The sequence below is a fragment of the Eucyclogobius newberryi genome, unplaced genomic scaffold, assembly GCF_026437365.1.
Source record: "Eucyclogobius newberryi isolate DKJ021-1_F unplaced genomic scaffold, fEucNew1.0.hap1 SCAF_1, whole genome shotgun sequence".
NCBI lineage: Eukaryota > Metazoa > Chordata > Actinopteri > Gobiiformes > Gobiidae > Eucyclogobius > Eucyclogobius newberryi.
The window spans coordinates 9432899-9504987 of NW_027315723.1; the positions used below are offsets into that span (position 1 = coordinate 9432899).

General features: G+C 42.2%; 1 protein-coding gene across 1 annotated transcript; it reads left to right on the forward strand.

The window, feature by feature from the left end:
* Positions 1 to 8931: 8931 nt before the first annotated feature.
* xirp2a (xin actin binding repeat containing 2a) lies at positions 8932 to 28414 on the forward strand. Its single transcript, XM_072460902.1, has 9 exons — positions 8932 to 9122; positions 12337 to 12497; positions 14454 to 14588; positions 16704 to 16790; positions 16900 to 16954; positions 17578 to 17681; positions 18056 to 27218; positions 28011 to 28144; positions 28214 to 28414. Exons 2-8 carry the CDS (start codon positions 12450 to 12452, stop codon positions 28103 to 28105), a joined length of 9687 nt encoding a protein of 3228 aa, XP_072317003.1. The 5' UTR covers positions 8932 to 9122; positions 12337 to 12449; the 3' UTR covers positions 28106 to 28144; positions 28214 to 28414.
* Positions 28415 to 72089: the final 43675 nt, after the last annotated feature.

Genomic DNA, 72089 nt, shown 5'->3' on the forward strand with positions numbered 1-72089 from the left:
TTAAGTGAATAATTGGCTTTAAAAATGTGGCTACTCTCCTCACCTCTGCTTATGCATTTTACAATACCAAGGATTTCTTAAATATGATCTTTCCACGCCACCGATAGTACATCTGGGCCTGTGCTTTGAAAGTGTAGGTCAATTGACTTATTAAGAGTGACATTTTTAAACAGGATGAGACAGAAGGGGACACAGAGGTGAATACTTAGTGAATAGTTGAGAGTTGGGCTTGAGACAGCTCCCTTCGAAGACTCATCTACAGGTCATTAAAGTCCTCCAAGAAGAAGCAGCGGCTGTTAAAGGAGCGAAATGTCAACAGCCGACACGAGACAATCAGTGTGAAATAGTGCAGCCCCGGTTTACGCACTATTCTTTGCTGAGCTACTTTTCTCTTCCCTAATGGGCATCAGTATGGACGTGGATGGTGCCACAGTGTCACCCCCGCAGGCGAGGAGATATTACTACTCCTGTTTCCATGGTTCCTCTGTCGCTGGCCTCTTAGTAGCAGTCTGTCACTTATCAAATGCTCCCCAGTGGCTCCAATTGATTTCATTTAATTTAACTTCACTTATTTTTTATTTTTGCCCTCGTTGAATCAAGTGTAGGCCTGTCACATTTAAGTATATTTGACTTGTCGTTCAATAAATGGCAGATGAACAATATTGTGGGTTCTATATTTGTATTATGTTGGCTGTAGAGGATCAATTATTATGAGAAGAAACATCAGGATTTTATGATATGATGACATTAAAGTCCATAGTTTTCTTTAATTCACATTGGCTTGAAGATGCCCCTTTCTCTAATGTGACCAGACGTATGAAATAAAGTAAAGTTAGTATGACATAAACAGCCATGTGTCCAGTATAAGCACATTCTGGTTTACTTTGATGGAGTATTGGAATTTAATGACCAATTATTAATTATTTGTGTCAATTTTCACAATTAAATTTTTGTTTATTGTTGATTAACCGAATAATCTTGACATCATTAATTTACATATTGAAGTGCTATTTGTTTATGTATTTATTACCTCAAGTTTATTATTCCTTATTAGTTTATTGGTTCCTTCAGGGTTCAGGTTTTGCTTGAATGACTCGTTTTCTCAGGGATATTGTAGCCTGAAGTTGCCCTCAATTTTAACATTTATTGCAGTATTTTTCCAGCAATACATCACAAAATGCGTTATTGTGACAGGCCTGTTCAGTTTGTCCTGTGCACTGTCCCTTATTAACTATGTTAGCAGAAATATTCAGCCCGCACCACCACGACCTCCTCTCTTCCCCCTCTTCTGTGAAGCCGGCGCCAAAGGGAACATATGGCACTGGCTCAAAGCTTCACAACACTTTGAGATTGTTGCATGAGATGTCAAGCTGTTGTCGTGCTGAGCTGCATCTAGTTATTTTATTTATAACAGGCATAAATGCCGACTTTGTTTACGATCTGATACATTTGAGAAAAAATAAGTCGTTTATGTGAATTTGAAAAGGGCTCCTGATAAACACGTTTAACTTTCTTACTCAAAGTTGTAAAAAAATAAAATAAAAAAACAATCCCTGGATTTGGCTGAAAGGAGAAATTATGCAATACATTATGCGTGCCTTTAACCATCTTACAATTGTTTTCCTTCTCATTTACACTCTTGAAGTGGTCTTTATTCTCCTACACCATTGCTCCAAAATGTGCATATTGCTTTGGAATCATTTTTTTTCTTAAACCCGCTTCATGCTGCTATTATGCGGGACCGGCAGCACGGTATGGCAGCTCGGCACTTTGGTATGATTGTGTTTATTATATAAAGGGCGTCAGCTCGGAATCAGCTCTGTTGTTACTGACCAAAAGCTCGGGCCATTCCATGGAATGCGACGAGTCTTTGTTCTTGCCTGGTTTCTTATTGGCACGAGCCATTCCATCGAATGGAATGCGATGTTCTTGCCAGGTTTCTTATTATTATTATTTGAGTGTCTGCGTGATGACCTCACACAGACACTATATGTTCTTGTATTGTGAGTGATGTCACATTTTTTTTATTATTATTATATTTTCCATTTAGCCAGTTTAGCCAGGGAGAGGGAGATGGGGGGAGAGGGAGAGAGGGGGAGGAGGAGGAGAGGGAGGGAGGGAGAGGGAGATGGGGGGAGAGGGAGAGAGGGGGAGGAGGAGGAGAGGGAGGGAGGGAGAGGGAGATGGGGGGAGAGGGAGAGAGGGGGAGGAGGAGGAGAGGGAGGGAGGGAGAGGGAGATGGGGGGAGAGGGAGAGAGGGGGAGGAGGAGGAGAGGGAGGGAGGGAGAGGGAGATGGGGGGAGAGGGAGAGAGGGGGAGGAGGAGGAGAGGGAGGGAGGGAGAGGGAGATGGGGGGAGAGGGAGAGAGGGGGAGGAGGAGGAGAGGGAGGGAGGGAGAGGGAGATGGGGGGAGAGGGAGAGAGGGGGAGGAGGAGGAGGAGGAGAGGGAGGGAGGGAGAGGGAGATGGGGGGAGAGGGAGAGACGCAGACACTCCAGCAATGGCTTCAGCCGTTGCAGATTTTATTATTATTCTTTCATGGGCATTTTTGACCCCCTGAACATTGATGAAAGTCACACATGGGGACATAGACGCGATCGGCTCTGCCCGAACTCAAATAAAATGGAGGTTGCGAGAACGCCCGTCGCAACAGTGAGTCACGCCTAATGGAATTGATCTACGGAGCTCATATTTCACTCACTAGTGCGTTTTTATGGTCTGATTAGAAATAATTAATACCCATGTAACAAATTTACCTACCCATTGAGTGAAAAACTCAACATTGTCTGATTTATTTGAAACTCATGGGTTATATTCTCCCCAAGACGCCATGAAAAAAGTGCATTACAGATATTGTATATTTTTCACTATTGGCCAGCAGAGGCGCAATGCATGTTCACTTCCTCTTCCTCTTTTATTTTGATGGGACATTTCCTTAGCATTAGAATTGTTATTCTTTAGGCTTTATTCTTTAGACTTTAGGCTTTATTCTTTAGACTTTAGGCTTTATTCAGTGTTTTTCAGACTTCCCATAAGTGATCTGTTCTTCTGTATCTGCCTCTGTATCTACCTGCGTTGCACCAATGAAATTTCCCCATGTGGGACAATAAAGGAACATCTTATCTTATCTTATTCTTTAGACTTAGGCTTTATTCTTTAGACTTATTCTTTAGGCTTTATTCTTTAGACTTTATTCTTTCTGCCACACAACAACTATTCTAGTCAAAAAGACATATCGTGACCTCATGGGCTTTGTAACACCAAAGCAATGGGAGGAGTACTTTTACGGACTACGACAGAGTCTGAGGACTACGAAACGTCTGAGGAATAAAGTTTGGCGGTAATGCAACACTCGGATGCCAACCGCCATAAAACAACAACAACAACAACAACAACAACTCGGGTATTTTTGACCCCCTGAACATCAACGAAAAGTCACGGGTCACCGAGGCTCTCTCCCTTTCTCCCTGCTCAGGTCTGCTTTCAGCACGATCTTGCAATTTGTCAGCTACTATTTGAATCGCAAACTACGCAATCATCAACGGTGAATTACTGCGCGTCGTTTGGTATGCCAGAGTCGGCTCTACCTCCTGAGGAGACTCAGGTCTTTTGGAGTGACAGGGCCACTCCTGAAGACTTTCTATGACTCTGTGGTGGCATCAGCCCTCCTGTACGGTGTGGCCTGCTGGAGCAGCAGCATCACAGAGAGGGAGAGGAAGAGGCTGGACAGAGTCATCAAGAAGTCCAGCTCCGTCTGGACTCGGTGCAGGAGGTGGGGGACAGGAGGGTCCTGGCTAGATTCACATCTATGCTGGACCATGAGTCTCACCCCCTGCAGGACACTCTCTCCGCTCTGGAGAGCAGCTTCAGTGAGAGACTGATCCACCCTCGATGTGTGAGGGAAAGGTTCCGTAGGTCTTTCCTTCCTGCTGCTGTCAGACTTTATAACAAAAACTGTTAGTACTGAACACTCGCAATACTGACCTAACCTAATACTGATGTGCAATTTTGTCATATGTGCAATTACTGTGAAATTCATGTGCAATCTATGTGCTGTCGTGACACATATTCATGTGCAATTACTGTCGGGATCACATGTAATGGTATTTATTTATTTATTTGTCCATGGGAGTTTTTATTTATTTATAGGAGATCTTCTACTGAAAGTGTTTTTCAGACTTCCTATAAGTGATCTGTTCTTCTGTATCTACCTCTGTATCTACCTGCGTTGCACCAATGAAATTTCCCCATGTGGAACAATAAAGGAATATCTTATCTTAAAACGCAGCAGAAAACATGGACGCGCGGGAAGGCGGTCGCGTGGGAGGCGAGAGCCATCATGATCAAGTTAGTAGCTGGCAGGTCAAACGATTATTTCTATTTTACATTGCACATTTTACCATTTTAACCAAATAAAGGTTTAAGTGTGGTGTCTGAAGGATTCAAGATAGAAATGTTTTACGACTAAAGCGTATTATTGATAAAGTAGTTTATTCTTTTTGACAGTTTGATTTAATAATGCCACTGTTTTTTGTTATAAATAGGTCTTTTTGTATGTGTTTTAGAGTCTGTAGTCAATTATTGATTACTATAATCCAAATATGACTATGATTATTTATTATAATCAACTGGTCATGATTAGTCGATTAATCGCTGCACTTCTGCCACTCTTGATTCCAGGCTAAATTTGTATGGTAGAGCAAACAGGTAACACTAACCTTGAATGGATAAGCTGATCCAACAAGCTTGTAAATCATTGTGCTTTTAAAAGTTTCCTCTTTTTCACGAGTGCAGTTCGAGCGCTGCTTTGTTTGTTTGTTGTTGCCCTTGACAAGCTTCACTTTGCATCTATTCTCTTAACATCACAATGTTTTTGCTTTGAACAACAGCTGAGTAAAAACCTTTTTATTCCAACACTATTCAGCACTCAAGGCTTATTTCCTTACTTAACTTAATGTATTTTTTGTGTAACTTTGTTTGCGCTTGCCTCTCGTATTATCAGCTTGCTTGGTGGTTCTGCTTCTGTGCCAACTGCCATGCTTGTCTTTTCTGAGGTGGAAATGATAGCAGCAAAGAGTACAGCTAATTCACTTGCATAAACCTTTTATTAGCATTCATTATGCACTGGAAGTGTGGTCTTCACATTGCAGTCTTGCACTTAATCGCCTCCTTTGCACATTCACACCATGTTGTTGACAAAAACATGTCTTCTGGCTGTGTGGCTCGAGTTAGCTTTGGTGTTCAGTGTTTAAGCCATTTGCCATTCAGTGATTCAAGATTGAAGAGCAGGGACATGACTGCACCTTCCACCATTTGGGTGTTGTGTTCCCTCTTTTATGTAAATGACCATGCATGCCTGTTGGGGGATTTGTTAAATGGGATTTCTGAGGACAGAGTTTCGTCCTTCAGCACGTTTTAAACGATGCTTGACACCTTGAGCGCTGAGAGAAGACACACGGGCTGCTGCATGTGTGTACGTACGCCAGTTGCTTTTTCTCGGCTGAGTGTTTGTTGTGGCTGCACACTGGCGCGCGGCGAGAAGCTGTTCGAGAATGCTATGGGGAATACATTTGATTTGCAAATGCAGAAACACACCCATACATTTGCCCAGGCTGTGACGCAGGTGTGCTTGTTCCCTGCGGGGGTGATTTGCAACTGAATAGAATAGACACAGTGCACTGACGGACTTGAAAGTTTTGACAAAAGGCTTGGAGGGCACAAACATAGTACAGTACAGGAAGAACATGTCATTTCTCAGTGTTTCTCCTTTATCACTTAAGGAGTAACTTTAGTCATGGTTCAGATAGTGCTGTTAAAATTCAACCAACTCTTGTTTGCCAAGTGTTAGTCAATGCCCCCTGCTTGACTTGGGATCAAGGCCATTCCCACAGATGTTTGGGTTTCAGAGTGCAGCCTAAACATTTCAGTATTTAAAATTCATCAGATGCTAAACTGAATCTTTTTGCTTCCTTAAGGTGTGTGTGCTGGGTGAGTGGGTGTGTGCCAGCGTCTTGGGGCTGACCTGTAGCGTTGTTTGTCCGTCTTCTATTCTCCAAAAATGCACAGGTGTTCTTTTTGATAGCTCACTCACTCTCACCTCCATTCTCTCTCTCTCTCTCTCTGTCTCTCTCTCTCTCTCTCTCTCTCTCCCTCTCTCCCTCTCTCCCTCTCTCCCTCTCTCTCTCTCTCTCTGAACAGGAAGCCGGACACACATCAAAAAAGGAGACCTCCAGTAGCCGCTCAAAAGTAGATCCATCGACATATTCCACCATGGCCTCAGCACAGGACATTTGTGAGTATTTTTTAATACAAGTTGTCAGAGTTATTTTTCAAAAGTATTATTGCACTTGACAAGAACACTCTTCTTATGATTGCATCAGCTCAAGCAAACAAGCTGCCGGATAATGCAATATGTGCTGTCCCATTTGTTCTTTGAGATAAACATTTGGCACAAAGCTGCTTTTTGAAAACTAGATTCTCCATTGCCAGATAAGGCTCCCCTCCTTGGCAGCTTTTTTAATGGGAACGCAGGCCTGGCTAGATACTGTGCTTCCATTACTGCGATAGCACTGTGCAGCGCTTTCCCTGGCTACCTCTACTTTACTGATAGCAGTGTACACATAGATGGAGCTTACAGTTTGGGCTAACTTTGCGTGTTGTCAGGAAGGAGTGGACCACAAACAAGCTCGGCGTTGATGGCTGAGAATCCTCAATGATGGAAGTGGTCTCAAGGTGTTAAAGACACTCACATGCATATCATAAACATTTTCTGGCTTACAGACATGTCAGCCCAAGAGGAGAGACGCTTAAATGTGCTAAATCGCCCTACAACGGGTCTAAAATAGTCACTTCCAGATTGAGTGATGGCTTTTGTCGACAACAACGACAACAGAATGTAATCTGCCAGGGTGACTGAGTGACAGCGGGGACATTGGTGTCAGGGAACTGCACTTTAAAAACAAAACCGTCGCCTTTAGCAGATGCAAAGCTACTTACTCAACCTTTCTGCTTTTAAGCAGGAATTTGTTTACATGCTCCCACTTGTATTACAACAATCAACATATTGTACTTGTTGGTTTAGCTTCTGTAAATGATTGTGAAGTTGTTTATTTTAATAGTTTTTGGCTGTTCAAACCTGTCAGACAGCACACGTCTGGAAGAATTAGATAAAGTCTGTAAATTATGCCAGTTGGACCCGAATATGCTAAGTATCTTTTTGTTTTAATTAATTTTCTACTTCATTAGTCTGCCAAATGCTGATGTCTTTATAATGTTGTCCTAAGGAGTTTTTTCTCACAGAAAAAACATGCCTGAATAAAGCTGGCAGTTTGGAAGGTTTCTAATAGGCCGTTTGAGTGGATGATGTTGTTGTGGACCTTGACATTTTAAGCTAATGTTTTTTTGACCTTGTTGATAGAGCGTTTCTTGATTACGCACTTAATATTTTCACCTTCACCTTCTGATAGTGTTTACTCACAGCTATTGTGATTTTCAAGGTGCATACATAATCAGTTACTCACTCAGAGAGGAAGGGGCCACCATTCAAATTAGGATTAGAGAAAGATATACTTTATTAAGCTGTACTGTAACAAATATTACTGATGAAACATTTAAATAGATCAATAGTGCAATCATGTATAGGAGCCTCGTCTATAGAACTTTCAGTTTATTTCGAAAAGACAATCCGACATAAAGTTGTGGTGGTTGGGCCACAGATTTTTTAAGATAGTTGAAATACTGATTATTATATAAAATAAAACAGAATGTACTCTTAAAACAACCTGTAAATTACAATTTATTTTCACATGAGTAATTTTTTGTGAAGCTGTGGACAACAATTAGCACAACAGCAACACAAGTGCAATTTGTTATTCTAGATTCCAAATGAATGGAACTGATCACTCATGAGTCTTATCTGCATAAATATCTGATCTGAACATGTTCTTTCTGTGGGCTCCTCTCATTATGTATTCTATCTGGCTATGTTTATTTTCCACCTTAGGAACAGGAAATCCATGTGCAATTTCGGCGGGATTATCAGCAGACAGCAGCTTCTCCAGCAGCTCCGATAACTGTGGCTTTTTCTTGTCAATGCAACGCCAACGGCAGCTTACAGGGTGGGCTACCTTGTCTTTCACATGAGATAAACATGCACGTTGGCATCAAATCATATGGAGAAAAAAAGGCATAAATGAACCCCGCTGGCTAAAAAAAAGAAAGATTCAAAATAGAAAAGACTCCAGGCGTAACAAAGACAAGCTATAAGCAAGGGTCACTAGTTTACATGAAGACCTTTAACATTTCCCCAGGCGTCAAAAGCAAAAACACTATATTACCAACAATCAATAGGTGCTATAAAGTAGGTCCATTCTTACAGACAGGCTTGTGATCTCTGAGGGGTTATTGATCACAGTGTTTGGAAAGGAAAATACAAATCTATTCATTAACATTATTTGAAAAGACTGTTGTATGCATAATTTAATGCAGTAAAGTTCAGGATTTAAGATACATATTGTCGATGGTTTGGGAAATAAAATGCAGTGGTTTGTTAAAGAGTTAGAAGTAAAGCAGCAAATTAAGTCATTTTATGTGGCAGTGGATAACACGGGCATTTTAAATACTACTTTGTGACAACCATTGATTCCCTTGACATTATTGTGACTCTCTTAATGAATAACAAGCTATTGTGTTGTTAGAATGTGTGTGTAATGTGAGTAATGGAAGCGAATGGTATTTACAATCGTAACAGCACTTATACCAAGCGTCTCAGCGTCAGAAGCTATATCAGTGTGTGCTTCACAGTATGTGGCGTCTGAGTCATTTAGTCCACACTGTCATAAGGTTATGGGCATGTTTGGTACCTTGATACATGCTACGAAAATAGTCCAACCCAATCCAGCTCCCCTCTGCCCAAGTGCATCCTGTTTTTTTTTTTACGAAGGGGGTTTCTAAAATAAAATCAGCTGTCATTGGATGCCTTGGCCTCAGTTCACTGTGGAGCGCACTGCTGGAGCTGGTCTCCAAGCCTCGCTGTACCTCTCTGAGTTACAACTTCAAGGCCTTGCTGTTTTGTCTGGGATCTATTGTATTTTGACTCGAAGGGCAGCCCACATAATTTAGCAGGTAAGATACAGCTGTAGATTATCAGCATGTCAAGGTTGACTTTGTTACGCTTTGTTACGCTCCTATTGTCATAGAAATTGTTCAAATGTGATTTTTCACTAAGCACAAGTGAAAGGAGATTAGAAACATTTCAAAAGATAATGAATTTGGTGTTCCCCCGACAGAGAAAACTGGCGAAATCTTGGCTGCAAAATCAGAAATAAGTGGAAGACGATGGCTTTGTATTGTACGCTGAAACATGAGATGATTATTAAAGGGGAGATGTGAGACCATGGTGCGTTTTGGTAATTCCATTAGGATTTGGACCGGATCATAAAACATGCATCGTTCTTCCTGTTTCCTTCCACTAGTCATAACCAACAGCCATCTGATCTGGAATAATCTGACTGCATTGCAAATTTCAGACAAAGTGCTTATGCTAGCGTAAGGAAGCACTCAAGGCCAATATATTCTCCATGTATGCTGGTGAAGTTATTTCGAAACATTTGACAGCTCAATTATTGTGTCTGTTTGGCTTTGAAATTGGCCTCCACGGCTGACATTTCAATTAGTGTAGCTGGTTTTGCTTCTCATGTCAAACCTGCTGCAGCTCTGGCCTATAAGTACCAAACACAAAATTGGGTTGTTTAAGGTTCCCGCAGTGAGGAAAGACACTGACACCTTTGTGATTAAGGGACATCCTGATACAGCAGCTACACAGACTTTTCCTCACAGTTAAATTACTTGCTTGTTGTTTCCTCTTCTCAACACAGTCCTTTGGTTACCACAAAAACAGCTGGTAACCAAACGGCACAGCAAGATCTCCCTTGGAGGCATTGGTCCGGTTGAGGCCCAGACAGGAGGTCAGGGCCTGGTCTTTGCTTAATATAGCCCCAGTAGCAGTGTGGACTCCCCCATGACTTACCCTGTCTCACCCCCTTACCGTCTGCTACCTTCCAGTGTTGCTTAGATGTGTTGGAAGCCAAAGGCGCTCTGCTCCATTAAATGCTAAATAACTTTCAATCAGTAGCTGTAAAACCTTTTTTAGTAAACAGACACTTGGGCTTCATTTATTTCAGCTTTCTTAACTAATGAGAATGCTAATTAAACACTTGGGTTAGCATAAAAAGGATGCGCTAACCTTTTAAAAAGCGTTTTCTAATGAGGCGTCGTTGAACTTTTTCACTTCCACTTATGTAAATCATAGCGTTTCAGAGGGGAACATGACTCTGCAGACAGTCAGTTTAAAATAGGTTGGTTTATTTTCTCTCTCTTGTGTGCTCTTCTGTGGTTACCTCACCTCTGTGCTATGAGAGCTTTGCATACATGGTTTGCATAGTTTGTCAGAAGCCCTCGATATCCAGTGGGGTCGTCACACGTCTCCAGTCCATGACGCGAGGTTTATCTGCGGTGATAAATGAGCACATTATCCTTGTGTTTCTGTCATCGCGCTGCCTGGTGCGAGGTTACTCCGTCGAGCCTCAGGTGTAAGATTTCTGACCCATATTTATAGCTCGCACTGGGCAAAAAACCTGATGTATTTTTGGATGAGGTGTATTTCTCTTCCTGGCAGCGACTACATTTCAAAGTTAAAAGCAGACGATGAGTAGGACATGCTGCTGTCACATGGCATTCGGAATCACATTCTTTAGCTTTCCAAAACTCATATATGTACAACCTCACTTGCCTCTGTTGATTGATTAGATATTCCGTAGAAACATAAATCAAGGAATGTATGAATAAGGGTAGGACGATATTGTATTATATATTTTAGTACTTAGTTCCCTAATACTGACTATCCCTCAAAACAACAATAGAAATATTTACTTGTTGATGAAAAATTGCCCATCTTTACAATACAGTATGGCTCACATAGATAACTGGCTATTTATGCTGTAGTGTACACAGTGGTATGGAATTTCTATGCAGACTTTAATCCCACGCAATCCCCACATGCATTTAACACCAAAGGGCAGTAAGATGCAAGCTTTTCAAATCCCATCAATCACATAATGACCCCTGCTTTAATCCACACAAACGTTATACGAGCGTGCACATGTAAAGCTATGTACAAAGAGCTGGATTTCCAAATGCCAGAAGGGGAGGAACCAGTGGAAATTATTTGCGCTAAAGATCTTTCCATCCTTCAGTGTCATTGCCTGAGGAGAGAGAGGACCAGCCAAGAGCTTTAAGGTCCAGAGTGGGTGTGCGCTGCGCCTTCTCCCTTCACCTAATGATGCTTTGTTGCACAGAAAAGTCAAATGTAGAATCAATGATCTCCTCTAATTGGCGATCCACCGGGATGTGCTTAGCGATATGAGGACACATAAAGAGGTGTTTCTGATTGATGACGACTACGCTTTAGTTTAATGTCGACATTTGTTACTGACTCTGATTGGAGTCGTCTGAGGACAATTTCAAATATGGTGCTGACATGTTTAATGAAGACTAAATAGGGTTTACTAATTAGATGGCTGAATTTACGGAACGATCAGTAAAACATTGAAACATTGTAAATTATAACTGGCATAAATATTAACATCATCCAACAAGACACTTTTTCTGGTATTCAAATTTGGCTAGAAACATATTCCACACCCACGGACCATCATGTTCAATTTCTTGCATCAAATTTAACTGGCATAGGCCAAAGTCAGTTTTTAAAATAAATCTTTGTGACTTTGAGACTGGGGGAAAGGACATGAAGCAAATTGTGAGAGGCAGATTCAACTCATGATGCTTTTATCCACCAAGCGGCACAAGGTGTTGTCTGGCCATGTTCCATTTTGTTTTGATTTAGTCATTTGTAAATCTGCTGCTTGTTCCTGCTATATTTTCTGCTAACAGAACGGCTAATCCGGTTTGCAGTCAAAGTCTAAACACGACGGGCCAAATGAGTGAACGAGACTATTTACTTGACTCTTGAAACATTGACTTGCTTTGCCTGGAATGGTCCACACCACAGGATGCTATTAAACTCCATTACTAATGCATTATTGCGGTGAGCGGGATCACCTCTCCACGGACCTGACCTGTGCTGTAACTTTGAGATAGTTCGTGCCATACTGTGGAACATCCAGGTAAAGCTATGGCTTCTTCAAGGAGAAAAAGACGTTTCTTTGTTATTATTTTGCCTAAGCAGCAGACAGTTGATCTCACTTCCTCATAATAAAAAATAAAGCCAACATTTCCCAAAGACGTGTGAATACTATTATATTTTGTGTTGTGATTGCAGCTGCAGGCGGCGGTAGATCCAGTGCAGGACGTTCGGAGGTCGGGCTGAGTCAGGAGAACAGATCCGGAAGCGCAGAAGATTCTGAGGCCGAGAGCGTGTCAGTGAAAGAGCGCATGGCCATGTATCAAGCTGCTTTATCCAAGAAGGAACCCACTTCTGCTGTAAGATGAGAGTGCATGAACAGACAGCAAACACATCTAGTATTTATGAACCTAGATGTCTGCAATAAGTTGTGACCAGTGTATTTCTATAACAACCCTCCACTGGGACCTAGTTGATTGTTGTAAAAGAGGCAAAAATCTAATCTCAGGAGTAAAAACAAACTTTAAATGTTGGTTAATTGACCAGTCCAGGTGTATAATTCAATGTGAAAATCTTAAAATGTTATGTGAAACAGTGCTGCTAGCATCTATTCTAAAAACACTCACAAGATAGCATTGGTTTACCGGTACTTTGATTTATTATAAATTAAAGAGTCAAGTTACACGGAAGCTTAGCAAATATATATTAAGCGATGCCCCAAGAGCTAGTCTTTCACTTTATTTTCGTATTTGTTTAACAGCAGTTGTTAGATTCTTATAGGAGCAATAAAACATCAGCAACCTTCCAAACCCAATACTTCCTCTGAGTGCGCACTAAGTCAGGCACAGCCATTACAATGAGCACACTCAATTCAAATTAAAACTCTAGCAAGTGCCAATGATTGAACTTTGTTGTTTTCGAGCATAACTTGGCATAGATTCAAATCACTTGCAGGGCAGACGATATTGACCCAAATTAATGTAAATTTTGACTGTATTTTGTTAATAACAATCAGATTTTTGCAATTCACCAATAATCTGCTAAAATGTTCCGCAAAAAAGCGTCTTATACCCCCTTGTACACCACTATTTTATACATAGAAAACAAAAGATAATGTATATGATTTTATCCTCCAAGAATCCAAACATTATCCCCCCTGTCCCTCTGAATGCATTGTTTCCAACCATTGGCCTTGAGACTTCCAGAGTAATTGCTTGAGGTTGCTTCCTCAGCTGATCTTGACATGTTGGCCCGACAAGCTGGATCTGTGCTGTGGGCAGGAACGCAGAAACTCACCACTAGTCACTGGACTGTCATGGGATTGAGAATTTCCTTTCCCCTCTACATTCAGCTGTTGTCTGCATGTCACCACTCTAAATGTTTAAAAATATCCCCATGCTCACAAATAAAGTAGTCCGTACTAACCTGCTTCGAGAGTATAGGCCTGTGAATAAAACATGATGACTTATATCTAGAGTTGTTTTACAGAGGGTTTAAAATATTGAAGAGATTATGATGAGCCGCTAAATGTCATTGACCTAAATCCACTGCCTCAACTTGCAAATTGCGATATCGCCTTCATTTGCATTAGAAAGAAAAGGTGACTCTAGCTGGTGTTCTTTCCCTCTACTCACATACACTGCTGATAGAAACACTCATATATATTGCAGATTCCCAGAAGCTATATGCAGAAGCCCTCTTATAAATGTTTTATTAGTAAGTAATTGACAATCCCAAAAGGAGCATATTGTATCAAATAGTAATTTTGCATTCCCATCCAGATTCCATAAAGCAACCCGTATGTTTTCCATACAAATTGGATTTACACAGTCCTTCACTCTTCTTCAGTTCTTCTTTGTACTTGGAAACACCCCCCCACCCACCACCACCCCACCACCACCCCTCCATAACCACTCAATAAAAACAAACATCCTACTAAAAAGCCTTTTCTACCATTAAATCAAATTGTGAAAATGTGTTATTGATGTTTTAGAGGCAGTGGGTAGGAGGCTGTTGAGAGGATCCATGCTGGCAGAGTGCCCATTTTATCAGGATAAAAAAACAAACAAGCACAGTTTATTAATTTAATAAAGTGCTTTCTGTTTAGTTAGTGTCCATAGAACTTTAAACTGCCTTTAACCCCCTCAAAGGGAGTTATTATGCCATCTAGAGGGCATTACGAAAAATGACTTTGCCCAACCTTTGTAATAGATTGTCATGTCTAGGATACCCTGAAAACTGATGGTCAAATTACACATTCTTATATAGCAAGGTTGAATTGCACTGATTTGTGTCCCTGCTGTGTTTGGAATCAGGTGATGGATGAGACAGAGACCTGCTCGTTGCCTGGAGGCCTCGCCAGTGTAAAGAGACAGTTTGAGAGCCAGGAGTTTACATCCTCCACCCAGTCCACGGTCAGCCACGTGCAGTACCAGCAGAGATCGGTCCAGGTTAGTTAGAAAGAAAGACATGAATGAGTCATTGAGTGTTTTCATGACTGATAACCTCAGAAATATTTAAATAATGTGATTATTACAACTCACTCAATTGTTTGTCTTCAAATAATTTGCAAATTACTCTCTCACTCAGATAGTGGAGTGGGAGCCAGAATTCTTGTCATATGTTGAATATGATCAGTTGTAGTGCCTTTTATTTTTTTCAAAATGAAAGAAAAGGAAATGAAAGAACAAAAGAAAAAAAAAAAACACAAGACAAATAAATAAATACAATGGCAGGGAAAACACTTAAGATCATTTTCAAAATACATTTTTGATGACAAAAATAAAAATAATAATAATAAAATACAAAAAAATAAAGAAAAGGGCATCCCATGAAGGCACATAAGTTTCTAAATAATTGTCACATTTTGTATTATGTGTCATATATTTTTTCATGTGACTTCAATTTATTTATTAATTCAACGTTTTACAAAGTAGGTCAGCTGAGACCTGACCAAGAATCAGCACCACCACAACAACAACAACAACAACAACAACAACAACAACAACAACAACAACAACAACAACAACAACAACAACAACAACAACAACAACAACAGCACAATCATTCAATCTTCAAAATTGTTCCCACGTCTCATTAAGCCACTCGAAGTTGTATTTAGAGTGATTCATGCATATTTGAGTCATTTGTATTCTCCTGCAGTCAAAACGCCATTGCTCCGTCAGTCCAGGTGTTCACTGTGACACACGTGGGATTCAGTGTCGTCATGTAGCAATTTTAGTCTGTTCGCTATCGTGACCCGCAGCTCTCAAAAGGCGACGTAGCGTAAAGGGCCCGGAGCAAATCAGCGCAGCAGTTTTCAGCCTGGAAGTAAGCAGACTTATTTGTCGTTTTCGATCAATATTGCAATTTAAGATGTCCAAAATACAACATAATGATCTATGGGCATCGTATATTAGAACTATATAGACAAAAGCACAAAATATGTCTTCTTTATGGCAAAATGCAGGGAGGAAGCCTCCATCTCATTTAAATGCCACACAAATATGGAAAGTTGTGATGTTGATAACCAGCAATTATGCTTTAACTGATGAAAACTGTTTTTTTAATATAATTTATTTAAAGGATTTATTTAAAAGTCTAATGCTTCTTCAATATATACTGTATATGAATAAATAGTGCTCAAATTTCAGCTTAGGATTAGTGCTGAATAACAAGGAACCTTGTAGTTTTAACACATGAATGAGAGTCTTAGGAGTTTTCACTGACTGTGGTATAAATAATTATGAATGTGTTCATATAGCAGATGGTAGCTGTGTTAAACTCTGGTGCTGTATCGTCCTTTCTGTGCACAAATACAAGGATACCTCTGGACAATTGATATTCCACTGTAGCGGTTTATTGGATAGACTTGGCTGCTGTGTCGGAGACTTTATAGGTCAAATCAAAGAGGGCACCTTGAACTTTGTCAAGGCTCTGTCATTCGGCGCGTGAGCAAAATGCCAGAATATGTTAGTCGTCTGCACTGGGCCCGGATCTGAGCCAAGGGAGGTCATTCTTGCTCGACCATGTATTCTTCCCCATCTGCTCATTCAGGCAGAGAGCAATGCAAAGTCATGGAGCTCTCCTGGACTTGTGCGGATGATAAATATTACATTGTGGTTTGTAAGGGGAAATGTCAGATTCGGTTTTGGTCAGGGTTTTGTACGACCTGGAGCTTTCTGTTCGAGTTTGCTTCACAGGTGTGGGAGACTAAAAGTGGCTGAACATCAGAGAACTGTTTTAGACATAAGTGGTTTCAGGAGTACGGATATTCACTACCATCAATATTTAATGTAAGCAGTAGATATAATACATTGCTTTCCTTCTCTAAAATATAAAGCCATTCCCTGGGAAGCAGCTTTTTAATGAAAAACATTTGTTAGGTACCACACTGGTTTTATTAGGCTTTTAATACACTGTAAAATATATTCACCCTCCCGTTGGTTCTACAGCGTTTAGCCGTGTAGCGATAAAGCCCCTGTGATTGTCTCTCAGAGCGTCAGGAATGTTGCAGAGGGGAAGATTTTGAATGACTTAATTATTATTGTTTATTGTTTTGGCAGGAAATGTCAAGCTCCTCCGAGGTGACAGTAAGAAGCAGTGCCAGAGAAGTTGTGCCCGCCACAACCATTTTTCACAATCAACAAGAGGTGGGCTTCAAGATGCAACAAAATGGAAAGACTGAGGAGTGTTTTCATGTTGTTGATGTACATTTTCAAAGGCTGAGGCTATGCTATACTTATAATATATTTCTCGCAGGTCATTCATGATGAAAGGGTGGCTGCGGGTTACGGAAATCATTACAATGAAACAGGTAGAGAAACACTATAAAAATGTAATATCTAGTCTCGTTTGAAGTGACATGAACCCAGTTCTACTTGATGACATTTAATAGCTTTGGTGATGCAGAATATAGCTTCTGAGTGGTTAGAAGGATAATTTATCTTAAAACACATGTCAACAGAGTAACCAACACATCTCTGTTCTCATACTGCATGGAAGCAAGTCAGACACATTTTGAAACAAGGGAAATAATCTATGTCCATCAAGTAAATAAATCTAAACTAGTCAAAAATTCTGAAATTAAGATTAATATCTTGAATTCAAGTAATTTGAACTCATGTAATCCTCGTAATATTCTCATGTTAAATGACAGCACTGCTTATGTCTAGTGTAATAATGAAGCTTCCTACAGACACAAAATGAGAAATGTGTCATAAAAAGATGGATTATTTTGTATGTAGTGCAGACCAGCAAATATAATCAGGGCAAAGGTAAACCTATTTGAAAATGAAAATTGTTCAATCACCTCTGCATGGTTTGGAGAAATGAAAACTACTCGTGTTTTTAATGGAATGATTTATTTCTCTCTTCATTTCCTGGAGCTTCTTATGTGAATGATTTAATGAGACAGCCTTCTTCTTGTGTCTAATTCAGTTATGCTCGTCGGAGGGGAGGACCTACCACAGGTTTCCACGCAGGCTTTGAAGCAGCACTATGAGAAAACTATAGAGGAGGCAGCGCCAGCCAAGGAAATCAAGGTTAAGACGGTGTGTTTATCTAAAAAGACTGTGCTAGGGTGTTTATACGCAATAAATATATAAATATAAAATTCCATTTCATAAATTTGTCACCCATTATTTAAACAAATGGCTTGAGGACTCTCTCAAAGGGTATAATACTATAACTATTTCAACTTATGTGATTTACACCGCTATATTTGTTGTAATTTAATGCTGTGTGTTAACCTTTTTCACAAATGCAAGGATACTTAGTTAAGAGGAATTATATTCTATTGTGGTTTATTTGTTAGACTTGGCTGCCGTGTGAGAGACGTGATATTTCTTTTCGTATTTCTGACACATTTTACACTTCTCTTCTCTTTTCCTTTCTTTACTCTTTACATAAACTACAGGTTGACGTGGATTTAACCCAGTTTCAATGGGCCCCTTTTAAACAGTCTACTGAAGCAACCGTAAAGACGAGCTGTGAGTCCTCTTCCACTGTCAAAACTTCATCTGCAACATTTGAAGGAGAGGACAGTTTTCCCCCACCCCCTCCTCCTAATCCTATCCAGGTTTCTGTAGAGTCCAGCAAGCAAACGTCACAAAATCAAGCTTATAAAGAGCAGTACTGTAAACAGAAGAGCATGGCTGAACTAAAGCGGCTTTACAAGCATATTAACCCGGATGTTCGCAAGAACCTAGAAATTGACTTTTCGAGTCAGCTCAGCGAGGCAGAAAGGCAGCATTTGGAGAGTGGAGAAATAGTGGGGGACGTCCAGCAGGCCTGTTATAAGTTTGAATATGAGGAGAACAGCGACTGCTCTAGCCCAGACCGAGAGTCTGTGGAGTGGGACGAAATTCTCAAGGGGGAAGTGCAGAATAGACGCTGGTTGTTTGAAAATCAACCCCTAGATACAATAAAAGACGACACGCTGGATGTGAATGAAATAAATGTAGCTCAACAGGACATTATTGCTGGTAAAGATGTCAGATTAACAGCTTGGATGTTTGAAACGCAACCAATAGATTCTCTTGGGAATGAGACAACTGAATCAAATGAGCTAACAGAGAAAAATAGTGATCTTGCAAGAGGGGACGTACGCACTGCGACCTGGCTTTTTGAGACTCAGCCACTTGACTATCTGAATAAAATCTATCAAGAAAATGAGTTTGAGACAGATGGTATGATCTCTAAAAATATAACAGGAGGAGATGTGAAGACAGCAAGATATTTATTTGAAACACAGCATTTGGACTGTCTTGGTAAAACTGAAACTATAGAGGAGAGTCACTTTCTAAACCTTAAATCGGAGCTAGAAGAGATTAAAGGGGACGTTAAGACCACCACTCGGATGTTTGAAACTCTTCCCATGTGTGTGATTAGAGGAGAGTCTGGGGAGATGCTGCAGATTACTACTATACGCAGAGAAGAAACAGAAAAGGGAGATGTGAAAACCTCTCGCTGGATGTTTGAGACGCAGCCAATTGATATGATCAACAAGGACCCAGCTAAGGTTAAGCTTATCTGTGGTATTTCCATGGAAGACAAGATCAAAGGGGGCGTTAACAAAGGGAGGTGGCTTTTTGAAACAAAAACACTGGATTCAATTAAGGATGATGAATGGGAGATTTCAAGTAAACAAAGGGAGGAAATAATTGGGGCTGATGTGAGGAGACACCGTGAGGTGTTTGAGACGCAGCCTATGGACACTTTGAAAGATAACACCAACGCGAGGCCTCTACCGTCTGAGGAGATTGTTGGAGGAGATGTTCAATCTGCAAAGTATCTGTTTGAAACTGTCCCCATGGAAAATCTCAAAGAACTGCAAGAAGTGGGGAAACTGAAAAAAATGGTAACCTCTGAGGAAGAGAAAGGTGATGTGAGACATCAAAGGTGGGTGTTTGAAAGTCAGCCCCTAGAAAGTATACGAGAGGACAAAAAGGAAATCACACGGACTGTGAATATTGAGGCACTCGATAAAGGAGATGTGAGCAACTTTAAAGAGAGGTTTGAAACTATGGATTTAAGTAAATGTGAAGGTGCACAACGAATCCAAGTTGAAGGTGTCACAAGTGGATCAGTCAAATCCAACACAGTGCTCTTTGAATCAACTCCTATGTATGCGATGCAGGACAGCGCCGGTCATTACCATGAGGTGAAAACTGTGAGGCGTGAGGAGATTGTGAAAGGAGATGTGCGGAGCTGCAGATGGATGTTTGAAACACGGCCTATTGACGAATTTGATGAAAGTATTGATAAATTTCAGATTATAAAAGGCATTTCAAAAGAGGAGATTCAGTCTGGGGATGTGAAAACCGCTAAGTGGTTATTTGAGACACAAGCGCTGGATACACTGAAATTTGAAGATGAAGAGCATAAATCTAAAGAAGAAATACATATTGAGAGAGGAGATGTGAAAACCTGTAGGTGGCTTTTTGAGACTCAGCCGATGGATGTGTTGTATGAAAAAGTGGAAAAGAGTGAGCCAGACATGGAAGTACAAAAGGGTGACGTCAAAACATGCACCTGGCTGTTTGAAACACAGACACTTGATAATATCCGGGATCATACAGAATCTGAAGAGACCATAATAACCACCTGCACCATGAAGCAAGAGGATATACAGGGAAAGGATGTCCGCTTAGCTCGCTTCCTCTTTGAAACTGAAAATCTTGATAATCTCTCTGGCTCCGACTCTTTCCGCAGAATCACAAAAATTGACATCCAATCCGGCGATGTTTCTAGAATGAAGTATGTCTTTGAAAATCGTTCTTCTGACATTATGAGCTCTACTTCGGAGGAAACGATGCAAAAGTTAAAGACGATGCAGGCAGAGGACATACAGCGCGGAAATGTGGTTAACTGCACGCGGAAGTTTGAGACGCAGCCAATTGATGCTATTCGTGAGGATGTCGATGAAATGAGAGAAACACGCACCGTCATTGATGTGCAGGGAGGTGATGTCGACAAAAGCCGGTTTATTTTTGAAACATATTCTCTGGATCAGATAAAAGAGGAGTCGACAGTAACTGAAATATCTAAACTTACAAGTATTTTGAGGAATGAGACGGAGAAGGGAGATGTGAAGAATTATACAATGCTGTTTGAAACTCAACCACTTTATGCTATTTGTGATAAAGAAGGCCACTATCATGAAGTAACAACAGTCACAAAGGAGGAAATAATGAGAGGAGATGTGGTGGGGGCCCGGTGGCTTTTTGAGACGAAGCCACTCGACTCAATTAGGGATTCAGAAGAGGTTTATGTTATAAAAGCGGTGACCGAAGAAGGCATCAACAAAGGAGACGTTAGCTCTGCCAGATGGAGGTTTGAAACTCAGCCACTTGATGAAATTACAGAGGCAATAAAAGAAAACTCAAAAACAGTCGCAGACATCCAAGGTGGTGACGTTAAGACAAACAAACAGCGTTTTGAAACAGACATTTCTCAAAAGTACATCAGAACCGTTAGCGTAAGCGAAATTCAAAAAGGGGATGTCAGGTCTGCTACATGGATGTTTGAAACACGCACTATTGATGAGATCCGCGGAGATGGAAATGAATATCACGACATGGAGAGGGTGACAAAGGAGGAAGTGATGAAAGGGGATGTCAAACAGTCTGTGTGGCTCTTTGAGAAAGAGCCCCTCGACAAAATCAAAGAGAGTGACTACGCCGGCCCCGCTGTTTCCAAGGAGGAGATTCCACAGGCGGATGTGAAGACAACAACATGGCTATTTGAATCCACCCCTTTCCACGACTTCAATGAAAGTAGTGTGGAAAAGAAAGAAATCATGGGCAAAAGTGTCAAAGAAACACTCGAAGAGCTGTATAGTCAGAAAATGGTCGAATCACAAGGAATTTTGATTGAGGCTGATGAGATTGGTGATGTGCGTATGGCAAAGTACAAACTGCTCAACCAGGATGTACCAGAAATTCAAAAGGAAGAGGTTATTCATGGGGACTTGAACAATATAATGATGAACCTCCTAAACCGCAGGGAGACCACTGAAAGGGCTATAACTATTGACAAGGAGGAGCGGGGGAACATCAACACCACAGTCAGACAGCTATTCACCCAGGAAAAGGGAATCAATGTAGAGAAAGAGGAAATTATCCGCGGTGACATTCAAGAGGCTATAAACAACCTGCTCAAAAATGAAGGCTCGTCCAAGCGTGGCATTCTGATTCAAGAGGATGAGAAAGGAGACATAAAGATGACTATCTATTCTCTGTTAAACAAAGAAGAGAGTGCTAGCATGGAGAAAGAAGACATTGTTCAAGGTAATGTTAGCAAAACATTACATCGTTTACTTTCAAACTCTGGAGCGGAGGATTCGAAGAGGACAAAAGTTTTAGACACAGAGAGGGGAAATGTTAGTTTTTACTCCACGTGCATTGAATCGGGAGCTCTGGATTACTTGAAACAATTGCAGTGTGACTCGGATGAGAGTGCGGAAAATGTGGAAAAGGAGCGTGTAATTGGCGGTGACATTGAAGAGACAAAAATCTTGCTTAGAAGAAATCAGCAACAAATTGGCCGTACGGTGGCGGAGCATGATATAGTTCCTGGGGATGTACACAGCACTGTTAAAGTCTTTATGACCGAGCCTGCTGTTAGCTATAAAAACCTGGAAAAAAGGGACATTGTTAAAGGCGACCTCAACGCAGCCTTGGATTCTTTAACTCAGGCCATCAATCAGAGAGTGGTAATCGAGAAGGAGGAGGTGGTCAAAGGAGACATCCCCACCACGCTGAGATCTTTAGAGGATGCCCAGCGTCAAGCCAAGGAATTGGAAAAGCCGGAAATTGTCAGGGGAGATATTAAAAGCGCTCTGGAGTCACTGGAAAAATCGTCTGCCGTTAAAACAGAAGCAATAGTTGATGACTTAGTGGCAGGGGACATTAAAGGAACTCTGCGATCCCTGGAGGAGGCAACTCAAGTGGTGAGAGATGTGGAAAAAGCGGAGATTGTAAAAGGAGACATCCATACTGCCATGCAAAGTCTGCATGAGGCCACAAGCGAAAAGAAAATGTATCAGCACCAAGTGAGCGAACAAGGGGATGTTAGGGGCACGATACAGCTGCTGCTAGACCCATCGACCAGTCCAAAAATGCAGCGCAGAGGGAGCATTGAGGGGGATGTGAAAACCTCTATAAAGTCACTCTATGAAGGACAAGAAGCATCACAGGTTGAAAAGGAGGAGGTACTGAAAGGGGACGTTCAAGGGGTAATTAAATCTCTCATGGAAAGGAAGCAATATACCAAAGTAAAACGAATGTACCCAAAGAAAACAAAAGGGAGCGTAAAAAATCCATCAAGTGCAAAGCAGCCGGAGCATGAAGCTAAGAGTGAGAGTGGAGCAGCAGTCAATGTGGCGCCTGCTGTGAAAAACCTCTCACAGAGCACTGAGTCACAGAAGCACGTACACAAGCACAAGGAAAGCAAATTGGTGAAAACAGAGGTAATAACCCAAGAAGAGCACTCCGCAGCATCAGCAGCCCAAACAGACAGCATTCACAAGGCCTCTCAGAGGAGCAACATAAAAGAGCAAAAACAGAAAGCAGTGCCCCCGCAGAAATCACAGGCCCCCAAGCCCATTATGATAAAGAATAAACAAATGGCTAATAAAGATCAAACAGAGATTAAAGCCACTGATGTGAATTTGATGAAAGAAGAGAGCAATGTATCACAGACAACCATTTCTACAAAGACAATCACACAGGTGCAAACTTCAGTCATGCAGAAGAGCGAAGTCTCACACAAGCAGAATGTGACTGTGCAAATGTCAGCGACATCGCAAAAGCAAACAGAAGAGAAGGCTCTCGAACAAAAGCAAGAAAAGAACATCAAAAATATGAAAAGGGATTTCCGTAACCCCGTTGCGAAAGGGAAAAATCTTATCAAAAACCCAAAACCGGATATACACCTTCCCCCTTCGCCTGCGTCTCCTCCCCCTCCTTCAGAGTCAGAGCTGTCCCTACCGCCACCGCCCTCACCTGTATTGGAGAGCCCCGTTTCACCCACATCTATGCCTGGTATGATGAGGCGGGACAGTGATCTACCACCACCCCCTCCTCCACCTCTGCCAGTCGAATGTATCAAGTCCGAGCCTGAATTCTTCCCTCCTCCGCCCCCACCACCCCCTGCGTCTGCTGTCTCTGGGCCTGACTTTCTTCCTCCTCCTCCGTCACAGCAGGAGCTCAATGCAATACCCCAACCTCCCATAGCCAAGTTTGGAAAACCCACTGGCAAACCCCTATTTAAAGTTCCCAAACCGGCAGAAGCACCAAAGCCTGTACAGGTTAAACCAAGATGGAAGAAGAAACAAGAAATCGCTCCCCCTCTCCCTCCTCCGTCGCAGCTGCCTCTACATCAAGAAATATCAGTTGAGCGTAAAGAAGAAGCAATCGTTCAGGAAGTAAAGAATATTGTAACTAAACAGCAGATTGAAGCAATAAAAGAGTTGCAGTCTGAATCAACAAGCGTGTCAACAACCAAAATACCAGCATGCATCCCAAAGCAAATGCCAAAAGAAAGCCCACAGCCGCCTAAAAAAGTCTTTCTTCCTCCATTTAAGTTGCCTCCAGCCCCTGAGCCCTCCCCAGAGCTACCCAAGCCAAAACCCTATGCTCGCAAATTTAAAACCCCTCTCATGCTAGCGGAGGAGCGTTACCGCCAGCAGAGGATTGACAAAGAGGAAATAGATAAGAGTAGAGTAACAACACCCACTTCACCCCCAATAATTACACAATCATTTTCTTCCGTGAAAAGTGCTGAGGTAACTACGTCTCAGAACACAGAGGAGGCTGTAACACAAGTAACAACAAAGAAAGAAGGGACCAAGGTCACTTCTACAGAGGACGCATCCACCCAAGAAAAAGGTGTTAAGAAAAGTCCTTCAAATGTTCCTCTGAGTAAACCCTCCATTTCAGTCATAAATAAGAAACTCGCATCTCAGAATCTGTCCTTAGATAAGAAGCTCTCATCTGAAAAAATACAAGTTTCACCCGATGCCATAATTAAAAAGAGCCCTACCCCTCCCTTATCCAAAACTCCAACAGTTTCAGCCTCAGCATCCCATAGTGAAAGCTGCCATACAGAAGTCAAGTCATGTTCTAATGCGTCTTCGGTGTCTTCGGTCACGCAGCAGCAATTTATTAAGAAATCCAGCTCCAAGTCTATCTCTGCCACACAGAGCGCTGTCCAGGAAAATGTAAATCTTCAAAGCCAGGCTGCGGTCACATTGAAAGCTGAAAATGTAAAGAATATGAATGCGCCTGTGACACAAGAGGCAAAAATGACTCCTTCTCAACCCACTAAAATCCCAAAGGTAACTCCAAGTTTCAAGGTGAAAACGTTTAAGATGCCGGCAGAGAAAAAAGAGGAGACATTTGGCAGCGTGGCACAAAAGGAGTCAATTAAAAGTGAAATGCAACAAGAAAAAAGTCACATCATACACAAAAGTGAGACAGAGATGATTCGCGAAAGCAACCAACTGAGCTCAGCCAAAAATGAAATGAGTAAAATGGAAGTCACACTAAAGGAGAAGAATGATAAGGCGACCCAGCCTTCAAATAAAGTAGAGGTGGAGGTTCAAGTGAAGAAAAAGAAAGAGATTCACAAGAATGAGAGTGAGATAAGGTTGTCGCCATCGGTTACTGTTTTAATGCCCAAGGTGGCTAAGATAGCAACGAGCCATCAAGGCCAGAGCCACACAGCCGCTGTCTCCCACAGTCAGCAGAGCATGAAGGCCGACCACATTGAAAGACGCGAGGAGGTGGTAGTGACAGAGGAAGTAGTGCAGAGGCAAGAGGCTGTTCAAACGCAAAAACAACAAATAAAGGGGCAAGGAGCTGAGGCAAATAAAATGCAGATTAAAGCAGCTAAGCCAAGAGGAGAGAGCAGGGATGTTCTGATGAAAGGGACAGAGAAAACAACCCAGAAAGTTGAAACACAGTCTGTAAAAATGACAGATTCAGAGAAATGTAATGTAATGCAAAAGCTGCTAGTTCAAATAAAAGAACTTGAGGGCTCGCCGAGCAGAATCGACTCCAACTCTGTCACGCTGATTATAAGCCAACTGCCTGACTGGTTGGTGAGCTCAGATGAGAAAAGAAACTTAGGAGAAATCGCCAAACATCAAAATAAAAAGAAGCTCAGGGAGATGGTGGTTTATACAAAGACTATCGTTAAAGCTAAGCTCACATTTATTGAGGAAAATATAACTGTTGAAGTGGAAAATCAAGAAAAAGAGGCCCCACCTGCTTCGCCTCCAGTGCCTCCAAAACCAGACAAAAGTTTCAGCGGTGCTAAGATATCCAAAATCAGCATTGGCTCAGCAAAAAGTGAGAAGAAAGTAAGTCAAGAAAAAAAAGTTATTCACGAAACAAAAGGGCATCAGGAGGTGACTCAGGTGGTTAAGCCTGAACATACAGTGTCCTCTCCTTTGGCCAGCATCCGCACACCGTCCCCAACTTTCATCAGTATTGAATCAAGACGAACAGACTCCCCCCTCAGAGTGACCCCATCTCCTCCTCCATACAAATCTGTAGGGACACCCCCGCCCCCACCACGTAAGTCCTACACACCCACGTTCGCCAGAGCTTCTCCTTCTCCCACCTTGAGCCGCTCTGAGAAACTCATGAGACTTAGAGACACCACCTCCAAGCTGTCCCGTGAAATCACACCTCCACCTCCAATGCCTGTACCAGACTGTATTATGGCTGAAAGGGAGCGCTCCTCCTCATGCAGTGACAGGGACACCCCCACAAGGAGTGAGCACGGACTAGTGGACACGACAGAAATGGTGGACTCTATGATGACTGTCAGAGATAAGAAAAGTTTTTTTGAGGACGCACAGAAGGCAGAAGGAAGTAGGACATACCTCAGAAAGGATCCTATAGATATCCCTGAACGCCTCGGACCCGATACAGAGGAGAGTGGCGTACCTGTGCCTATTGAAATTTTTAAAGAGGATCTACCCAAAGTTGATATGTCTAAACTTGTGAACCGATTTGAATCTCCAAAGCTGAAAAGGTACACCAGGAAGGACCCCATAGTGATTGCAGAAAGACTTGCGAGTGATCCAGATGAAGTAGAAACTGATGCACATACACCTAAAACAGAGGAAATCCCTACTTTGAATGTTAAAGCAATAAAGGATGTGTTCGAAACCGGAGAACACACTTCACAGGCAGCGAGAGAACTCCGGGAGCAGATTGAGAGGCGTGAAACTGAGCCAGTGGGCCAGTCCGCCGCCACATCTGTCACTGAGCAATTCTGCAGCATTGATGACTTTGGAAACATGATGAGGGAGACGATAGGTGCCACGGAGATGCACTGCGAGAGCTCAGCAACTCGCGGGAACCCACCGTCTTATGCCGATGTGTTGAGAGGCAATGTGGAAGCAGCGGCATTGCCCCAGGACGCCTCGACAGAAGAGCTGCTGAGGAATTTCCAGCAGTCGTGGGCCCAGAGTCAGGGAGTGTTCCAGAATCTAGACTTCAGTGTCACCGAGCAGAGGAGTTCCCAGATTGTGACGCATCATCAGCAGGAGACCGTAGTGACGGGTAAATTGCCTGGAGCATGTGGACCCAAACAAGCTTGGAGTGAACTGCATCTCACTGTGTGCAAAAGAAATAACAGTGTTTACTTGTGACATGTTTTATTTTTGCCCAGTGTGACTTTGCATTTGAGTTTGACGGTTACAGTTTATGAACAGGCTGCTGTGTTGAACAAAAATATTTCAGATGGAGTGTCATATTTTTTTTGTGTGTGTGTGAAATAACAATGGTGCTTGAAATGTCTCAGTTGTAATGGTACATTTGCACTCTAATAAGGGAGCATGATGAGTGTAGCGCTAATTGCAGTGATTACGGTTTGCCCTACTGCTTAAGTACTAATTATTAAATAAATTAATCTTCAAACAAAAGCCATTTTTAACAGTGAAGTATTTGAATCTCGTTAATTAAACCATTCGTGCTGTGTGGTTGTTTTAATGATCGACTTGGTGTGAAAAATATTCTAAACGCTACCACTCACAGTAATTACACCTTAATACCATGAACAAAGACTTAATTTATAATGAACAAATAGTTTATTGATAGTGATTTGGGCTTAGTAACTACTTAATTTAGGTGTTAAGGTTGGGGTATTAATTAAGTAGTTACTAAAATGTAATCATTCTTAATATACTATTTGTTCATTATGAATTAAGTTGTTGTTCATGCTTTATTACGGCTATTAAAAATGTATGTTGACTATGTTTTAGTTGACTATTTCAAAACAAAAGCAATATCATTCCTAAATGTTTCATTCTGTATATTAAGAGATAGTAAATGTAATTTTGTTTGTTTTTGTAGAAAATTCGAGTTCCAGAGTCCGAACTGTGCAGGGCATGTCGGAAGAGAGTGTACCCCATGGAATCGCTGATCGCAGACAAACAAAACTTTCATAAGAGCTGCTTTCGCTGTGAGCACTGCAAAGGCACTCTAAGGTAAGTACGCTTTTATCCACAATGTATGTTTATATTTTCTCTTTCCAAACTTGTTCTTTTTATTCATAGCCTTGGTAACTATGCCTCTCTCCATGGACGAATGTACTGCAAGCCGCACTACAAGCAACTGTTCAAGTCCAAGGGAAATTATGACGAAGGATTTGGACAGAAACCACATAAAGAATTATGGAATAATAAGAACCAGCAAAATTCAGTGGAGATATCCAGAGTTAAATCTCCATCAACACAAAGGAAAAATGTGGATTCAAAATACTCAAGCAAACCCTCCACTATTGTAGTCAGCCAGGAGAATGGTGTGGAAGCAGTGGATGAAAACAGAAAACCAGCTGCTAAGATTTCTGTGGTTTGGCCGCCGCAGACAGACGAGCCAAAGAAATCATTCACAGTGGAGGACGAGTTAAAACTGGTTAAGCCTTCATGGCCCCCTAAAGAGGAATACGCTCTTCCAAATCAACCTGTTCAATCCTCATCAAGAGAAACACTGGCACAAAATGACAGCAGCACTGTAGTAGAGAAAGGAAAGGCCGGGGATGCTCCAAATGTGGCATCGGAACAAGTGAGTAATTCTACCACTCAGCAAACTTTAGAGTCAAACAGTCACAGCCAGACTGGGGCACAAGTGGGTCCCCAAATGGACTCTGAAGTAGTGCCTGGAGTGGAAGTGAAAGAACAAAGTAAAGTGAATGAGACAGAGGTGAAAAGTGCAGAGGAAGTAAATGGACACACAGGAGACAAGTCAGGTAAAGAAAGGATGCAGGAGGTGACTGACACAGCGGGCGACGGGACAAGTAATAGTGAGGCTGTCAAAGTCACAGTAATAGATCAGAATCAACCTAATGCTAATTCCAATAATAGCAATAATAGTTTCATAATGGAAGAGTTTGAAAACATATTTGAAGGTGTTCCTAAAAGTGACACTAATGAAACACAGTCACTCTTTATGATGAGCAAGGATTTTGATTTTTTCCAAACCATCGACTGTGAAGATTCAAGATGGATGCCAACTGAAGTGCTGCAATTGGCACAGAGGGATGACGCCTTTGTGCCAGCAAGTGCCAAATACTCAGAAGCCACAGATTGCGTTTCACACACAGATTTCTTTGGAGAGACAGACAAGGGAGCGTTCACTTTCCAAAATGAAGCCACAGAGCCAGTGATTAGTTCACCCAGCTTCCTTGAGGACATTTTTGCTGGCCTAAGTACAAGTAGCTCTGGCGCGATATCTGATGCAAAGCCCGACATCAGTGAATCTGCCGCTGAGAAGCCTACTCTGTCAGCGCTGGATGACCTTCTGGACTTTGGGATGGATCTGAGAGGGAGCACGGATAAAGAGCAGGCTTTGAGGGGTCGAGATGACAGCTCAGTCACAAACGACAACCCCTTCTCTCTGTGGGCCGATGACGACAGCTTGACAGTGGAGGAGCAGATCAAGAGGAACAGATACTATGATGATGAGGACGAAAACTCATAAATTCTACCCATTTGCAATGTAATCCTTTAATCACATTTCAAAACACACATGTCCATGGAGAGATCACATGCTCGTATTTTATTGGGATGTAGTTTTTGTACCGTTTTCATTTGATATTTTACTCTTTTATTCTTATATTATGTGTAGTTGTTTGATGTTGACTAAATGCACCTGGTGTGCAGAGAATAATTACAATCGGATGTATCTTTTATGTGCCTGGCTACATATCTATATTGCTTATGAAGCATAAGCATATGCCTTATCAAGCATAGAGCGTTTCTGGCTTTGAACAATGGCTTTCAGCTTTTCTTTGAGTCTGAATAAAGGTTTTTCATTTCTATTTTGTCTCCTTCTTGAAATAAATCTTGTGGCCCTGGACAATATGACTTTTTAATCAGTAAATGCCCAGACACGGAAGATTTGTTGTGATGCACTGCTGTATCCAGTCACCACGCCCGAGTAGTTTGATATATTGCCTACATAGATAACATGGTCCAGCTCCGATCGCTTTGGTGAAAGCCATATTGATTTCTTACTGATAGGGCAGGCGATGTAGGCATTACAGATTTTACCATTAGGTGGTGTCACTACAGACTGATATTTTTCCTCTCTTGTTACTGCTTCAATACACTGGGTAATTGCCTTCAAGTTAAGTGTATATGTATGTTAATAATCACACATCTAAAACTGCATTTCAATGTCAACAAAGTGCTTTCTTAACGTTTAATGTGCTCGTGTATTATACTGCCAGGTTCTTTAAAACTACTGCATCCTTACCCGAAAACGCTTTTTAGCAGCTTTTTAATTGGCTTATTTTTTCTGTTACGTTCATTGACACAGTAGGTGCAATATTGTGTATCACCTCATTGCGAACCCATTACATTTCCAGTCAACTGCCAGTTTTCTCTCATAAAAATGGCCATAAAACTGAATTTCCCCAGCTGTTGACACCTAGAATGTTATGGGCTAAAATGAATGTGAATTAAGCAACTTTGGGGCTCTTCTGAGAGAAAATGGTCATAACAGAATCCCAGCATTTGTACAGCCTATATCGTCTGAATAATCCATCACCGTTAAGGTGCATTTATTTTGCCCCTGTGCCATCAGCTCGGCCGGGCATGACAAACGGCTTCAAAGTCGTTGCTTCAAAGTCAATCCCCCTTCAAACAAAGCATCATCATCCCTGAGCTCGCACAGCCTCGCGCCGTCCCTCTTCCCCCGTCCTGCGCTCTGATTGGTTGGCTCTCTCTCCTCCGCCGTCGCTGCCGCACGCGCTCTCCTCCTCCCTCGCCCCGCAGTCAGACGAGGAATTCACGTCGTGTGGAGCGGACGAACCGGCGCGCGACATCTTTCTGAGCAAGTTGCAGCTGCGGGACCAGGGGAATAAAACGCAGGTAGGAGAAGAGAAAAGCTAACAATGGCGCTTTTTTGTTTTTTATTTTTTATTTTTTAAACGGGCTTTAATGTGCTCGCGTGCACTAATTAGACGCAGCTGGCGGTCTCGTGCGCTTGAACGGATGTGTCTTTTAGCATCATAGTTCAAGAAGTAGCTACATTATTGTCTTATTTGCATTTTCGTGTTTCTTTAATCCCGAAAATGCATTTAAAACACTGGAAACATTGTTAATGCTGTCACGTTTGCGAGTCTTCAACAGTTATCTTGCCAATTTTAGGCTACTTTTCGTGGGTGCTCCGCAAACATCAATGTCGGCTTTCTGGACTAGCAACATGTAGCTTTGATAGAACATGCGCAGGAATTTATGAGTGGTTAAGAAAAAAAAAAGGGGGGAGAGCGGCCAAATAAATCCACATACGCACTAGAGAGCATTGTGCTCTTATCAAGTGCAAGGAATAATCTGTCCGTGCTAATCCTGCCACTAAACATGATATAGTGAAATCCATCAACCCTAGTGTTTTATTGCGAGGGTCAGCGTGGCGTAGGCTACTTTATCACCCTGTCAGACATTGCACCGCTCCTCTGCCTGCCGCAAGTGGAAAGGACAGAAGAAAAACAACATGGAAAGCGAGTGTATAATCCTCAATTGTCACGCGGCTCAATGGGAGTTTTTACCTTGTAGTCAAAAGGTCATAACAACAATTCACGTCCAGTGTCTTGGCTCGCTGTGAAGAGTGTGCCCAAAGCCCGCCAAAAAAAAAAAAAAAAAAATCCATTCGGAGGGATTTAGCTTGACACTTGCTGCTTTGAAGCGTCCGGATCCTTGCCGCGTCTCCCGCCTGCCGCGTTCATCCCAGAATTACGCGCGGGTCCTTCGCGTCCTCCGCCGTCAATACTTCACATCACATTGTTTCGTGGAGTCGAAAGGAAATGAAAATTCCGTCTCTTTTGTGAGATTTTCCCCAGTGACTTTGAAAAAATAAAATATTTTTTTTTACAGATTTATTGGTCGTTATTATGGCGACCCTGCCAAATCCCACTCATTTAAAGCCCGGGAGTTGGCACGAGACCAGGCAGTGAATGATATTGTATAAGCGTTTAATTTCAGAAATGTCCTCCACTGAGTGACCCATTCATCTTGACTGTCTGACAAGGAATACAGTGGGTTTTTTGTCAATTAGGAACAAGATTAGTTTCAATGGAAGCCTTGTTCACAGAGTGGGCTTTGGCGATGGAATGAATAAGGCCTAATGCGTAGTGTAACCACGTATTAAACGTTAATAACCAAATGTAATTATAAAAGTCACATTATAACATGGCATCTTTAACGTGCTTCAGGCTGTTCATGTTACTTGCCCTAAAGTGGTACATTCTGGATAATTGCTCTTTATATGTGCTCACTGTTATCGTTTCAATGAGCAATCCATCTGGAATAACTCCTTCTGTTCCACCCCAATACAGAAACACAAGGACATGTTCCACAGAGCAGAGCAGCGTGGAGGTAGATATGTTTACAGCACTATAACCTCCACCAAGTCGTAATGGCCATGGCCTTCATCTCATTTATTTATTTGTTTGTTTGCATGTCTTTTAATGGCTCAATACAAGGATTTTTAACATGACCGGTCAGACTGCCTCCAATCCTTTTTTTTTACACGGACCCCTGCTGTTCTCTTTCACAAACTATTATGACCCTGATTGTGAATCAATGTAACCACTGTGCAGAGAGACCCTGTAGACTTTGCTCACTTCTGATGTCTGAAACGTCAATGATTATCTGTTTTGTTTTTCACAAAGTGATTTAGGTAAAAGCTATTATCAGACAGTGTCACAGGCTCTTAATAACAGGGCTACTTAAATGCACTTTAAACTGCGAGAAGGCAGTCACAAGTGTGCGTCTAATAGGCTCAGCTTTACTTGTCTAACCTTCACGGGGAGGTTTATGTGAAGGCATCCCAGGTGTCATAGTAACACCCCATCGATCTCTGCTAACATGGTACACTAAATAATCAGCCACGCCACATACAAAATGGGGGAGTTTTAGCCCCGAATGAATCAGTGAAAAAGCCCTGAGGCGTGAAGCCCATTCTCTTTAATTACATCATATTTTTGTCCTGGAAGTGATGGGAATTCGATTTGCGCCGCTACCTGGCCTCCCCACGCCATGATGAACAGAGCGCGACATTGATGAATGGCATTTGTAAAGAGCACATTGGAAAATTATATTACAAACCAGCTTATTAACTTGTTCTCGATTCCAATGCTCTCTCGCTCGCTCCCCTGCTTTTCTTGTCAACACAATTTAACGGGAAAATCTGTCATTTTTGGTGCCCGGGGAAAGCTTTTTTGCCTTCTACTACAGCTTAGCTTGTCAAATGTCACTGTTGTTTTGTGAGAAACTATGCTTTATGAAGCTTGAGTTTGAGTCCTGAAATTAGTTTTTTACCTTTGGTCTGTTGAGTGAGTGTATATTTGTCAAAACATGTCTGCTGGTTATCATTAGCTCTTCCGTCACTGTGGAGCATTTCTGTCATGGAGGCAGAGGCGATTCCAATTTGTGATCCATGTGAGGGGCATGACTGCAATCTCAAATGTTCACGGACCGCCCTGCTCCGTCATACATGCAGTTATTGACACATCACGTCTGGGCTCTACTAAAGGTCGGATCCACAATACACACAATATGATTAAGATCCATAGTTTCTTTCAACATGTATTTACAGAGTGTCTTTCTGTTGTTGCCAAGATAATTTCCCGCTTGGGATCAGATCATTACTGCGGTTCACTTGACCCTTTTCATAATAATTGATGGTTGCATTATATAATTTAGTAGCAGCACAAAAAGCCACAGGAGGATGGCTTTGCACAGTCGCTGTCTTCATGTGGAATTACTGCTTTCTCCCTAATAGCTCATCATTATTAATTATTGGAGTTTATAAGTGACTGTGTCGCACACTAGAATTACACACACTGCCTAGAAGGACGAGGACGCTGGAGTCACTCAGCGTCCATCTTTATCAGCTGTGGACTTTCTCTGAGGGAGCTAAAGGCTGGTTTGATGTGCTCTGACCCACGCTGCTCTTCTCTCACGCTTCTTGTCTCCCTCACATTCTGTCTCCTGGATATCTCTCTCCCTTCACCCTTTTCTTTCTCCCCTCTACCTCCCCCTCTCTCTCTGTCTGTCCCTCTGAGCAGCATAAGCTCACTTTGTTTGATGTGCACAGATCATGTCCCTACACCTTTAGTGGAATGTATGATAATCTTCTTGTGTCACACATGTGCTCAGATTTGCAAGCCAAGTGACAGATGAAAGATTTAACTCCAAAGATAACACACTAGTCCACATGGCACACACACAAGGAAAAACCTTCAAACTGTTTATAGGGATTAAGCACAAAGGATGGTGGAACTAAACCAGCTTTTCATTACCGGACCTCACACTTTGTACAGCGATAATGAGTGTGGGATAGTGAACTGATTCCTGATGTTATGGCAGGCTCTGACAAGCACATGGCTGTTCTAGTTTCACTTGGACTCCGATGCCATATGGCTTCTGTTGTTTTACTCCAGGCATGGCAGCCACGTGGCCAAGTAACGTGGAAAAGTCTGTCCAGTGCTGACTTGTATTTGAACCTCCTTGGACGTTTGCTTTTATGTAAGGATATCAGTGGCATAGCAGCGTATGTGTGATGTAGAGGATGTTGCCCCTCCTCCACTGTGCCCCTGTGATAGTGAATACGTGGCACGGCTTGAGCACAATCAAAGTTTCCGCACCCTGCTTCTTTTAATTGGCTTCTAATGATGAGACTCCTGGTGCCCGAGCTGGCCGCTGTGACACGTGATGTCTCTTGGTTCCCCCTCGGTCACATGGATGATTGGATTTTCATTGCACTGGTCATACACCGGAATGGCAGTGTGCATGTGCGGCCCGTCACCTACAGAGAAGAAGAGCGGAGAGAGTGAGCGCCTTATCTTGCCTGCCGCATGGATATACCTCGTCACTTTCATTTGGAGCCTCAGAATTGAAACTTGTCCTGGATTAAGCTGAGTATATTTTGAAGCTGTGTGGTCTGTAAAACATATTCAGCACCATCTGCATTCAGATACGAGCTCCAACTGAAAAGCTGTTTTTTAAGCTGTTTTTAATCTGTGCAATAACTTTTCCTCTGGCTCCTAATTGTACGGCCTTTGTAATTAAACTTAAATAGACTTTAATACTTTATTTTCTACTATAGAAACAATTAAGTTTATGTTCAGGACAATGGCATACTGTATTTGTATTTGTCTATTAGTGCATTTGATTGAGTTGGGCTCAGGGTTGAAGGCTGAATAATTGCTTTAGGACTGCATCTGCTGTGGCCCCCTACAGCTTTTATTTACACAAACTGGTGCGGCGCCTCTGGTCCTCCTCAGATTAGTCTACCTCAGTGTTTGGGAGCCGTGGGATAAATAGTGCACTTTCTGCTGTTTGTATTGTTTTAAATAAATCAAGCTCTGCACAGTCGCAGGCACAATAAGATGAATGCCTCATATTTGAACAGTTTGGTTGCTTTAGAGGCAGAGCTGGAGATTATATTAATAACTTGTCGTTGCACTGTTGATTTCAATCACATCTGCTCAATATGAGCTCTTTTTCCTCAGTAGACATTTGCTCCTCTGAGCAGTGGCATGTTCCACTCTTAGGCCTAATTATAGAGTCACCACTGTTCTGTGCTCACAAACACACAGCAACATCATTAATCTTCTCTAACCAATTATTTCTGCGATCTTTGATACACTTGATGCCTGTTTAAGCTCCTCTTCTCATCTGAGACCCGTATGTAAATCTGACATTTGCTTCTCAAAATTATGTGTACCAAATTGATTTTGAGGGGGAGCAGATTTAATATGGAGCTCCGTTATCCCAGTAGGTCTTGTTAAATGTCTCAAATGCATGGAAAGCATACAAACATACAGCAGATTTATGCAGTGCCAAGTCTTCTCAATATTTAACTTAGAGGAGCAGGCGCCAGGATGAACAGATGCTTGTGTTTGATTTCAATGAGTGCATAGGCGCCACACTTAGGAGCCCTTAGACCACTCCTAATCCAGGTGAGATCCAGCATCACAGGCCTGGAGGGGCAGCCTGGGCCTTGCTCCACTCCACATGGCTAAACATTTTATGGACAAGTCAATGCCCAGCAGGGAAACAGCCGCCATGACATATTGTATTAACTCACGCCTTTTGGCTTTCAGTATTGACTCTTGTAAATGGGATGAATCATTCCCTCTGAATGTTCAAAAGCCCAAACCAACTGCGTACTGAATCTAATTTATTTTACCGCTCCAGCATTCGGATCTGCAGCACTCGCAGGAAATGAAACGGACAGATGGAGTTGGCGATATCATCTAAACTTTTTTTGATTAGAATCTTTTGATAAATTTGATAAAGACGCACACTCAATGAAGGACTCAATAGAAATACAGATGTCAGTGTTCTCTCTGCTGGGCTGGATATATACCACCCAAATCCTCACTGGCATTCATTTTCTCCATGTCCTTCAACCTGGGGAAACTAATCTGTCATTGGGCTGTACCTTTTTTCCCTGTGACCCATTTCAGTCGCATGGATTAGTGTAACTATGGGCAGCGGCTGAAATTGCACCAAATGGACGAAATGATACAAAATCACACCACAAAATGTTGCCCATGAGAACCATAGCTTTTAGGCTGGGCTGTTGCTATAGACCCAAAAATATTGTAATAAAAGTTTGGTCGTTTTTTAAAGTTTGGTTAAGATTTATCATTGATGAGTAACATTGTCTCGAAAGGTTAAACAACGCTTACAATAGAAAATCCTCCACCATTGCCATATTGAAATGTGTGTCACCTCAAAAGCTCCTTGTGTCTGGGAGCAGCCACACAAACGCCACCAGTGCTTTATCCGTCTGACTGCGCTCTGCTCGTGGCCTGAGGGTACAAGAAATAATTTTTCCCCTTGAGCAGCAACAAGGCACTGTAGGGATGGAGGCAAATACATGGGAGCCCTGTTTCGTATAATCATTTCTCACAGCCTGTTTATTCAGCGGGCCTATTTTCTATCGTGTGAGCACCCCAGACAGCCCTCTCCTTGTAAATATTTTGTAAATTGAATCCTGCGCGCTTATTCCTTTTGATTGTCGACGGGATTGTGATAAATGACTGTCTGAATGTGTAGCATTCACAAGGTTCTTATCGGCGGAGATTGCAACGTAAAGTGTCTGTCTTATCGCATCGGCTGCATTGGAAAAGTCCCCCCTCTGTAATATGTGGAACCCATGCATTTTTTACCATGCACTTGATTACATTTGCAGGAAGATCCTTCATATTTAATCAAGAGCAGCCACCAGGACAGCCATTAATATTCAGTAAGGCTATATTACGCACATAACATTTACTCTGTTTGCATTCGTCTGGGAGAAGTTTTCCAAAGTTTGAGCTTGTGTTTTGTTTAATTAACTGCTCCCCTGTCTATATCCACAGATTATTAGGGATAAGCCTCCCATCAATGCCATGATTCATCTCCTAATGAGACAGAGCCCATTTTACAGCAGGCTTTTCCCAAAACTCCAGTAATGAGGATCTTAACTGCACCTGAAAGCAGCAAACAAGGATGCACTGCTGTGAGGTGGAACAAAGGCCTGCTGGAAACGCTGCTTTGTGTTCATTTGGCTGATTTATGCACACATTACCAGGATGTTTGGAGTTCTTTTGGCTGCTAGGGGTTTATTTGGACGCCCACCGGCTCCAAAGATGTGTACTAATATTCAGATGTGGACTTTTAGAGTCATCCTCCATCTCGTCCCACCAGAGCTGTACCCACGACCTTTACTCTTCTGACATTCTGGTGCCAACTCATGACATCAGCGCTTTTATTGCTGCGTCATCCTCAGAGCCTCGATCTTATTATTACCCTCATCGTTAATCATATATTTTCCCCTGTCAGAGGTCTTATCAGTATTATTCGTCAATTTTTTACGACAATTTTATGAAAGGTCACAAGTAATGGCTTAGCAAAAGATGAGTTTCTCAGCATTTGACGCTTCTGTCAATGAAATTGAGTGACCTGTCAGGAGCCGGGGGCACTGGGAGCCGGAGGCACAGGGGACTCGTAACAGATGCTCCAGGTTCACGATCAGGAGAATATAGAATCTCAGAATTTGGGAGTATGGGCTTTGTTGTATGCTATACCCTAATGAATTACTATAAATTACACGCAAGATTTGACCTGTAACTTGTAACAAAGCAACAAATGCAAGGCTCAATGTACAAATTGTTTTTCAAATGCATTAAATAATGATTATTTTAATAACATTTCAGTTGAATAAACACAGCAGGAAAATTGACCTTCACTTTCAGTGGGAACAGTGTTGTTGATCTCCCTGTTTTGCATCAAAGTCTGGTGTAAGTTTTGTTGTGGCAATTCTCAGGATCGATCCTTTGGTGTTGGTCAGTGAAGCTGGATCTGTGACGGGCTTTGTTCATGTTCATGACACTGAATGTCTCACATATGTAGGTCGAGCCAAACAAGACCAGCATCTACTTTAAGTCGTTAAGTTTAAGAGTGTTGGACCGTTTTTTTATTAGCATTTCTTCTACCCATAAATTATCTAGTAGTAACATCATGGAATGATTAATATCCACAAATAAAAAATCTTAATAAATGTCACTAGAATATGCAAACATTTTGACTTGAATGTAACATTTTTGCACTTCTGTCCTTCTCATGTCTTCAGTGTTTGGACACTTTGTCCAGGTTGATGCTGCGTTTGCTTCTTGCTGTGACTTTATGCTCATCAAATGTGCCACTTCAAGACCATTTCTGGATGATATTATTCATAAACTAACAGGGCCGCACCTGTCATAAACGCAGGTGCCCACGTTGTAACATGATATATTTACACAGAAATAAACGCAGTAGTGATGCGTCTTTTAAACCGGGGGTCTCGTGGCGCACGCGGCGCCCCCTGCGGTCCGCTTTAGTCCTGCTTTAGACCCGCTTTAGAACAAATCACAGCTGTCTCTAGTGTCTCCTCTGTCCTTGATGACTCTGTGTGGCTGATTCACCTGTGTCTTCACATCAGGATCATCTGCCCCTGAGCTCGTACTCATCAAGTGAGTGTTACGTTGTGACATGAGATATTTACACAGAAATATGGTCAAGATAATGATGCACATGTGTCTTTTGACTCGTGAGTCAGGTATGGCCAAGAAAGTCTCATTTACACAATAGTGACACACCAGTTGTCTATTGAATGTGCCCGCGGTCCGGCTGATGTTGTGTGCAGAGTTGGACACTGAACCCAATGTTTCATAAGTAAAATTGTACAAAGATTAATGGAGAGCAAAAGATAATTCTGAATCTTAATACTACTTGAGGCTAATCTATTTCTGCTTGTGCGGTCACTGAAGCTAGCAGCAGCTTTGTATTGCACAATGTTGCTACAGATTTGGTCATACCCTCAAACAATGCACGCACATGTCATGGAGAAATTAGTCGTCACCCTCGGGCCATATTATGTGCATGTAGCCCGTAATTGCCTGTTAATGTTTGACTCCAATGCTGACGCAGAGATTTCGGCACAATGACAAGGGGCCTGAACACAGCAGAAAGGTCCAGTGATGAAGAGTTATTGGAGTTTTCCATCAGCACATCTGTGGCACCAGTCCCGCCATTTCCAACTGATTCATCACCATTAAAGCAGCAATCGGTGTGTCGGAGATCAGCTGAGGCTATAAGAAACTTAACTGCACACATGACGGATTCACCCCATCGCACCCCGTCCCATCACCTCGGCTCCCTCGAACCCTGCTGCTTATCGACCGCTATAATCTATTGAAGGGGAAAGTCAGAGCCATCTTCAAATAAAAGCAATAAGTCTATGGCGGTGTGGAGGAAATCATGATTCGGGTGTTTCGGGGCGAGTCAGACACTGTTGTATATGGACTCCTCGCTCCCTCACAGCCTTGCACCCATCTCACTCAAGTTTATCATCAACCAGCTCCCCCAAGACAACATATTGCCTTTCCCAGCCTCATCTGCCGGTTGGCTCAAGAGGCCTCCCAGGAAGAGATTAGCAATCCAATAACTGCTGGAGCATCCACCTCAGCAGCAGGTGCTCCCCAGAGTGAATGCTGATGAGAACTGCCAAGCCGCTATGATAACACAGAGCGGCGGGCATCAGCGTCCCAAAAGACGCCCCCTCCCAATCTTAAACCTCAACTTCTAAACCACACTCTTTTCACATACTCTTCAAACAGAATCAGGCAGCATAGCATATTTGCTGTATAATGATTCCCTGCTTTAGATTAACTACAGAAATAAAACTTCTGTAATTCTGGTAAAAAGATGCAGCTGAGGGATATGTTAAAAAACTAACCAAGCAGACTGAAAGGCAACCGTAGCACCCTCAGTGGGACAAGAACAAGTAGATTAAAGGCGTAATGGAACATTTTTTGCCAATTTGAGAACTCAAGCGGAAGTGCGCATGTGCACTCCCCTCGTGCGTACTCACAAAAAACACCTGCGTTTGTTTATTAGCACAACGGATCGCATCGCATCTCTCGTCTCCCGTAGATTTCGGACATGCTGCTCTCCTGCGGACAAGCCGGACGAGGCTGCAGATGAGTAGTAGGTGCATCCTATGATTGATACGTGGCAGGACTAATCGGCTGTCCACGCCACGAGGAAATGAGACTCAGATTTGGGCCAAAAAATTGTCCATTACGCCTTTTTAAATGACTTTTTTTTACCAGAACAAGTGTTGAAATTTCACCATTAGCCAACTCTCAGCATGCACTCGTCTTAGTAACTTTTATTGCTCTTCATTTCCTTGAGAGCTTAATCAAATATTTAACCAAACCTTTAGATTTTGTTGATTTGTTGTTTTTGCTTCCCCATTCCTGTGTGCCGGGGTTTTGACTGTTTTCCTCCTCACTCTGTCTCGCTCTGTCTCTCTCTCCCACGCTGCCTCCAGTAGTTAAGTGTCACCTGCTGTTTTATGGAGCGCTGCTGCGTTTTTAGTGGGCTCTTTGTGCTTTCTCTGTTATTACCCAATATGAATACTTGGACTCCAGATACCCTGTTCCAGTGTTTGTTGTTATTGTGAAACATGGCCTTTTCAGATGAAGCATTATGAAAAGCCAGGTGATATACTGGAAACTATTTATAACTGTGTAAATGGTGAAAATACACAATTACTACATAGAAAATGCTTTTTAAACATGGAACATGCTACAATCAGTCAAACACATAGTCCCCTTTATTTATTTCATGCATAACCATGCGGAAAGTATATTTCAATAGCAGACAGGTAAAACTGACTTTTCTTCTTTTATCACACAAAAGATACAGCACTTTCTGTGTCAGCACAAAACAAATATTGTGGGTGTATTTTCACTAAACGTACTGGGCTTTAAAACTCTGTCTGGCATGAGTGCACGTCAACCCTTCGTTCATAAATCCCCCGGCTCTCCTCTGTCGAGCCCACACCACATTCATCCACATCCACTGGGGCTGTGTGGGGTTATTTACACCTCCTGCCTCAATTTCACGGGGCCTGTGCTCCCGATAAACAGTGCAGTGGTAAGTTACAGTCTACGTGGGGACGGTGTGAGCTGTGAATGAACCAGGTAGTCGAGGTCATTGCTGTCTCTCACATTCAATTGAAACGCCTTCTGCTTTGTCTTCCTTCAGCTGTTACACAACTATTCCCAGCATGATCTTGGGTTTTGGAGGTGCCACAAGGGCCTATTTTCCATGAGAGTAAATCAGGGCACACAGAAGGATCAGAAGTGACAACTTGAGGATAAAGGGATTGTCGTCTTGCTGTTGGAGGTTTGCCATCCTCATTAAGCTAAAGGCCAAAGCCCGGGCAGTGAATGGGGAGGCCCAGGTGCAGAGCAGGATCTGCACTAATTGAGTATGGTACGGCAGCCCAGTAGGGACACACACACTCACACACCAGGTGCACAGATAACTAGTCAAGGGGTTAGCCGAGGTCCGCAACAAATGATAAGGACGCTTCCCCCATTGCTGTTTTGCTGTAATTGCAGTTAGCCTAATCTGTCCCTTAGTGAAGAGAGGAAAATGCGAGGGGGAGTCATCTGGCTTGGCATCCAGCTGCCGACAAATGCTTTTAGAGGCAATGAAAAGACAAGAATTGTTCTGCAGCGGGATGGTACAGGTGTCTGAGAGGCAAGACGAGCCAAGAAGGGGATTCTGGCACCAAGCGTGCGTCTTTTGTTCCAACACCCTGCAGGACCAAGTAAAAAATAATAATAAATTAGACAGAGTGTGCCATATTTGTATGAAAAAGCCATTGCGTTTTTCTTGGAGTGATGTAAAAAAGGAGCTATCACAAACCTCGCTCAGATGGCATACCTTTTTATTAATGAGAAACTCCTCTGCTGATGACATGGTGGCCTTTTTCTCCCATTTGCGCAGGTGAAAAGAGCATTTTTTCTCTGCGGGTATTAAAGCCCGGATAAGCTTTAATGTCAAAAGAGATAATATTCCGCCAGGCTCAATTGAGAATCAGCTGCAGTTATTTTTCTCTTCAATCGATTCAGACTGTGCAGCTTTTAGTTTGTGCACAGCGGCCCCAGGTGACAGTGACTATTTCATGTTTGCAAATGTCATAGCAACACATGCGTAGGAAGAGGAAGACTTCCTAAATAGCCCCCCCCCCCGCTTTTGGATTATAGATTAGCCTTTTAATAATCAATGACAGCGCGCTTGTCGAATCAGATTTAGCAGGCCTAATCTCCAGTGTATGGCTTTATAATGCTCTTTACACTGTTACGCTCCAATGCAATAAAAACGCCTCAGCTTTAGCCGTGGCAACTAATGTTTGTCACCAAATTGGTTTTCATCTAACAGCATTGTGCAGAGTTCAATGCTTTAAGCGCTCGCTGTCAGATCCACCTGCCTCAAGGATTGTGTTTAAAGTGTCTTGTGAAGTGACATTTTGGGGTTATTAAATCAAAGTGATAAAGGGCATTTTCGACATATGAATTTCCATACAATCTAAACATCCTAATGGAGTCTATTGGATCTTTCAGCTTACATTTGTGCAGTGGGAGGTCACCATCTGCTGCAATCACACCAAAGCAATGGGCCAAACATTTACATCTATCCGTGCTTATTGAGGTGTGAGATGCTACCGTGCTTTCGCTATTATTTTTCCACTCCCCTGGCTGATGCGGCCAAGCCAACCACAGTCCCATGACGATGGAGCTCTCTGTGGCCAACAAGTACAGCCCAGTAATTATGGACAGCAATCAAGCCAGTTTGTAGCTTCTTAGCTTCACGGCGGTATGTTTAGAGGCGTATGGGAAACAGGGCTTTGATGGGGATTGGAGCAGGACTGGCAGAAGGATTTAGTGCACCAGTTCACACGGAATATATATTTGGAAGACGAGGGAAAGAGCCAAACCTGTCTCTTTATTGTTTAATCAAAGAGCGGCTTGAGGTTTCAAAAGTCGACACAATAGCTATAAATATATTTCACATATCTTTCTTTGCATACTTTCAAGTTGTCAGTCCCATCATGCCCGTTTGGTCTGGCTGAATTTGTCAAGCCCAAGAAAGCAGACACTGTATTCCCTTATATGAAAAGATTCAGTACTATAAGTAACCCCGCAATAACTAGTAACTAACCTACAATAAATAGTTAATTAATGGGGAGAATTAGCAGACATCTTGACCTTTTGTCTGTGCTGTCAGAGGCGTAGCTATCTCTGAAACTGAGACAGATTGTGCTGCCCTTACTTTTTCAGCCCGAGAGAAACTTGTACTTGTTTCATGGGCCGAACATTGTGTTTTCAGGTTAACTGGCCACACACTGGGACTAGGGGGATATTTTGTTCCTCACTGTTGTATAAGAGCTTTGGGAGTTGTTGTCACACATTTATGCATGGTTTCACATTGTGTACAGGGTTTTAGTGCCACAAAACTAATCATGAACAGCATTCAAGTAGAATATTTTACATTTAAGAATCATTCCATCACATGTTTGAAAGAGTTGTAGCAATACATCGCCATTTGCACTGTTTTTGTCAGGCCCAAAGCTTTATTAGACGGGACAGGGCAGGAAGGGTAGGGATGTATGTGCAATGTTTTAAAACACTACAAGCAATACAATAGTTGTACTTTTAAAAGCATCAGCTAACAAACCATCACCATATGCGCATATTCAGTTTGAGCTGAACACCTGACTAAATAAACTATATTTAGTTTATCCGGAGACGGATAACAACAACCCAAAACAAGCACACACAGAAAAGATAGACGGAAGAAGAGCTATAATTGCAATAAATGTGCTCCCTCTCTCCCCATTATGCTATTTGGATAGAGCAGGTCACTGTGAATAGAATTTGATTTGGCTTTTAGGCTTTATTAGACAGGATTGTGCAGTTTGAAATGAGGATGAGAGGGATGGACATGCAGCAAACTTTAGGAGCTGGATTCAAACTTGCAACGGTCGGATTCACAGTGTGTGCTATACACTCCACTACAGAGTGGTACCAATTTATAGTTTTCTCCATTAGTATTGGGGAAACTAGCCTAATCCGCCTCCACATACCGGCCAAAAAATAGTTTATTGGCTTCTCTGGATTTTAAAAAAGCATCGAAAAAAGGGTATGAAAGGGTTATTTTTCAAACTTGAAATGTTTACCTTATTAGAAATGTGTTAATGCAAGAGCACGGTGCCCCCATCTCCTTGAAAAGTGAATGGCAGTGAAACTTTGTTATCAGAGGTTAACGTGGTCATTAGGATGCAGCCCACAGCACTATTCATTTATACTCAAAAGTGGGCAGCTTTCAGTTATGGAGATTTCCATAGTGCAATGTCATTAGGAGGAAGGGCATGTCTAATGAGAGCACTTACCTCTGTTTCTTTGATTCACAGGCCTGGGATTAACACTGCCTATCACTAGAGCTGTCAATCAAACCAATAGCAACCGAGAAGTTACTCAACATAGAAGGTAAGGAAATCCATGTTCTTCTACTTCCTTTTACCCGAAGACACAAAAAGCAACACATGTCAATCTGATGATGTCCTCAGCATGGTAAATGCAAACGTGTTCTATGTCTCCTACGTTTCACCCGCTGATTAATGGTTAGAGGTGGAGAACCCATGTTGTGGGTGTGATGAGGCAATTGTACGGTTCTGCAGGAAAACAATGGCAGTTCATTTTATTGCAATGTGTCTCCAGGGAGACATCAGCCACGCCGCGGCGTCGTATAGTGCGTGTTTGGTTCAATCATAAATCAAAAGACGCCGCGTGTTGCCAGGAGGGGGCGGCGTTACAGCTAGCTAATAATGGCCTATGTGCCGTTTGTTGTTGGTTGGTAAGAAGGTGTGAAGACAATGTCTTGTTGTATTTGTGTCTGTTTATGCTTCGCTTTTGATCCATGTGTCAATTTATCATTTAGGTAATGTGTCGTAAACTGTGCATTTGCAAATGAAAAGGAAGCAAACAGAGTAGGCATATGACTCACCTGAGATTTATTATGAAAGCAGTTACACAAGCCTCAAAATATCACCACACAATTATTTCTGCCTATTCATCAGGTAATTGTATGGAGAAAAAAATAATCTGTCTATATATCTTCCTTTGGCCACCTTATTATTCCTGCAGGGTATCTGATCACTGGCAAGGACTTGTTCTTGCCATTGAGCTAGTTTACTGGTTTTAGGTATTTGGCTGTTGCCGTTTTCCTTGTTACCTCTTCAAGGGGCCCATTTGCCATTGCGTTTTGCCTGTGGTATTCCAAGGTACTTGTAACCATCCTCAATGTCTGCTATTGTTCCTTCTGGACTATCTTCCCTTCTGGACTATCTTCCCTCTCTTTGTCTCTTCCGTCTCTTTGTATGCGTGTATATCTACACACATACTGTACATCTATCCTTATGGTCACAGTAATGCTCTTTACTGCTCTTTTTCTGCCATTGTTATGATGGCTTTGCTAATGAGGGCGGCTGGTGGAGGCGCTCGTCTTGGTAAACTAGACCTATTTCGTGTGTGCTTGCTCCAGTGAAGGTAACTAATGAACTAACTGCAGTAGTATTAGTGTCGACACAGGAGCCGAGCATTTAGACTTTAGCTTTGTGTCATTGGCACTGCTGAATAATTAGAGCTAACATCTGCGGCACATGAGCTGATCAGGTTTAAGGTGATAATGAGCTGTTACTGCCTCTTTAATGCAATCTTCTGTTTGATTAGATGTGAACTACAGCTCATTACAGGTCAAGAGACAATAATCACCTTATTTTAATGGACTGTACACTGTTGTATTTTATATTTGACAGTGCATTTAACAATTTAATCTCTTGTGGTTAGGGTATGATTCATAAAGAAATATACTTTTGTTTGTTTTTTCTTTTTATTCTGGGAATAAGAATTTTAAGACATAGAGGCATAGAGTTGTGATGGCAAGAAGCTGAAAACTTAATGATTAGTGTTGAAAGTAACACGTTAGTTAGTAACATGATAAGAGTACTCAAATTCATTTTTGGAGTAATGAATAACTTAATGCATTAGTTTTGTTTACCCAGGTATTGCATTAGGATTAGCCGGTGTAATCCCTCATTCGTCCAGGCGTGTTCCATAGTAGAAAAAGCTTCAGTTGTAGTCATCTGGACTCGGTTAGAAAAAATTAGACGTTTCGACTCTCATCCAAGAGTCATTGTCAATAAGAGAATTTAGGTCGAGAACTCCGATAGTTGTACTATTCTGTGGTAAGTCCAGCCCATTGGGCGGAGCCTTCCTGAAGTGGAACGAGTTTGTTGTTTGTTTCAACCGAAACTTGCCCTCTTTGTATCTACCGAGCTAGCCTATTCAGCCCTTTAATGGGCTTTTAGTCTCACCTTTGTCTTTGTGAGACTCTGGCTCACCCACCCTGAGTACCTGATCAGCATCTAAATGTCCTGGTCCTCTACCTCTCCAGGGGTTCAAGATTCCATTGTAGACTACAGGAAGGTTGAATCTTAGCCCTCCATTTCTGTTTAAAGAAGGTTTTTCTTTTTTTTTTTAACAAAAATAGCTTCCTTGACTCCTCTTTCAAACCATCTTTTCTCCCTGCTTAAAACCTTCACCTCACCGTCTTCAAACGAGTGATTAGAGGCTTCAAGATGGAGATGCACGGCACTCTGTGGTCCTGAACTTGTATTTCTTCTGTGCTGATACAGTCTCTTGTGAAGAGGCTGTTTAGTCTCACCTAATGTAACGTTCTTTACAACTTTCTTCACTGCATTTGATAGAATAAACTACATTGCTCTGTTTTTGAGTCAGCAACTTGTCCTTAGGATGAGCCAGTTTTTGTCTTAAAGTGTTTCCTGGTTTAAAATAAACAGGGACTTCATGTTGTCTAAAAATTCTCTGCAGTTTTTCCGACAGATATATCGGAGTTCTTGACCTAAATTCTCTTATTGGAAATGACTCTTGGATGAGAGTCGAAACGTCTAATTTTTCTAACGGAGTCCAGATGACTACAACTGAAGCTTTTTCTACATTAGGATTAGTCGTTTGGAGGACCCCAAAGCAGACACCATGGCCAGAGTTAAATGCAAGTCATTTATTAACGCAAATAACTCCCTCGCTTGGCTCAGCCCTGTCGGGGGCTCCGAGCAAGGAAGGAATCTATAACAGACAAAATTAAAAGGAGTTTTTGGCTTGGTAAGAAAAAAAACACCAGGCTTGATCCTAACAAGTTTCATCAGTGAAGTTGACGTAACCATTTGGCAATGAGTGGAGGTGAGCCTGGAGTCTTTATACTACTAATTACTATAGTATAAAGACTATAGTGATGAGGAATCTGTGAGGTAGCTCTGCTTGCTCAGAGACCTCACCCAACAGGAGCCAAGCCTAGAAGAGAAACAAGCAAACCACTTAAGGGAGCCAAACACAAGTCTATTACAGGTATGCTAGTAAGAATATTTTTTTCCATTCATTAACATTTTATTTTGAGTGAAGACCAGTTTGTCAGAGGTTATCCTGCTCTTTCTTCAAAGCACAGACAGCAACAGGCGCCAGGAGCCAGGAGCCAGGAGCCATGTCCCCGCAGAGCCTTCACTGCATATGTTCTCCTCACACATCTCCGCTGCTCTCCGGCTCTGGAAACTCCGCCTCCACGGTACCTCTTTCCCTCATGCTCAAACTCCTCTGACCACGTATAGTATTACCCGCTTCCACACTTCTTCTCCTTGCACCATTTCTCCACAAGCATTCGGGTCAATTTACAAACTCCTGAGTAGAGACAAAAAAAAAAAACAGCCACCGTTTGGTTGATGGCCATAGGAGTTTGGGCTGACTTTATGTGGAAAGCGGAGAAGGCGCGAATGTGTGTGTTCAATGGGCTCTTTTCCTCTGAACGACACATAAAACAGCGGCTGCTCCTTTACCCTGCTCCTGTTCGGCTTAGTAAAAGATGCCTTTTGCATCGCAAAAAAACTACAAATTATTGCTACAATGAATAATTCATGGTTACGCATGAGAACTCTTAACATGCTACTTTTTTGAGGCAGAGCCTCCCCTGAATCTTGGGAGAAAAAAGCTTAACGATAGAATATAATAAATGTTAATATTTGTCAACTGCTATGCATTTTAAACCTGCTTTCTCTTTGAATCAAATATGTAACAATTCATTTTCAATTAAGAATATCAGAATTTTTACATGTCCCACAACTCCTGTTCAAATACAGGGAGGAGGGGCGCCGTGAGGCAGCACATTGCGGCGCACAGTCTGTCTTGCAAACTGTGCTGGTATGTGATGCATATAATGTGTCGCTGTCCCTCTGTATAACAATTAAAACACTCGATATACTCATATTCTGGATAATGTATGAAATTATTTCTGAAACGTGTTTAGCCTTGCAGATGAATGATAAAACGGCAGTAAAGGCAAGCCTTGAAATAATATTTTTTACGTCCCTGTCAACATGACAGGTACCAATCATTTGGTACCTGTCATGGCTAATTCTGAATCGCAAGTGTTTTATTGATGTGTAATTTATTTGGCTTCATGCTGTCGCTGCCAACATTAAAGACACAGAAGATACACCGGTCTTTCCTCATCTCCACCTCAGTCACAGTGAAGCCAAGTGCTGTATACACTTCCTCATATTTCCTCATCTAATAAGCTTTTGGTTGACTTTTGTTTGTTTCGGTATTGGGGATCACAATATTAATTTTAGTCACTATTATCATAAGGAGAAATATCACGATTTTACGATTATTCACAATTATCAGAAAAAAGTAAGGAAACATTTATATATTTTTTTTTTTTTTTTTTAAACAACTTCCCTACTCTTTAACCCTTCGGGGTCGACGCGTTTTCAAACATGGTCGGCTTTAGGCTGTAGTATGAAAACCAAGTAACGTAGACGGCTGCCGGAAGTGGAGACCCGAAGCTACGTCTGAGTGATTGTTTCGTGTAAATCCACCCAATAAAACCAAAGTTATGATAATTTCAATTCCATGAAAAATATACGCCCGTTTATTCGCGCGTTACATTTCTTATAATAACTTTGTCGTCTTTTGTGATAAAACGAAACGGAAAAAAACGTTAGCTTGTGCTAACCCGGATGTTCAGGAATGTAAACATTAGTCACATGACAAATAGTCAAAGAGGAAGAACGAACGAGAGGAATAACGCTGTTTTTGAGTAGTTTTGGAGAGTTTTAGTATTTCATTGTCAGTAATATAGTTGTTGTGAAGCAAAATGAGGGGCACACTTCATGTTCAAGTTTAGACCTGGTTTAGTCCTGGTTTAGACCTGGTTTAGACCTGGTTTAGACCTGGTTTAGAGTTCCTTCTGAACATCACTCACATGGAAGTACAAGGCCTGTGATGTGGCTCTGTGTGTGTCATTTTGGACAGAAACTGTTTTGAGAAGTAGCACAAATAGAAAAACGCCTGAGGATTTACCGACTTTTTATTGTAAATAGTGGTTTATTGCTTGTATATATCACAAGAATACTTTTATATGTTCATATTTGCACCTTGTGGTTCAGTTTGAACCTTTTTAAATGCTTGGTTGAGCATGTTTGAGGGTTTTACAATGAAAAAAACATAATTTTTCTAGACGGGCTTTGTGTTTTCTGTGTGTGTTTAGGTCCAGTTATGTTGAAATAGTATGTCAAAGTGAAAAACTAACTAACTGATCATATAGGTGAGGTTGTGCTGAAAAAAAAGATACCCAGCATTGGTCTGGTAACCATTTCTTAATGTAGTATATCAGGGCAAAATTGAAGGTACCCAAAAACGGCCAAAAAAGCTCCGGACCCCGAAGGGTTAATACAGCATATTCATTTAAAAATAAAATGGCCATAAATGGTTTAAATAATATAAAAGTATGCTTATTGGCCCCTCATTGGCCCCTTTTAAACATTATATCATTTTATTAGCGAGATGAGCTCCATGGTAATGCTCGGGGGAGGGGCTTGAAACTTTCCTTTGGTTCACGCCAACAACAAAAAGATTTGTGAAGAACAAAAAAGCATTTACAGGTAAGATTACGCTCTGGAACTACCTGTTACCTCTTCTCTCTTTCCCTCCCTCTCCTTCTGGGCCGCTCTGGTGGAGTGTCCAAAGCGTCCGACGCTCAAACGCTCCCGATGTGTTGCCCCACTATTTGAGAAGGACTGCTCTAACCAGTCACGGGCACAAAATGTTTGCGAGATCATCCATCCATTTCTTGACAGTGATCTCTTGAGTATCCCTGCAGCCGCTGTTTTTTTTTTTGGTTTGTGTTTGACAGCGGCAGCGTGGTGTTTATCTGCCATGATTTTCTCAGCGTGCACATGTGCTCCTCTGCCTTCCGCCACTGTACAACTACAACAATAATCGTGGACTGTAGTGTAGCGCGCCCAGCTTGTGCATAGGAATCGCTTTGGGTATGTCCACCGCGCTGTTTTTGCCAATTCAAAATATATTACGGCGAAACATTGGCGTCGGGTCAGTATGTCCGGAGCCTTGATTTTGGAGTCGGTCAAAACAGATTTTTGCGTCGGTCATTGACCGTGTCCGACCCGTTATTTCGAGGCTTGAAAGGTTCTCCCTTGGTGAGGCAAATAATACACTTGACTCATGGCAGAGGGCACTTCTGAGCCTGTGGCCTTTTGCACTATCTCTTAGTTCTTTAACTTCTTTATTTTACAATCCGACCTATCAAAATGTAAAGGCAAGACCATAAACTTATTTATTTTGGCTTGAAATAGGCCAAATTGGAATTGATTGTCGTTTGTGTAAAGAATGCTCACAATGCTCTCAATGAGGAACTTTACTATAACAGATTTGTGATTTGCCATTACTTTTTGTCCAATGTATGTATGATAGAGTATGCATGTTATGTCTGGGTGTTTGAGAGTAAACAATAATGCTTTCTAAACTGGTTCTGAATTTGCAGTGTCCATCTTTAACGTTTGTACTCTGCAGCTAATGCTAACAAGCGAGCTTTGGGGTCAGTGCCAGAGCCATCATTAGCACGTTAGAGTTGGAAGTACAGGCAATAAAACAACAGCAGTAGATTGACTTCACAGGGTTTAGAGGACCCCAACAGCAACTTAATAACTACTGACACTCTGAAAGTCACAGCTCCTTTCACTATTAGTACTATCTATTTTTATCCATAATTGGCCATAACAGAGGAAAAGTGTTCCAAACCCCTCTGCCATCTACATAGTTTTTCCTCTTTGCGTCATTTAGTTCACCCCCCTCAGTGTTATGCCTCTGAACAATGGGTGGCTTGACAGTAGCATTATAACATGCTTGAAAAACATTGCTCTACTCCGGTTTGCAATCCTGCTCCAAAGAACGTCAGGATGAGCACCTTATGGACATCATTCTGCTTGTATTGAAGTCAAACACCAAAGGCAAAAGAGAAAACATTAGAGGGAGAAGAACGCCACCCGCAAGAAGGAAATATCTAGTTTTGCCTGGCACTCATCTGCCCTTGCATATATGAATACAGATAGCTGCGTGAAATCAGTGCAGCTAAGGAGCAGCTTGGCACAAGATGTAGCTGCTAATCAGTCCCCTCTGCAGTGTCCAGCGCTGCATACCAAACCACCTCCTGAAAAATAACTCAGCCTCACAATTGCTTTTTTTCTTTCCATTCATCACTCATACAATCCCAGTGTGCTCTTGGCAGCTTATTACACCACAGACACAAGATATTGTTTTGCATATTGACAATTTTCTGACTTGGTAATATGCACTGTGCTATTGCAGGACTTTTAAATGTCAAGAAATAAATTCTGCAGCAGAATTTGGAGTCAGATGAAGTTAAACCAACTAACTTTTCCAACAGACGTATAGAATATATGTAAAGATAAAATGTTGAAAAGGCACATCTGCTCAACTCTGAGCAACTATCTGGTTCTGTGTAAAAGGACAGTTTATGCAGAAAGTAAATCGCAATTCTAAACTCAAAACACTGTTTCAGTAACAGCTGTGTAAAACAACTTTTAAGCTGCAGCACACTTGTCAGCCATCTTGACATCTCTGGCCCTTAATTGGAAACGAAAGTGCTGACACACGACAGCCCAAAAACTTGATTGGTGAAAGAACACCTCCGTCTCACTTTGAGGACGCAACTTGTCAGTGCAGCAAGACACTGAATACTTTAGAGAACAATACTGAGGCTGTTGAGAAGTAAAGTGAAGAAAAAAAACTTCTAATTGATAATTTGAAAAATTGAGGAAAGCTTGAATAATGTTTTTGCTCTCAATAAATAAAAGAAATTTAAAAAGCCACACAGTTGCACTTTCAGGAGTCAAGGGGCCACACAACACACTAAATCAAAGGAAATTGTGACACACTCTGAGCACCGGAGAATAATAAAAAGTTTAATTTGATTTCAGTGATTAAATGCTTTTCCCATAATGCTGCACAGCACAAATAACAAAACACTTTTACACTTTTCCAAGTGCCTGCCTCATTCTCACCCTCACATTTACTTTTTATTTATTATTCGCAAAAACAAAATTATGAGCCCTGCACTTTATGGCATGAATTCACACTGCATTTTGAGGAGGCATTGAAGCAGAATATGTAAGTACAGTGATCCCTCGCTATAACGCGGTTCACTTTTCGCGGTCTCGCTGCTTCGCGAATTTGCATCATGCATTGTGTTCTGGATTCTGATTGGCTAAACAGTCTCTCCGCGTCTTCTCTACCTGTGTGTCAATAACGTTATGGATTAATATGTACACATACGTAAAACCGCTTGCCAAATTGAAGTTTGCGAGGCCGGTGAGAGCGCTCGTGTGAGCTTCAATGTTTTATGGAGTATTTCATTGTATAATAACTACTTCGTGGATTTCGCCTATTGCGGGTTCGTTTTGGAACGTAACCCCCGCGATAAACAAGGGTTCACTGTATGTATTAAAATGTCCTAATGATGCCTTAGTAGTTTAAAAGTTTCAAACTAGTCCCACTGGTGAATGGACTTTTCTGAAGAGAAATAAACTGAATATTTAATTTAAGCCCAATGCCAGTTTTCATTTATAGAGAATATTGATAATTGCAATATTAATGCAACATAAAGTCACTTCTAATTCTAGTGTATACATTTAGAGCTTAGCCTGGTGTGTTGCAGTTCTGTTTGCTTCTTACTGAAGGGACTCATTATACAGACGTCAGCCTAAACAAATGTGGAGCTCTTATCGCAGGGCTGTTTGTGATGGGCTCTGGCAGGTGAGAAAGAGAGAAGAAACCACTGTTGAATTAACTTTATCTGCCCACTTTAACACACTGACTGTAAGTGCAATCAAAACATATGCATTATTTATGAGCAATGAGCTGAGGGGTTGTGTCTAAAATGCATCCATCTCTTTTATCTAATATTTATTCAACATGCAATTGGCACAGTAAATATCAATTTTTAAAAACCCTTCACTTTCCATTTTTTGTTTAACCTAGAGCAATACATTTATTTATGAACTGTCTGCTTTCCTATTCTTGTGGCATTACCTGCTTTTTAGTACAAAACAAGAGGAACTTGGTATCATTAGGTTAACAAAACAACCCCAAACTCAACAACATCATAAGAGACACATTTCCACATGCCCCAAACTCAAGAGTAATTTCAAATCACAAGTTAAATTATTTTCATGTCTTAATTGCAATCACCCATGAGAGTTTTGCTAAAGCCAGATTTATATAGGATTATTGCAGTCTGCTAATTCATGCTAATGCCTAAATTGACAACAATTTAAGATTATTTTTGGATTAATTAACACAGAATAATGATAATTATCTTGCATTTTTTAACCTGACTTGTTGACTGTTGTCATACCATTTACAAACACAAAGATTATCTGATTTTTGGCATTTAAATTAGGTGCACAAAGTGAGAAACAAAACTATTGGTACTCATTGTTAGTAGAAATAGCTAGTTATTTTGCTTGCTGGTACAGTCAGCCGCCTCCACCTGCCTCCTCCATCATTCCATGAACACATGCTTTCACTGTCTGGCTGCATCACCCACCTGAAGCGGGCACCTGGGTGCCGCCATGACACCCGTTTGCAGTTGACAGCTTTAGGATAATCACTCTCACACCCCCACACTCCCATGAAATCTTAGCAGACGTCACAATCTCGGCATGTCAGTCTCCCTTTACCTGGCTGAAAAGTACATGCACAGTTTGAGTTTTTAGCCGCTCATTTGGCTGGAGGATTTGACAGCTGTTAATCTTAATTTCCCTCCCTGGCTGTTTGGAAAAGATCCATCTGCTGGTGTTGAAAGAGGGGCTGAGCGGGTGGCACGACTGATTTAACACACCTGGTCATTCCACTGGAGATGAAGAAATGCAGCTACCGGGATACAGCTGGTGGCTACCTAAGGGTGGCGTAACTAGCCCCAGTGTTGCCTCTAAATTACATATCCCCCCATAGAGAAGCCCTTCATCCGTTTAACAAGGGACTTACAGAATCCTTTGCTCCAAGTTAAATAGTGTGACATTTTATAAATGAGTTAAAGTTACGTCATTTTCTGAAATGTCTGTACACTATTGTACAGTAGGAATTTTCCAAATCTGATATGTTTTTCTGTTTGGTTTGACAAAAACATGAAGAGTATTATCCAGGGATACCTTGATTAATTTAGTTAGAGGAAAAGGACCAGTGTGACATTATGAGATACGTTTCATCTTAAAACACACATATTTCTCTCCTTCTTATGTTATCTTCAATTTGAATCAAACTTTGACAATTTTTCTTCCCAATGCAGTAAAATTCTCCAATAGCATAAAAATATCCAAAACCCAGCAAAGCTCAGAAATATCCATGTGCATGTGTATTTAACAGCCCATTTCCTCCTGCTCTAAGCCGAGGCCGCGCTTGGGCGCCTCGAAGCTTCACCTGAAAGTTGGAGACAGTAGATTTAATGTTTGGCAGGAACAAATTATTGCAGAGTTTGAGGAGGTTGAGCAGACGGAGTTTCCTCAGTTTATTTAAACGTGTTTCTTTAGCTTCCAGAGGTACACGCAGAAAAAAAAGCGGCCCAATTACACACTGGATTTTTTTTATCCCAACATCTCAGAGAAGACCAGATTTCTATTCTTCCTCAATGGCGTATTTTCTTAATATTTTGGTGTGGGCAGTGTGGTTTCCTTCTGCTTACACCAAGTACAGCTTATTTCTGCAGAATAACTGTTTGTTTTGGTGTTAAGTACTATATGCTGCCCTGCTACTTCCTCCTTTTTGCGTCGGTCGGTTGGGATTCACTCTTGTGGGGTTAACGACAGCTTTAATCCTATTGATCCGGAAAACTGATCCTCCCCTAATCCTGTAACATGAAAGTTGCTCCACTGTGATGTGTGCTTATCCTTTTGCCTTTTATACAGTGAATTAGTGGTCACTGCCCCGAGCCCCCCCAGTACAGTCTTACTGATGTCTGGCAGTAGCTGAAGGAACACATAGGAGTGAATGTACTTTTGTGGAGGAGGTGTGTTGTTGTGGACTTGGCAGACAGCGAGCACAAGACAAAAGCGCATTTTTTGCTGAGCCTTGGGGAATGAGTCAGCTCGAGTTGACTGGAGCCTTTCTCACTTTCACACTTACTCCCGCTGTGCCCTTACATTTACAGCTGCTTTAAACACATCCTCCTCCTCCTTGTTTCTTGATCTTTGTTTGCCTGGTTGTCCCTGGAGGCCAGTGTCAGGTGGAGCTGTGTGATTCTCTCCTGTGACAGTGCCCTGCCTCGGCCCGTGCCTGTCCGTGCCACTTAATGACACATCAGTGCTCCTGCCAGCCCGGCTGCGGCTGAATCAGCGCTAAAAAGTTGCACCTTGGCAGCGCTCCCAGGACTGGTACACTGGAGGTGACAGAGCAGAGGCAGGCAGCGCTTTCACACGCTGTCACTATTATCCATTCTCAACCTGCTGCTGTGAGGGCACTGCATAGGAATAGTTAGGAGCAAGACTCATAACTTTGTATCGTAGTCAAAAAGCATAGGGAAGTCATAGCCCGCAGAGAGACAAAATGATGCCATTTCAACACAAACGACTCCAAAGATTCTTGCTGTATTTTGCCCTTGGATAAAACAATACCTTCAAAATAAAAAAAAAACGCAAAGTTATAGAATGTACTGAGATTTATATAGCGTATCAAGTAGTATGTTTAAAATGTATAATTCATTGTGCAGCACTGTACAATGATGGATACAGTCTTGTGTCTGTAGCAGTCAATGTGTGACAAGTATGCTGGCTTCAAATGCCCATGGCCCAGTATACAATTAAACATTTATTTATTAGTGTGTGGGAAAAACAAGCAAATCTTGATATATTTGTATTCTCTGAAACATGGTTAACCACCAAAATCTCGAATCCTGACATTTCTTTGAACAAATATAATATTGGAAGGAAGGGGATTTGCAATATTCATAAAATCTTGTTTTACTGTATCTTTGAATATAGCCTTTGATGTGGGTTTGGGTAAAAATTGTACTGTAAATGTAATAATAGTAGCAGTTTTATTTTTTTTATCATCCCCGTGTGAACCTGTAGGTGAGCTAGAGGTCATCTTTACCTTTTCAAATTTTTATAATTCTGAATCAAACGTTTAAGGGGACATGGATATTGATTGGATATACAAAACAACCAATATTTTTCAAATGCATGCACAGCAAACGGGACACACATGCAGCAAAAGGCACACAAACTGAATCAAAGGGCAATTCTGCAAAATGTTGCCAAATAGTGAAATCCTTAACACATAATTTGGCTCCTTCTTTAGCCAATTACATTGGAGCTGACACGTCAAACCTAGGTGGTTATTGTTATCAGCTTCACTAATGTTAAATTGTATTACTGTAGTTGTTTAACTTATGTTTTAATCTCACAATATAAACTTAAAAGTATTCCCTTACTGTGGAAAAGTACTTTTGTTCTCCCTTTTCATAAAGGAAGCCAGAAAAAAAAAAAAAATCGATAATGTCCATCCAGTCTCAAAACTATCCTGCCGAGCAAAACTCTAGGGACAAGCTGATAAATACCCATGTGCATGCTTTCTTTTAAACCAAATATTACATTTTAAATAGCACCAGTCTGGTTTCAGACCAGGTTATAGTTCTATCACAGCTGCTAGCAAAAGTTTTAGACCAGGTCAAGTTATACATTATATTGATATTGCATTGAATAATCATGAAAAACTTGTTGCTGTTTTTGATTTGTCAAAGGCCTTTGATTCTGTAGATCATTGTACATTTAGATTGTCTGAATGCTATTGGGTTTGAAAAAAATGGCTTTCAATTTTTGGGGGTGGAGCTGTTTCAGGATGCTCCTCAACTGTCTGAGGAACGCTGTCTATTGTAGATGAACCCGTCCCTCTGTGGAAGTTGGATCTCTGCTTCAGGATCGAAGGACAGGGGATGTTGGGACACATGCTAATTTCCTACAAACATTGTTTAATCTGTTTTTTGCTGTTGTTACAAAAATAAATTGAATTGAATCTTAATTTTCTTATCCAAACAAAGGTGTACCTCAAGGACCACTACTATTATTATATATTTTTTAACTCAATTGGTCATAATCTTAAAGGCGCAATGGACGATTTTTCGTCAATTTGAGAACGCAGGCGGAAGTGCGGACTGATACAACACACACCTTTATTTATTAGTGCGACGAATCACATCTCATCTCTCGTCTCCAGTAGATTTCCGTCTTCTTCTGAGTCAGCTCGAAAAGTCTATCTCCGTCCTAATTTTGTCCCGTACACTGAGGGAACTATATTATGATAGATCAATGCGCTTAGGCACGCGGAACCGTGCTGCTCTCGGGGGACGAGCCACACGCGGCTGCAGGTGAGCGGTAGGTGCGTTTTATGATTGATATGTGCCAGGACTAATCGGCAGTCCACACCACGAGGAAATAAGACTCAAATTTGTGCCAAAAAAATCGTTCATTCAACCTTTAAATAGTAGCGTCCACGTGTATGCAGATAATGTTATTCTATATGCAATTTTCACTCCAATTCAAACAAACAGTTAGGAGAAGACCATGACTGGCAGATTTTTTTGTTAGTTAATTGTGCGTCTGCGTGGTCTTACACCCGTGAAGAGCTCCTATCCATCCGGACCACAACTCCTATGGACACAGTTCCAGTTTTTTTAGTATCTGCTGCAGAAATAGCTATTATTTTGGCTAAAACCGAGCAACGCGGCAAGAGAGGAAGGCGTGCGGGTGCTCTACTACAGCTGAGGAAAAGAGGATCACGCTCACCTTTACCTGGGATTTTCCTCTCCAATATGAATTTGCTACCCAACAAACTGGACGAACTGGCGTTGCTGATGTGACGGAACCGAGACTTCTCTTCTCCCTCCGTGTTGTGCCTCACAGAGACGTGCCTGAGTGAATTTGTCCTGGATTGCGCCGTGGAGCTAGAGGGTTTCCAGCTGCACCGCGCGGACAGACAAAGGGACCTCTCCGGCGGGAAGCTCCGCAGTGGTGGGGTCTGTTTCTACATCAACTTGGGCTTCAGACGTGATCTCCAAATACTGCTCTCTCGACCTGGAATATCTTCATTATCTGCAAACCATTCTACAGTCCAAGTGAGTTTGCCTTATTCATTCTAGCTGCTGTTTACATCCCGCCGAGCGCGTGCACGCAGGAGGCGGAGCGCATGCTCGCGGAGCAGATCAGAAGTGCGGAGCGGCCCTTCTCGGATTCCCCGTGTATCATCCTGGGCGATTTTAACAAGGGGAATCTCAGCCACGAACTACCAAAGTACAGACAGTTTATTAAAGTCCCGACCAGAGAGCAGAACACGCTGGATCACTGCTACACAACAGTCAGCAACGCTTTCCGCACCGTGGCCCGAGCCGCGTCATGCAGGGCTCAGATTAAGGATTTTCACTTGTATAGCGGTGCTGCTATGCAATTTCATAATTGCATAGCAAAACACGAAAATGACTTAACAATCAATATCTTCCATTGATATAACACGATTATTTATTTAAAATGTATTTGTAAACATTCTATTTAAAAAAAAAAAACTCTTAACAAATTCACTTTTAAACACTTTTTAAACATTTTTTCTTTAAATAAAACGGAAAACTTGCAAATAAAATTAGTTGTTGAACAAATTAATCAACACAAAGTCAGATGGCCTTTTTTCCATATCATCATCAATCAGATGACTATTTGCAGGAGTCTAATTTACATATTAATTGTCATTACGCTCACAAAAAATATGCATTAAGCTTCTGATAAAAAAATAAAGGTTGCTGTGGTGTTTCCATCATGGTGTATTTTATGCATTATTCAAATTGTACCGCTCTATTTGACGTTCCATTCCATTTTTCGTTTTTCTACTTGATGACGGTCCCTAAGCACTCGTCTTGGCTCTGCACATTCGGAGCCGTGTAATTCGCTGCGCCCAAAATACGCATCTGATTGTTAAAAACGAGGTTGTGTCACTTGGCAGTGTAAATATGAATATTTTGGCATGTGAATGATCTGCAAAGACTTTTGCGTTTAGGAGTTATTGACCTCGGAAGTCCAAATCTGTGACACTAACTTTAGCGCACGTGGCTCCTCCCACTTTCAGACTCTCGATCTGAGACAGCAGCGGGACTCGTTATGTCAACACACGTCCTACATTGTGTCATGCCGTTATTGACGATCGATTGACGAGTGATCAGTACTTTTAGGCGCTTTGGTTATACAATTGAACACGCATTTTTGTATCGCAAAAGCTGCGATACAAACATCCTTTTTTATGACGAATGCATCGCATTTGAGAGAAATTGCATCGCATTTTGCGATGCGTTACCGCTTATTCTGGACCCTGTGTTCACCTGATCCCCATGTACAGACAAAGGCTGAAGCTCTTCAAACCTGTAGTGAGGACTTCTCAGATGTGGACCAACGAGGCAGTGGAAGAGCTACGTGCGTGTTTGGACATTACAGACTGGGAGGTGTTCAGCGCTGCCACAGACAGTTTGGATGAATACACGGACACTGTGACGATTCTGTGAGGACAGCAGTATACCATCATACACCAAAGTTACCATCAACAAAGACAAATCCTGGTTCACACCCAAACTGAGGCAGTTGAGACAGCAGAAGGAGGCAGCGCACAGGGCCGGCGATAGAGAACGCTACAAAGAGGCAAAGTACTTGTTCAGCAGGGAGGTGTCAAGAGCTAGAGCCCAGTACAATACGCGTCTGAAGTAGTAGTTTTCAAACAACCCCGCCTCTGTGTGGAGTGGGCTCCGACTTCTCACAAACTACAAGCCCCGTGCTCTAACTTCTTTTACAGCAGATTTGACACTCCACCTCCCCCACAGTCCAGGAACAGGACGTGTGAAGACTATTCCGCAGATCCAAACCGCAAAAAGCTGCTGGACCAGACGGTGTCATTCCGGCCACCTAAAGACACCCCTGTCTTCACTGACATTTTTAACACCTCCCTGGAGTCATGCCATGTCCCTGCCTGCTTCAAGTCGTCCATCATTGTCCCTGTTCCCAAGAAGCCCCGGATCACTGGACTTGATGACTACAGACCTGTGGCGGTGACATCTGTTGTCAGGAAGTCATTTGAGCGCCTGGTCCTCCCCCACCTCAAGTCCCATACCTCCCCCCCTGCTGGACCCCCTGCAGTTCGCCTATAGAGCTAACAGGTCTGTGGACGACGCTATCAACCTGGCACTACACTTCACCCTGGAGCATCTGGACTCTTTGCCAGGATCCTGTTTGTGGACTTCAGGTCTGCATTCAACACCATCCTCCCTGCTCTGCACCAGGACAAGCTCCCCCAGCTCAATGTGCCTGAATCCACCTGCAGGTGGATCACCGACTTCCTGACGGATCGGATGCAGTGCGCGCGGCTGGGGAAGAATGTCTCAGACACACGGACTATCAGCACAGGAACTCCACAGGGCTGTGTACTTTCTCCCCTGCTCTTCTCCCTGTACACAATCTGCTGCACCTCCAGCCACGACTCCGTTAAACTAATCAAGTTTGCGGATGACATCACCCTCATCGGGCTCATCTCGGACGATGAGTCCGCCTACAGGAGGGAGGTGGACCGGCTGGTGTCCTGGTGCAGCGGTAACAACCTAGAGCTCAACGCTAAGAAAACAGTGGAGATGATCGTGGACTTCAGGAAAGTCACAGCCCCCCCTCACCATATCAGACTCCACCGTCTCCACTGTGGACTCCCTCCGCTTTCTCGGCACCACCATCACCTGGGACCTCAAGTGGGGGCCCACCATCAGCTCTCTCAGCGGGGAGGCCCAGCAGAGGTTGTACTTCCTGGCTGCGGCAGCTGAGGAAAGCCAAGCTGACAGCGGAGATGATGGTGCAGTTCTACACGGCCATCATTGAGTCCATCCTCACCTCCTCCATCACCGTGTGGTACGCTGGAGCCACAGCCAGGAACAAACAGAGACTACAGCGCATTATGCGCTCTGCTGAGAAGGTGACCGGCCTCCCATCTCTGCAGGACCTGTAAGTTTCCAGGGCTCTGGGCCATGCAGGTCGTATCACAGCCGACCCTTCTTACCCTGCACACGGACTATTTGAGCCACTCCCCTCAGGCAGGAGGCTACAGTTCATCTGGACCAGTACCTCCTGCCACAAGAACAGTTTATTTCCCTCTGCCGTTGGACTCATGAACACTGCCTAAGCACCTTGCACCTATCGCACTGCTCACTTCTATTGCACTACTGCACTACATAACTTTATATTTTATATTTAATTTTACTATGTACATATCATGCCGTTTTGTGTTCAATATTTGTTGTCTGTGTTGCACCGAACCACCAGGACAAGTTCCTATATTTGTGAAATTTTTGTTCATCGACAAATGGTAATAAACCCTTTTCTGATTCTGATTAATGCAGGATACATTTCCCTCAGTGCTGGATTATGGTGATATTATATATACATTTTACAGCAACAGCCTTAAAACCGCTGATCTCAGGTTTTCATTCAGCTCTAAGTTTCATTACAGGAGTTGATACAGCACTCACCACTGTCAATTATATTGTAAAGTAGGATGGCAATAATTTTTTTTCATTGTTTTTTTGCCCAATTTTTTTTTATTTAAGTATGCTGAGCACTGGTTTCTTCTTGATTTTCTTGTTTTATCTGGTTATTCTGTGTTTGTTTTAGTTGTATTTGATTTGATTTAGTTTGTATTTGACTTCACAGGGTACGCTTGAAAAAGCGAGTTTCTCTAATTTGGGTTTTCCTGTATGGATAAATTATGAATAAAAAATAGGGTAATAAGGTAATAATAATAAAAAAGCACTTTTTCTGTTAATTTTGACACTAATCTGTCACATTAGGATTCACTTCATTCTACACAAGTTAAACCTCCAAGAGCATTAACATTTAAGAAGATTGACAAATGAATTACTTATTTAATACAAGTATACCATACATTTCAGAACATGTAGATTGGAATAATCTACGAGTACACCGGATTTCAAAGTGCATGTTTTTTATTTAAAGAGGACATCCTACTATTCAATTAATTTTAACTTTTATGATTTGATGTTCATGACCATTAAAATTGTGATTTTTTTTTTTTTATTCCATTGCAATAAATAGTGCAGCCCTAGGGTATACACAAAGTTTCTGATTAGCCCAGCCCTGTTTCTATTTAATTCTGCATTACAGCATCTATCATTGCAGTAGCTTCATTTTGCTCAGTGTACTTTCACCATTCGCCTATGCATCATTTAGCTTGACAGTCACATCACAAGTTCTGCCAGTTAAAGCTGGAGAAGCCCTTGTGTCTAAGCACAGTGCATAATCAGATGTGGCTGTGCATGTGGAGTCAGTGGTCTCTGTTATCCTCTGTGGGCTGATGTGATTATGGATAGAGCAGGTTGTATAGAAATCGCATTTAACACTTCTTCTCTGTGGGAGCCACTGACTTGAGCCGGGCTTTGTGAGCGCTGGTGCACAGCCGCGTGGGACCTTCCTCTTCGCTCTCTACTGTTAAGTGCTGCCCCGCTGCTTTAAAAGTAGCTTTAGTCACCGCCGCGTTACCAATAATGAAAGCTGACCTCCTTCACACCTCCTATCTGAAATCACAGTTTCAATCAATCCCATCCAATGACTTCTTTGACTGTTGCCGCCAGCAACGTTAATAGCACAAAAAGTACCATTTTGCCCTTGATCTCATGCACAATTCAATCTTTGCAGTGTTATAATCAGATGAGAATCTGACTTCCTGTGATAATGCTCTGTGTAGAGTAATATAAATGCTTTTTAAACCAACCAAGTTAGACCTTGACCTATTACAGTAAGCCATTGATTTTGTTCAAACATGTACTGTTCTAGCATGGAAGAAGAGAAGTGATAGCTGGACAGAGGATTGAACTACTTTTTGAAGTGCTGCCTGCTGTTATGTGCTGCATGTGTTCCTGGGTCAACTGTTGCAGTCTTTTTTGTTTGGAGAGGTGTGTGTCAGGGTCAAGTTGCGATCAGTGATGTTGCACCAGGAGAAAGAATTCAGGACCATAAATACGAACAGGATAATTGGGACTTTAGCATTTACTTACTCACTCTACTACTCATTCAAACGCTTCACAGTGAGTAGTGAAGTTGAAAATACTGCTATTGACTTGAGCTTTATATAGAAGAGGCCTGTAATTATTTTTCCTCTGAGCAAGAGCCATTTGGTACTAAAAGAACTATGCTAAAAGTAATTGGGAAATTGCACTATTGCTCCACATCCAGCTCCTTCCATGGTGACATTTCTTTATGTCACCAAGCCGTATATGACCTACGTAATGAATGTTGTCTCCGGGTCCCGTAAGCTTATCTATTATTGGTAAATAAACTTCTCCCTTATCTCATTTAAAACTATGTACAACAACGGGTAACACTGAGGCAATCTTTCCACTGATGCAAAATTTTCACATAGAACTTAAGATGTGTTGTGACCATGTAAGTCATGGTCTTCTCTGTTTGGCTTATGTATCTTATTTTAGTCTCTGTTAAATTATTGACATATTTGATTAGAAAGTCAAAGGACCAACAGGTGAACATATTGCAATTTTCAACAAATCTTTCTCTTGCTAGGGCTGCACAATTTAAGTAAATATCTATTTGGATTCTGTTCAGGAGAATTGACAAAAAGACCAAAGAAATAAAACGATCACATGTGTTTGTACAGATCTAAACTACAGGGTTAGCAGTTGTGTATGCACAACAAGAAAGGAAATGTTGTTTGTGGAAGAAATTATGGTACTTCAAAAATAGCAGCCTTTGCCATTTGCTGTGTCCATTCAAATTGTGATTTTGGTTTGATTACAATTAATCTTGCTGCCCTAAATCTTATTTAGTTTTGCCACATACTTTTATACCACACTATCTCAATAATCTGCAGATAAATGGACAAATTAGAATCTCAGGAATATTTTGTACCTTTCAGACACAATTAAAACAACATCACCATAACACTACAATTTACTTTCCAGCTATAATGTGTTCTATTTTAAGTATTTCAAAAGCATTTTTCTCCAGCGACACTCCATGCATCAGTCATTACTTCGCTCAGGAACGCTTTGTCCTTCCTTGCAACATTAACCTCCACCGGCTCGTATCCCGCGGCAACAACAACCTGGATCCAATCAACGCATATACCCAGTCACACCCAAGAGTCTCCTCCCCCTGAGAATGAGAAGAGAAATTACCGCCCACATATTCATCACCACTGCCCACTAAAGACACGCTGTTAAATTGAATGTATAATGGCAACAAGGAGCGAGGAAAGGTAAGGCACAATACACTTTGGATACACTTTGGATCATACGAACAAATAACAAATTGGGCTCAATGAAGAAATTACACTATTATACACATTTCAATTAAAACGTTAACTAGACCTTGTTGTTTACAGTTAGGAGCATGTTATTTGTTAAGTCCATTATTGTGAGATTGCAAACAAGTATGTGCCATAGTTTTACCAATTCAAGTAAAGGGCAAAATAATGTACTACTATAACTATTATTTACTCTTATTAGTTGTATGCAGTAAACCAGTTTCATCTACTGTTCCAGATGCCACATTGTAGAAATAATTGGGGATTTCAACTAAAAAAATTAAGTCACCTTGCTTAATTTTAATTTGACTCAAATTGGGAAATGTATTTGATTTAGCAATGTAAAACCATTAGAAATATTCTCAACGTCCAGTATGCACCCTGGTGCGAGTGCGTCAGTTGTGCTGCAGAAACTAGCTTTAGAAATTAGCGTTGACCCACCTAATCCCAAAAAAGAAGAACAAGAGATAAACAAGGAAGACACAAGTCTGGTAATTCTACAGGACCAAGACAAACCCAGCTGCCGACCCGCAGCTCCATTGAAAAACAGCCCGCCTCACAAGCTAACAAGGCTAACATGGCTAGTGGCGGACCGCAGTTCTTCTCCTTCGGCGGGTCGGGGTCCCGCCGGCCCAGATAAAGATTCTCACGGCTTCCTCGCATTGGAAGGAGGGGAGGAGATGACAATTCATCAGATAGTAATGATGTGTGAAATCAAATGAGAAATGCAACAAGACATGGTGTCTCTGAGAGCAGACGTGATAGCCGCAGTCACCGCAGAGCTGAAACCTGGGAGAGGAAGAGAAGCGCGCATGGATGAAGCTGAGCAGCATATTTCAGACAATATGGATGATCTGCAGACGATGAGGGTCAAGATGGAGGTGCTGTGGGGTCAAGGTGATGATCCTGCAGGCGGAGAACAATAATATGAAAAAATAATATCCTAGATTTGGAGTCCAGATCACGTAGGTCCAACCTCAGACTTGTGGGGCTACTGGAAGGAGAAGATCCTGGATTTGAAGTCCAGATCACGTAGGCCAAATCTCAGACTTGTGGGGCTACTGGAAGGAGAAGGAGATGATACTGAAATTTATCTGGAGAAGATCATCCCAAAGCTCCTTGGAGCTCAACTGGAGTTGAGGTCCCCCCATCACGATAGAAAGAGCACACAACCAAGACCAACAACTGGTTTAATATATCCAGTTCATTGTGAGGATTGGAGAAAGGAGCACCTGAGGAGCCCTTCACTCGGAATGGACACACATCTCTGAGTTGGAAAGAAGCAATCATATTCCTAATACCTAAAGAGGGGAAGGACCGACTCGATTGTGCCTCAGACCCATTTCTATTGTGAATGTGGACGAAAAGGCGCACCAGATTATAAAGCACACCATCATTAAATGGTTTACTATGGATACTTGTTAATATATTAAGCGCACCGGACTGTAAAGCGCATTAAGCTAAACAAAACAGACAGATAAGTCAGTCAGTTGAGCTTTATTAAACGCGTTCAACTCATTCAGATCAACATTGTTCAACATCAAAACACACTCTGCTACCGCTAACAGACACGTTAGCATATTCACAACAATTCTCAGACAAGCTCACTTATAAACACGTAAAATACAGGACTAGTGAGCGTGAGAGCCACTATCCAGGACAAAACGTCTAAGATCCATAAGTACATCAAGGACAAGGCTCCTTGATGAACAGAGAGCCAGGTGGCTGGCATAGTGTACAGAAACATCTGTGCAGAGTACCTGCTGGAGACCCCAAGGACAAAGTGGGAAACATCTCCAAAGGTGGTGGAGAATGACCGAGCCAAGGTCCTCTGGGACTTCCAGATACAGACAGACCGACTGGTAATGGTGGCTGGCTAGCTCAGTGGGTAAGTCACCGGACTTTCACACAGTAGACCCGGGCTCGATTCCGCTTGGGACATGAGCAGCCAGTGTGCGCTACTGCCTACCTCAAAAACCATGAGAGAACACGAAATAAATGACAAAATGAGACATTGCCCAGCCAAACAAGGTCTGCGTCAGGTGCTGGGGAACCAGAGCACCTTGATGACAAATGTGCTACTGGAACAAGGAGAAAATGGGCGAGATGCGTGAACTTGGCTCTGTTAGAATGCTACTACTCCAGTAACCCTAGTCAGAGGGGTTACATGCAGAGAATGTGGGATGAATGAATGCTGAGCACGACAGCAACTAACCTGAAGGATAATATTATGGTCGAGAATGCACAACTGGCAACCATTGCCACGGCTCAGTGAAGTACTCTCAGAAAGTCTTCTAGAGGATGTGAATGCAGCGTTGACTGCTATCCCTACGGCAACCATCACTGAAACCAACCAGCTAATATACAACTCAGCAGCAGTGATCCTTGAGACACTCGGCTATCGGAAACAGATCCCAGGAAGCACGTCGGAGATCTCGGTCCAAAAAAGTGCAGTACAGCAAAGATACTGCGCAGAGCCCTCAAGCTCTGGTAGAGGACCCGAGCTTGAAAAAGGGACCACCCGCGGAGGGTAAGGTGAGAGTAGGGATGCGTACCGGTACGACGGACCGGATCTGGACTTGTAAAAACGTTTCAGTTCAGGTCCAAAAAAAACGAAACCCGGGTGATTCGGTTCTGGACTCATAAAAAAGCTAGCACTCAAATACTATATCCTTTTCGTTCTAGAATCTAGACCATCTTAAACCTTCCATTGATCGCGAAATTCGTGCTGGAAAAGACGTAAACACTGCCCTGCGCCGCTGTCAATGGAGCACCCGGACCCTAATTAGCGACGCATGCGTCTTCCGGGCATAAGTTGAAGCCGGTGAAATAAGTTTAAAGATGCGAGAGACAGCACGAAACCGTGTATCCACATGTGAACATTGAAGCGGCAGCCGGTAAGATTGCTGGCTTTATTTGAACTGTTTTAAGCTGTGGCCGCCTTGTGCAATGTTGTGATTGTTAATGTGCTGCGTGCGTCGTCCTGTTAAAGGGGCGGGGTCAGCGTGGTCTTGTCTGGGTTGTGCTTTGGTCTGGGTATAAATATGAATGAAATAACTTAAAGGTCCCATAACATGCAAAATCGACACTTCAGAGCTTATAACCTTCTTACATTGCTATTTGTGCTTCATAGATGTACCCAGAGTGTTTTTTTGATTGATTCCCGCAGTGTTTAGCTATATTACAGACTATCTCCTTTCCTCGAATCTCCAAACTGACGGGCGCGTGTGTGTGTATATATGTACACATATATACACACATATATATATATATATATATATATATATATATATATATATATATATATATATATATATATATATATATATATGTGTGTATGTATGTGTATGCCTCCCCAGGCGGGAGGAGGGGGGTGGAGAGGGGGGATGATGACGCAATATGTATATATGCAATATATTGCTGTAATTAAAAAACAAAACAAATGTATTCTCTTCAATCTGTTCTCCTACTGACAGTATATCTCATAAAATCATTGTCTTGAGATGTGCAGCTAAGAGGACGCTGCACTTCTCTGAATAACTAGATTAAGTGCAAGGCTGGAATTAAAAAGACTCTGTCTGGACTGCAATTGATTTGGGGTTTGAGCACAGACAGGGCCGTGAATAAACCTAAAGACAAGCGGCAATAACCTGCTAAATGATTCCTCTGTTTATGCTTTGCCCTGATGAATGCAGCGTGATCAGACATGACACCTGATTGTTCTAATGCCCTGACAGCTGGCACCACCGGAGACACAGCAACAATTAGCCCATAATGCTGAGAAATGAAGCTTCACTGCTAGCTAATAGTCTTAGTTGGACAGGGGAGGCTTGTAATATAAGGGGAGGTGTGAGGATGATGCGGTGGGCGTGGCCTAAGTCCTTATGGGACCTCAGCAGGATGAAAGCGCACAGAGGAGTGGCAGGCTGTGTAGCTCTGACAGTTCTCAGCTGCAGAAGAACAGAGGACAAAGAGAGGGAGGCAGACATCAAAGGTGCACTCATCAAGGCTTGTCTCGACTCTTCCTTATACCAGCAGTCAATAAAATAAAGACGTATGCTGCCGGCATATAGAACAATCTCTGAAGACTCCATTTCTATTTAGAGGCAGTAGCTGTAAATTAACATTTATAATGAGCAAAAGACAGATCTCATAATTCATACTTTTTTTTTTAACAATGGGGCTTTTTTGCCTGAAAGAATGAATGATGAAGAAGGGGGCAAGGATGGGCATCAGGCATAAAGCATGCGGCAGCTGTTATGAATTCTAAGAATAGTTTCTGCAAAACAAGGTTGATAACTGTAATTTTATTGGTTCTCAATGTTGGAAAACCTAGTTTGGAAAATCAGTGTTGTGAGTGTACGGGTGTGGGCCATTGTCCGGCTGTGGAAGAGGGAGCATGCAGCTGTGCAGGAGAAGGGGTGGGTGATTGATCAAATCTCAAAAAGTGCAAATTTAAATCATTCACCCACTGTTGATCCCCCTCTGTCTGGGCAGGGGGGGGTTTGAAGCCTGAGATGGTTTTCAGGCTCCTCCACACTCCCTGAATCTTTTTCTTCTGCTGCAGCTGCTCCTCCATCCTCCTCTTGTAGCCGGCTTCAGCCTGCCTGATCTTCCTCCTCAGCTCCTTCTGCACAGTCCTCAGCTCCTCCTTGTTCCCGGACCTGAAGGCTCTCTTCTTCTCCTTCAGCAGAGCCTTCAGTTCACGGTTAATCCATGGCTTGTTGTTTGGAAAACACCGCACCGTCCGGGAGGGAACGGTGTCCTCAAAACAAAAATGTATGTAGTCCGTGATGCACTCTGTGATGGTGTTGATGTCCTCCCCATGGTTGTAAAGCTCGGTCCAGATAGTGGTGCTGAAGCAGTCCCTCAGAGCGTCCTCGCTCTCAGCAGACCACATCCTCACCACAGGCTGCCTGCGCACAATAGGTTCATACACAGGCCGCAGATGTACAAGATTGTGGTCCGAGCTGCCCAGGGGAGGGAGGGGGGGAAGAGGAATAAGCCTCCTTGGTGTATGTCAGTCAAAATGAAGGACAAGGCTGTCATGTCCATCAGCAGCTCTCAGCACACTGGTTTGGACTCCTCTCCATCTAATTGGTCTGGTTGTTGCTTTGCCTCACACATTTGATGTGAGTTGGGTAAAAACTTGTGGGTGATGTGACTATCTACTTCTAGTAGTCATTATTTGCATTGATCATGGTGGGCTGAAGCGTGGGCTGGTAATTAATTTGTATGCTCGTTCATGTGTCGAAGGCAATATGTCAGACTTCACTAAGCTGAACTGTTCTGACAAAACCTGAAGAAAAGACTCATCTCACAGCAGCGCGCGCTTTCTCAAAGAAAACGTATTAGAGAGGCCACTTCCAACCAAGTCCGCTCAGACTAATAGTTTCACGGATTAACTCCTTGTCATTGCAAATATACAGTAATTCAGCACAACCACAGTGTGCACAACGTTTTATGTTCTATGGCCTTGGAAAGTTAAAGGATTTCCACACATATTTTCCTACTGCTCACCTGCAGCCTCGTCGGCTCGTCCCCAGCATAGCAGCATGTTTCCTTGTGTCTAAGCGCATGGATCTATCATAATATAGTTCCCTCAGTGTACCGGACAAAATGAAGACAAAGACAATTCGAGCTGGCTCAGAAGAGACGGTAGACCAGAGATGCGATGCGATCCGTCGCGCTAATAAACAAACGCACGTGTAGCATCGAGGCTTTTTTGTGCGTCCGCACGGGGGGAGCACGCATGCACCGTCCATTACGCCTTTAACTCAAAGTTTGATCAAGGTGGAAATTTTTTGTTTGAATACACCATCTTTAAGATGGAAAAAAACAGACATTTACTTACATTATTTTAAGTATTTGAGCCTGGTATGCTGTAGGATTGTAAATCAAATTGAAAATTGTGATTGATTAATATCTCTATGCCGTGACTGAAGGAATAGTAATTTTAGAAGAAGTACAAAATAATGATATCTGTTGTCGAAATGCTTTTAGTAAAATTTCTAAAAGCAATAAGTACATGAGGTAAATTTTACTCCCACTACAATTCCCAGTATTAGATATAAATGGTGACTGATATTATTTTCATCTAACTGTAATCTGACTCTTAAGCTACGTACAGACCGCAGAATTTGAGCGCGTGTACATTTGAAAGGTTTACGCACCGGACGCGCGCTCTCGACGCCCCAGCCACTGTACACAGGCGCGCGTATGGCGCGCTTGAGCTCTCTGCGCACATGCGCAGTAGAGGTGTTTTCGCATGAGCAGTGGAGTTGTTGCCGGTGTGGCCTTTCATTGTGTAAAATGGCGGATATCGAGAGTGTTGTTTTCACGTATTTGATTTTCAAAACCCTCACACGGAGGCGCCGGTCTCTGTATTCCACCGTGAATACATCGTACAGTTCCTTTCTCCCACAAACAGCCACAATCAATCGTTCGTCTGCCATGGTTGACGAGCAAGGAAAAAGTGGCGCTTCTTGGGGAATTCCACGGGGAATACCGGAAATGCGAGGGGCAATACGTACGTACGTACGTCACTGGAGCGTCAGCTCTGATTGGCTGCTGCGGCGGCTGCTACGCTTTAGCTGCAGGAGATCTCAACATATCTGAACGCGTTGCGTAAGCCGCTTTCGTCGCCTCGGCCGGCTCATACGCTCGCTCAAAGCGTCGAGAGCGTAAAAAAACGCACCAATCGCGCCGCAAAAATGAAGAAATCGCGCCGCGGATAACGCACTACGTGC

Excerpts from the sequence above, each read along its gene's own strand:
- xirp2a (XM_072460902.1), top strand. The coding sequence starts at position 12,450 with ATGGCCATGTATCAAGCTGCTTTATCCAAGAAGGAACCCACTTCTGCT. Across the intron at positions 17,682-18,055 it reads CGCCAGCCAAGGAAATCAAG|GTTGACGTGGATTTAACCCA; the intron begins GTTAAGACGGTG and ends CATAAACTACAG. Across the intron at positions 27,219-28,010 it reads GCAGGAGACCGTAGTGACGG|AAAATTCGAGTTCCAGAGTC; the intron begins GTAAATTGCCTG and ends TTGTTTTTGTAG.